Source organism: Chlorocebus sabaeus, chromosome 7, assembly GCF_047675955.1.
Source record: "Chlorocebus sabaeus isolate Y175 chromosome 7, mChlSab1.0.hap1, whole genome shotgun sequence".
Taxonomy (NCBI): Eukaryota; Metazoa; Chordata; class Mammalia; order Primates; family Cercopithecidae; genus Chlorocebus; species Chlorocebus sabaeus.
The window spans coordinates 28,611,390-28,683,478 of record NC_132910.1 but is presented as its reverse complement, the minus strand read 5'-3'; positions in this window follow the sequence as shown (position 1 = coordinate 28,683,478).

The window sequence follows — 72,089 nt, the reverse complement described above, 5'->3', positions numbered from 1 at the left end:
GGGAAATACCCCCAAGTAAGGTAGGGGATAAAAAGGATAAAGCTAGCAGCAATAATATTGCTCCTGATAGTCCCCTAGGGACTATGCTAAAATACTGGAAAAATAATGAAAGGACAAAACACAAGAAAAAGCAACAAATGATAAAAGTTTCATTTGGATCCAGGAACCAATCCTCAAACCCTCAGTTTTCTGGCCAAAGTTTGAGTCAGATGAGGATTGGATTTGTCAGCTTTTAATAGAACCTATTAATGACAAGAGCCCTGTCTCCTAGGAGGAACTAGATTATGCCCTATATTGAGGGCAAGGACCTTTCCTCCTCTATCCTCCAAAGGCTGGAGGGAGAAAGTCTAACTCTTCTGAAAAAGATAAGGTCCCTAATTCCTAGACAGTGCACCAGTACCTGGGACTCCCTAGGCCACCTTTCCCATCCAACAGCCCTAACCTAATCTCTCTCCTCCTCAAGCAGAGGCAGCTGTCCCCAGACCCTTCTCCTACCCATGTTGTTCCCCCCCTCCTTATAACCCTGCCTCTTGGGAATCATCCCAAGAGCCTGCTCACTACCAGCCTAAATACCATTCCCTAAAAGGACTTCAACATGAGATAGAGCAATGCAAAAAGGATATTCAAAACTTCCCCTTCCCCTCTACCTTTGGGGGATCAGCTCCAGCTCTCTTCCCCTTGAGAGGTATCCCTAGGAGGAGGCGGCATTGGCTTCATAAATGCTCCTTTAACCCAGCTCACAGGTCCAAAACCGAAAGAGCTCAAGCCACTATTAGATGACCCCTATGGAGTAGCAGATCCAATTGTCCAATTTCTAGTACCACAGTCATATACTTAGGCTGGAGTTAATGTCCATCCTAGACATCCTCTTCTCAGGGGAAGAAAGAAGCATGATCCATAGAGTTGCTAAGGTAACCTGGGAGTGTGAACACACTCCTGGCCAAAATGTTCCTGCAAGCAGATAAATTCCCTTCCCAAGACCCCTGGTGGGAAAATAATGCAGCCCACCAAGAAAATATGCAAGAACTTAGAGAAATAATGAAAGGGATTCAGGAATCAGTATCCCAAACCCAAAATCTTACTCGAGCATTCTACATACAACAGGGGAAAGATGAAGGGCCTATGGGATTTTTAGACAGATTAAAGGAACAAATGAGAAAATATGCTGGCCTAGATTTAGAAAATCCTCTTGGGCAGGGAATGTAAAACTTCATTTTGTCACTAACAGTTGGCCAGATATCTCAAAAAAATTACAAGAGACAGAAAATTGGAACTACCATCCCATGAATGAACTTCTTAGAGAAGTTCAAAAAGTGTATGTGAGGGACAAACAAGCAAAAACAAAAAGCAAAAATTACATTATCTACCTTCCAACAGGGGGCCCCAAAGGATGAAACACACCAATATTACTCTCCATTACCTGGAGAGCCACATACACTCCCAAACAAAGCCATCTGAGAGCCAAAACCTATAAGGATCCTAGGTCCCCATTTCCTAAGCCATATAAAGGACATAAGCAGGCAAAGCCAAGAAACCCAAAAATAGGGGGAGAGAAAGGACAGAATCAATGCTTCAATTGTAGGAAAGTAGACCACTTCAAAATGTATTGTCCTGAACTGAAACTGGAAAGAAGTCGTCCCACCATCACCTTCGAGGATAAATGGGGGGCCAGGGACTCTGTCTTTTACCTTGAATCCCACTAAGAACCCTTGATAAATTTAGAGGTGGGACCAAAACTTGAACTTATGACTTTAGTGGACTCAGGAGTGGCCTGCTCCCTGTTTGTTACCTTCCCTCCAACATAACCTCTTCCTCAAAGGAACTTGTCTCAGGGTAAAAGTAGAGGGAATTAAAGTAAAAATTCTGGAAGAAACAAATTAGATATAAGAAACACTCAACTAGTGTCAAATTTTTGTTAATTCCAGAGGCTTACTAGGAAGAGACTTAATGTCAAAATTAGATATAGGTTTACATGTTGGCCCAGAAGGATTCTACACTTCATTAAACCTGCTCACCACTGCAGAGGAAAAATATATTCATCCTGATGTTTGGACAAGGGAAGGAAATTGGGGGAGACTCCAAATCCCTACTATATAAATTTAAGAACCCCTGGGGAAATAGTAAGAAGAAAGCAATATCCTATTCCTTTAGAAGGGAGAATAGGCCTAAAGCCTATAATAGAAAGCTTCATCAAGGATGGGCTACCTTGAACCCTGTATGTCCCCTTATAGTACCCCAATACTGCCTGTGAAGAAATCAGATGGGTCATATCAACTAGTGTAAGACCTCCAGGACATCAACCAGATAGTCCAGGCTACCCACCCTGTTGTTCCTAATCCTTACACTATTCTCAGTAAAATTCCATATGAACATCAGAGGTTCACAGTTTTGAAGGATGGATGCCTAGCTTAGACATTTTTGCTTTCAAATGGGAGGATCCCCATTCTGGATGAAAGCAACAGTATCATTTGACAGTTCTACCCCAAGAGTTCAGATTCCCCTAACCTCTTTGGTCAAATTCTAGAACAAGTGTTAGAACAAGTTTCTACGCCAAAACGTATATGCCTGCTCCAGTACATGGATGACTTCTAGTATCTGGTAAGGCTGTAGAGGTGATAACTGCCTTCTCCAACTCTAACCATTTGCAAGGAGAGGGGCTATGGGTTTCAAAGGGAACACTTTAATTAGTAGAGCCTGAGGTTAAATACCTGGGGCACTTAGTAAGTAAGGGCAAATGAAGGATAGGGCCTGAACCAGTTGAAGATATCATGTCCTTACCTTTGTCTAAAACTAAAGAACAACTCAGGAAAATCCTACAATTAGTTGGATATTGCCACTTACAGATTGACTCATATGCCCTAAAACAAAACCTGTATACTTAAAACTTACCCAGGAAAAGCTTGACCCTTTCCTGTGGCTTCTGAAGAAATCCACCAGGTTGAGGAACTAAAATGTCTGCTCATAACTGCCCCTGTTCTAGCTCTGCCTTCCCTAGAGAAGCCATTTCACTTTTTTGTTAGTGTAAATAAGGAGGTAGTTTTAGGGGTACTTACCCAAGAAGATGGGGGTCACCAGCAACTCATGGCTTTCCTGTTTAGAGTTTTAGATCCAGTAACCTGTGGATGGCCTGAATGTATTCAATCCATCACAGCTACCACCTTATTAACTGAAGAAAGCAGAAAGCTTACCTTTAGGGGAAACTTAGTTGTAAGCATGCCCCATCGGTTTAGAACTATCTTGAATTGGAAGACAGGAAGATGGCTCACTGACTCAAGAATTTTAAAGTATGAAGCTATCTTGTTAGAAAGAGATGATTTAACCCTAACCACTGATAATTCACTTAACCCAGCAAGTTTCCTGATTGGGAATCCAAATCCAAAAAGACCTGAGCATGAGTGTATAGATTTAATTATCATACAAAAGTTAGGCCTGATTTAAGAGAGACCCCTTTCAAAATGTGGCAGCACTTACAGATGGCTCTTCCTAATTGAAGAAAGGCCCAAATAGTCCTCTTCCCACATGGTGGGTCTTCTGACCAATCAGGTATAAGCTGTATGGTGAGTCTCTTTCAAAACCCCACAGCCTGAAGCGATGAGGCAGGCAAGACTCCCTCAGTGCTATTCTCTGGAGTTAAAGGCCCTGGAGGTCAGCCCCCAAGGGCCATCCAGCCTCCAGCTCCTGATGTTGATTTTACCTCATGTCTCTCATGGCAAAGGGAAGGATTAATGTCACTCAGAAACCTAAAAGGGTGCAGTGAAACCAAGCCTTCCCAAGAGCTTACTAGTCAAGCTGCCCTTGTCTATTCTCAAGCAGATGTGTAGTGGTGGACTATATTGGGTACTCTGCCTAGTAACTGGAGTGGCACTTGCCTTCTAATCCAACTGGCCATCCCTTTCACTCTGGCATTCCATCAACGTAACAGGAAAGGATGTTGGGGAAAAAAGAGATGTTCCTCACAGGTTTTTCACCCTCATATTTATATAGATGCTATTAGAATCCCATGAGGGGTACCAGATTAATTTAAAGCCTGAAACCAAATAGCTGCACGATTTGAATCAGCACTGTTCTGGTGGTCAACTATAAACAAAAATGTAGATTGGATAAATTACATTTACTATAATCAACAGCAGTTTGTCAATTATACAAGAGATGCCATTAAAGGGGTCACTGAACAATTAGGCCCCACTAGCCAGATGGCCTGGGAGAATAAGATAGCCCTTGACATCTTAGTAGAAAATGGCAGAGTCTGTTATTATTGTAGTCCATTGCTGTACTTTCATCCCTAATAACACAGTCCCTGATGGAACAATTACAAAGGCCTTATCTCCCTATCAGATGAGTTAGCCCAAAATTCTGGAATAACTCCTTCACAAGCCTCATGAAAAAGTGGTTTGGTGAATGGAAAGGACTTATGACTTCAATATTAACCTCTCTTGCAACTGTTACAGGTGCACTCATTCTTGTATGATGCTGCATCATGCCCCGTATCTGTGGGTTAATGCAGATTATAGAAACAGCTCTCACAAAAACCTCCCTACCTCTCCCTCCTCCATACTCAGGCTTTTGTTCCTAGGTGAACAAATTGAACAAAAGAGCTAAATTATGTTAGAAAAATTTGAAGAGGAAGAATTATCAAAAGAAAAGGGGAAATTGCCAGAGATAGTGAATTCCTCTTTGAAGGGTTTGTGTAATGTCCTTGTCCTTGGTTCAGAGGCCCTACTTCCTTGTACTTGTTTCTAGCCTGTGAGCAGCCCTCCCACTTTTGTACCCTGACTTGCCCAGACATGTCCAAATATGCCTTGTGCTGTAGCAGAGGTACAACTCCCACTCCCTCCCACCCTCCCTTACAAATCACACATTTACCCTATTTGGAAAAGTTTAAGTCTTAGCCAATCAGGATCAGCTTAGATTGTGCAGTCCAACCCTAGCCAATGGGGAAGGACACAGGGATAGGGACTGTGTTAGGGATAAAAACTCCTCTCCTCTGTTCAGTGTGCTCTTGTGATCATGGCTGATGCAGGCAGCACCCTTCTGCAGAAGTAAATTGCCTTGCTGAGAAAACTTTTTGCCTGCATGCTCATTTCACTTTGCAACACTGAGCATTTGTTTCTAACAAATCTGGGGGCTTGTCAGGATTCCCATGCTCCTCTACAGAAAGGGTTTCTAACATCCAGAACCCCAAAAGCCTGCTGTTCAAACCAGCCCAACAGAATGATCAGTAATAAACTTGGCTACAGGCCTCCATCTTGTTTCATGGCCTTGGGAACATGACATGTAAACACGTGGCAATACTTTTAGTCTCTGCCATTTTACAATGGTGGCTGTCTTCTTGTACTAAATTATATAAACCAGTTTGTCAATCTGGGTGGTGCCAGCTGATCCATCAAGGGCAGAGTTTACAAAATCTTAAGCACTGATCTTAAGAGCTATTTAGGGAGGGTCAAAGTCTTGTAGCCTCCAGCTGCATGACTCCTGGGCCATGGTTTCTAATCTTGTGGCTAGTTTCTTGGTCTGGTCCCCAAGCAAGAGTGAAGTACATCTTGGCAAGCAGTTGTTATCTTTGTTTTAAACTATAGACTGTAAACCAGGCACCTCCCAAAGTTGGTTCAGCCTACCCCCAGGGATGGGCAAGGACAGCTTGGGGGCTGGAAACAAAATGAGGTTGTTTGGGTCAGGTCTCTTTCATGGTCTCAGTCACAATTGTGCAATAACCGTTTCAAAAACTGCCTATCACCCCTTTTAAAATACCTTGTACACTTGCCTTTAAGTAATAATCTAATTAAGTCTCATTGGTTTCACCAATAAGGTTACTTTTTGTAAAGTTCAAAAGCCAAAAATCTTAACTGCTTGGTGTGGCTAAAGTCAAGTAACAAGAGATTTAAAAGGATTTTCTTAAAGAGTGCTCAGCTTAATTAAGAATGTATATTCAAGTTATAGGTGTATTTAAAAGGCTTTTGTTTTTTTCTTCTTGGATCTTGTTTTTCTGGAGAAAGGCTCTTCTCAGTTGACAGAATTATTTTTCTCCATTTTTTTGTCTTACCACTCTTAATGCATGCATGAGAAGTCCTAACTTCTGGTAACATAGGACTTCTTGGGAAAACAGGAGGTACCACAGACCCCATTTTGGAAAACAAAACAAAATCCTGTTTTTTTTCCATGAAACCCCAACAATTAAAAGCAAATCGTTCCCTCTCAAAATCAAAGGCTCTATTCTGTTTTGCATTGTGTTATCTGATGGTTTTGAGTTTTGGGGGAGTATCAGAAATTAATACGCATTATGAGAGAGCTTTGGTATGTGATAATTTGGTAGGAAATATACTGTAAGGATGGCTAATAGTTATAAATCAGAAGCATGCTCTTGGCCACCGGAATATAGGGAAACATCCCCACCCCACACTGGGAGATAAGATTCCCATCAGGGATAGACTAATTACAAAATAAGCTAATTGGCTTTGGGTTGCCTTGCAATGAAATGCATGGTAAAAGCACTACACTGTCTTCTCTCATAGTATCTATATGGTCTTTTCATAAAATAGGTATTAAAATAAAAATGTAGCAATGAGGTCTTAAGATAGTAATCGTCCCTTTAGTAAAAGGATTATAAAAGGTTTGTAAAGATTTCACCTCAAGGTCAAATTAGTTAGGATTAGATGGAATAATCTAAGGTTTCATGTAAATGAATTGGGGTTCCCATTAATAAACGAATGCCAGCATAAAATTTTGCTTTAAACAAGATTTTCATGTCATAGTAAAGGCTAATGAAAGGTTTTTTGCCTTTTGAGTCATCATTTTGGCAAAATAATTTATGGCAATCTGGAAATTGTCCTTCCTGGTGCCTGGCTTTTTGAATGGTTCAGAGGGCCCCTGAAACATTCAGAAAAGAGGTAAACAGGATTATTTGACATGTTTAGTCACATGAGATTGCCAAAACAATGTCCAATCTTGTTATATTTTGATGAATAATGCTAATATATGTTCCAAAAATGTTTGGGATTTCTAAAGTTCCAATATCTACGTATATGCTATCAATGATGATTAAGGGTAAAGTTACTGTAAGCCACAATGATAAACTTGTCATGTTTTTAACTATCCTGGAAATTGTCATTCACAGACAATTGTTGTCTTTGTTTCTTCTCAAAAGATGGTTTATAATCAAGCTATATTAAGGACTTTAACAGGTGTTCTCAAATGCAGATTTTTAATAGCTTTAAAGAGAGAAACATTCAAATAGAGATAGAATGTACGGGACTCATGAAGAACATGTTCATAAATATCAAGCAAAACGAGTTAACTAAATGGATGTACTCAGAGTTAAAACAAACTTTAACTTTTGCTTGGAATATTGCTGATCCTTGTTTTGTTTTGCAGAGTCAAGGAAACTTATTTTAAACTATGGCTTTTAATAATTGAGCAAGGTATACTCTTGTGAACAAAATTTGGAATGTGTTTATTTTTCTCTGCCTGGGTCCTCTAAAGTTTGGAAACTATTTGTGAATACTCTTAATTATGGCAATATAGTTGTTTGCATCAGTGCAATAAGAATCCATTTTTCTTTGTCAACAGGACATAATTAGAAAAACTGGTTATTTTACCAAGGCTTTGACCAAAAGGGTGTGTTTCCCTTTAAGGAATCAAGCTTGACATGCAATGCCAATAAAAGTCCCTTGGGGAGAACTGACTTAATACCTTGTCTACGCAGTCCCCGCACAGGATTCCTAACCTGTGGTCAGTAAAGAATGTCACTTTCTAACAGGTCTGGAAACTCCAAGTTTATCTTAGGACCTCAAGATGAGAGAATCATCCAACTCACAGGTATTGGAGGATACAAACCCATGGCTGGGCTCAGCCTTGAAAGTCTTATCTGAAATTCTTTGTGGAACAGAATTTCATCAAAGCCAATCTAAAAGACCTATGTAGAAATAACCATTCTGCTGCACTTTATGCAAAGAAACAGGACAAGTATAAGATTAAAGTTTATTCTATAAGTAACACACACAGCCCTATAATTTGGTTTACCAAAAATAAGGACTGGAAAGAGAAACTGTGCTCCAAATCTTATACATTTGTCATTAAATGCGAGTCTAATTGTTTTTAAGCTTTTTGCCAACATTTTAGACTAACCCTGCTTATTCCTGTAAATAAAGTGTTGATCTTCTGCAGCTTAGGAAAAAAAGGGATGAGTAATGTAAAAATCTGAATCAATATACTAGTTCTGGGCAATTATCCTGCAAATTCTGCCAGGTAATAAGAGTAAGATGCCCATAAACAGAAGTTGCTTTGTTTGGAAAAATAAAACTAAGGAACTTCATAAACTCCCAAAGGGAAATTCTATATCTTGGCAAATAAAATTTTAGAGGGAAATTACTACACCACATTTGTGGAAATTGCTACACTCACTCTACTATTTGCAATAGTGTTATACATGGTAGCACCTTCTAATTGAAATATTGGACAGTTTCCATTGCTGTTATATTTTGTTTAATTATCCTTATTAGCAGGAATAATGGTTGCTAACAAAAAAAGCATGAAAGTTTTACTATCACTGAGTCTGCTAAGACTTTTTATTGAGTTTAGTAATGCACTTTTAAATGAAACATGCCCCTTCTGGATTAACACCTCTACTAAAGTAGAGGAAAACCAACAATTACTTAAAAATCAAATCAAAATTAACAGGCTCAGGGAAAATGTCAGCTTCAGCCCTGAGTAGCTACAATCCCTCTTTAATGAATTAAAGTCTTCTTTATGGAATTGGTTAACCCCCTTATTAAGCCCTCTCTTGCTTATATGGCTTATACTGATATTTGAACCCTGTATATTCAATACTGTAACTTGAATTGTTTCTTCTTGTCTAAAAGCAATCAAACTCCAAATGATGCTGCAAACTGAACCACTCATTGACACACCATTCTTCTGAGGACCCTTAGATCGACCCTAAGTGGAGCCCTTGCTGCTGTTCCCCATTCAATGCCCCTTTTCAGCAGGAAGTAGCCAGAAAGTCATTGCCCAAAACCACCTAACAGCAGTTAGTGTGATACTGCCACAGGGAGGAATGTGGCAGGAGTTAAATTATTTTAGGCAGACAGAAAGGAAAAGGGGTCCTTGGGAAGTTTTCAATTTTTAAAGCATCTCTGGAAAAGTTTCTTGTAAAGCCCCAGCTCTTACAGCCAGGTGGGCACCCTTTGATATGCAAATGCAAGTCATTAGAAACTGGGTCCACCTAAACATGGGGATTTCCGTGGCCTTCTTGAGCTTTCCCCATATGTTCCTGGCAACCTGGCTGCCCCCACATATCCCTACGTGTGTAGAACATCATGGTGCCCTGGATTGGCATATTAAAATGTTAGGGTTGGAGGGCCCTGAGCCCTATGCAAATCAGACACCTCCTCCAACCTCTGCATATATACCTGACTGGTGTCCACTGCACTTGGGGTTTCATCTCTTGGCTTTGGAGCCCGCCTCTGTCTCTGTACAGGGGAGGTTCGTTCTTCCCTCATCTTTCTTGCCTATTTAACTCCCTGCTCCTTAAAACAAGGAACAACAACAATGAAAAAAGACTTCTTACTTTTGCTAGTTTTATCTACAATAACAATGTATGTCTTACAGTAATAGAATTCTAAGACTTCTGTAAACTCCCAAACCAGTCATTTGTATTATGCTACTTTTAGATGGAGTCTTGCTCTGTCGCCCAAGCTGGAACACAGTGACACGATCTCAGCTCACTCCAACCTCCATCACCTGGGTTCAAGTGATTCTTGCCTTAGCCTCCTGTGTAGCTGGGATTACAGGCATGCACCACCATGCCTGGTTGATTTTTAGTAGAGATGGGATTTCACCATGTTGGCTAGGGTGATCTCGAACTCCTGACTTCAAGTGATCTGCCCGTCTCAGCCTCCCAAAGTGCTGGGATTACAGGCACAAGCCACCGTGCCCAGCTATGTTACCTTATTTGGATAATTGCTGACCCAAGGTATAACTCGTATATACTATAGGATTACAAAAGCTGGCAGTCTAAGTCTTTTGGACTTGAGGCAGATGCTCAAAAAGTTACTTCAAGGAAATATGACTGTGCTTGGTTAAATAAAGCAGCTGATTAACTGAAGGGTTCAATCTGGGCAGGTGAAGGAAGATTGACTACTATAGAATTTGCTGGGCCGGTGTGCTGTATCCTCATATTGTGACAGTGCTTAGATAGGGATACCTCCAATTACACCAAATATTTTTGTACTGACATATGGGCTACTGCCAGCAGGCTAGATATTTGTTTTGGCAAATGAGGCAAACAGACAACCTTATTCTGCATCACACATCAACTAATCAACTAGAAAGATTCTATCTTGGGAAAGGAGGTCAACACCTATGCTCATATTATGCCTTGGGAGAACCCAAAGTTAGGTAGGTCTGTATGTACTGAATAGAAGTATCTACAATACACTGAAAAGATTTTTGTTTTTGAAGTGGAAAGGTCCATAATGGGGTTCACAGTTATTATACTTTGAGGCAAATTAAGTATAAGCATAGTCTCTGGAAAGAACCAAGAGCAAGAATTTTCTTTAGAAAGGAAGATTGGAGTGCTAGCAGAAGTGTAGGGAAGACTACATTTTCAGTGTAATTTGACATGATGTATATAGCACAACATTCAAAGTTACTAAAAGGGATGCAATAAAAGTTAGCAGTTGCAGGCAAGCTGATGAACAAAATTTTGTTGCCGACTGGAGTTCTTATGTTTCTGATATTGAAAGACCTAGCAGGAACAAATCACAGAATATAACGAGTAAAAGGAAGGCATGGGTATTGATACAGTTTGGCTGTGTTCCCATCTAAATCTCATCCTGAATTGTAACTCCCACAGTTGCCATGTGTCATGGGAGGAACCCAGTGGGAGGTGATCGAATTATGGGGCAGGTCTTTCCTGCACTGTTGTTGCAATAGTGAATGGATCTCATGAGACTTGGTTTTAAGAAGGGGAGTTTACCTACACAAGCTCTCTTCTCTTGTCTGCTGCCATGTGAGGTATGACTTTTATCTGCTGCCATGATTGTGAAACCTCCCCAGCCATGTGTAACTGTGAGTCCAATATACCTCTTTCTCTTATAAATTACTCAGTCTCAGGTATATCTCTATCAACAGCATGAAAGTGAAACTAATACAGTAAATTGGTACCAGTAGAGTGGGGTGCTGCTGAAGATACCTGAAAATGTGGAAGCAACTTTTGACCTGGGAACAGGCAGAGGTTGGAACAGTTTGGGGTCTCAGAAAACAGGAAAATGGAAAAGGTTGGAACTTCCTGGAGACTTGTTGAATGACTTAGACAAAAAAACTGATAGTTATATAAACAATAGGGTCCAGGCTGAGGTGGTCTCAGATGGAAATGAACTTGTTGGGAACTGGAGCAAAGGTGACTTTTGTTATGTTTCAGCAAAGAGACTGGTGGCATTTTGTCCCTGCCCTAGAGATTTGTGGAATTTTGAACTTGAGAGATGATTTAGGGTATCTGGCAGAAGTTTCTAAGCAGCAAGGCATTCAAGAGGTGACTTGGGTGCTGTGAAAGGCATTCAGTTTTATAAGGGAAGCAGAGCATGAAAGTTGAGAAAATTTGTAGTTCGATAATGCGATAGAAAAGAAAGTTGTTTGGTCTGGTTCTAAGATGGACAAATAGGAAGAGCTCCAGTCTACAACTCCCAGCGTGAGCAACACAGAAGATGGGTGATATCTGCATTTCCAACTGAGGTACCAGGTTCATCTCACTGGGGCTTGTCAGACAGTGGGTGTAGTCCACAGAGTGTGAGCCAAAGCCGGGTGGGGCATTGCCTCACCCAGGAAGCACAAGTGGTCGGGGAATACCCTTTCCTAGCCAAGGGAAGTCATGACAAACAGTACCGGGAAAATCGGGACACTCCCACCCTAATACTGCACTTCTCCAATGGTCTAAGCAAACAGCACACCAGGAGATTATATCCCATGTCTGGCTTGGAGGGTCCACACCTATGGAGCCTTGCTCACTGCACAGCAGTCAGATCGAACTGCAAGGCAGCAGCAAGCCTGGGGCAGGGGTATCCACCATTGCTGAGGCTTGAGAAGGTAAACAAAGAGGCTGGGAAACTCAAACTGGGTGGAGTCCACCCCAGCTCAAGGAGGCCTGCCTGCCTCTGTAGATTCCACCTCTGGGGGCAGGGCATAGCTGAACAAAAGGCAGCAGAAACTTCTGCAGATTTAAATGTCCCTGTCTGACAACTTTGAAGAGAGTAGTGGTTCTCCCAGCATGGAGTTTGAGATCTGAGAATGGACAGACTGCCTCAGCAACATTTGTGGTCCTGCAATACTTCCTGTTCTACAGCCTCCGCTGGTGATACCAGGCAAAAAGGATCTGGAGTGGACCTCCAGCAATCTCCAGCAGACCTGCAGATGAGGGTCCTGACTGTTAGAAGGAAAACTAACAAACAGCAGGGACATCCACAACAAACCCTATCTGTATGTCACCATCATTAAAGACCAAAAGTAGATAAAACCATAAAGATGGGGAGAAACCAGAGCAGAAAAGCTGAAAATTCTAAAAGTCACAGCACCCTTTCTCCTCCAAAGGAAGGCAGCTCCTCGCCAGGAATGGAACAAAGGTGGATGGAGAAATACTTTGATGAGTTGAGAGAAGAAGGCTTCAGACAATTGGTAATTAGAAACTTCCCCTAGCTGAAGGAGGATGTTCAAACCCATTGAAAAGAAGCTAAAAACCTTGAAAAAAAGATTAAACGAATGGCTAACTGGAATAAATAGCATAGAGAAGACCTTAAATGACCTGACAGAGCTGAAAACCATGGCACGAGAACTATGTGATGTGTGCAGAAGCTTCAGTAGCTGATTTGATCAAGTAGAAGAAAGGGTATCAGTGAATGAAGATCAAATGAGTGAAATGAAGGGAGAAGAGAAGTTTAGAGAAAACAGAGTAAAAAGAAATGAACAAAGCCTCCAAGAAATATGGGACTATGTGAAAAGACCAAATCTATGTCTGATTGGTGTACCTGGAAGTGATGGGGACAAAGGAACCAAGCTGGAAAGCACTCTTCAGGACATGATCCAGGAGAACTCCCCCAGCCTAGCAAGGCATGCCAACATTCAAATTCAGGAAATACAGAGAATGTCACAAAGATACTCCTTGAGAAGAGCAACTCCAAGACACATAATTTTCAGATTCACCAAAGTTGAAATGAAGGAAAAAATGTTAAGAACAGCCAGAGAAAAAGGTCAGGTTATCCACAAAGGGAAGCCCATAAGTCTAACAGCGGATTTCTCAGCAGAAACTCTACAAGCCAGAAGAGAGTGGGGGCCAACATTCAACATTCTTAAAGGAAAGAATTTAACCCACAATGTCATATCCAGCCAAACTAAGCTTCATAAGTGAAGGAGAAATAAAATCCTTTACAGACAAGCAAATGCTGAGAGATTTTGTCACCACCAGGCCTGCCTTGCAAGAGCTCCTGAAGGAAGCACTAAACATGGAAAGGAACAACTGGTACTAGCCACTGCAAAAACATGCCAAGCTGTAAAGACCATCGACACTATGAAGAAACTGCATCAACTAATAGGCAAAATAAACAGCTAACATCATAATGACAGGATCAAATTCACACAACAATATTAACCTTAAATGTAAATTGGCTAAATGCCCCTATTAAAAGACACAGGCTGGCAAATGGAATAAAGAGTCAAGACGTATCAGTGTGCTGTATTTAGAAGACCCATTTCACATGCAGAGACACACATAGGCTCAAAAGAAAGGGATAGAGAAAGATCTACCAAGCAAATGGAAAACAAAAAAAAGGAAGCAGTTGCAATCCTAGTCTGATAAAACAGACTTTAAACCAACAAAAGATCAAAAGAGACAAAGAAGGCCATTACATAATGGTAAATGGATCAATTCAACAAGAAGAGCTAACTATTCTAAATATAGATAAACCCAATACAGAAGCACCCAGATTAATAAAGCCCTTACAGACTTACAAAGAGACTTAGACTCCCACACAATAATAATGGGAGACTTTAACACCCCACTGTCAACATTAGACATACCAATGAGACAGAAAGTTAACAAGGATATCTAGGAATTGAACTCAGCTCTGCAACAAGCTGACCTAATAGACATCTACAGAACTCTCCACCCCAAATCAACAGAATATACATTCTTCTCAGCATCACATCACACTTATTCCAAAATTGACCACTTAGTTGGAAGTAAAGCACTCTTTACTTACATTTTTACAACAAATGTAAAAGAACAGAAATTATAACAAACTGTCTCTCAGACCACCGTGCAATCAAACCAGAACTCAGGACTAAGAAACTCACTCAAAACTGCTCAACTACTTGGAAACTGAACAACCTGCTCCTGAATGACTACTGGGTACATAATGAAAGGAAGGCAGGAATAAAGATGTTCTTTGAAACCTATGAGAACAAAGACGCAACATACCAGAATCTCTGGAACACATTTAAAATAGTATGTAGAGGGAAATTTATAGCACTAAAGGTCCACAAGAGAAAGCAGGAAAGATCTAAAATTGACATTCTAACATCACTGTAGAATTCCTTTCTTTGTACTCTTTCTCTATTTCTCAGACCGGCCAACACTTGGGGAAAATAGAAAGAACCTATATTGAAATTTTGGAGGCTGATTCGCCTGATATCTGGCACGCCAACGTGGTTTTCCTTTTCCTAAGTGCAAGTGGGAGCCCAATTTCCTTTGGTAGGTACGGAGAAACGTTCATCAGTCTGTTCCACAGAAATGCTTGCTTGCCTCCGTGACAATTGGTGAGTTGTCTGTGAATTGTCTGGGTTAACTATGGGTAACGCAGAGTCTAAACATTATGCTTATCTCTGCTATATCCAACTCCTGTTATAACAGGAGGGAGTTCGGCTCTCCATGGAAAATATGCTCACTCTATTCACAGAAGTGGAAGAACATTGTTCTTGATTTCCTCAAAAGAGAATGTTCGATGTAGAACTATGGGATCGTGTTGGTGCAACATTCTGGGAACTAGTCCCGACAGGAAATTATGTTCCTGTCACTGTCTGGGGTGATTGGACCTTGGTATGTGGCATCCTAATGACATACCAATCCCATGATGCCCTGCAATTACCACAGTTTACTGAATCTGGCAACTCTCTACCTCTTCCTCAGCTTTCCTCTCCCCCTCTGCCTTCATTATCTGCTCAGCCTCTCCCTTTGCCTACTCCTCCCCCACCTGACAATGTTGACAATTCAATATCTAACTCCAGTGACTTTGGTTTAACGTCACCCCCTGATGATCTTATTTCTTTTCACAATGAGCCAGTACTTGCAGCTCCCGCGGCCCCGACTCAGACAGCCCAAGACCATTGAAGAGGGCTAATTCTTCCTTCTTCAAACCTTTGCACCCTTTGGCTCCAGAGCAACCTAATGGCTCTGGGACCAAACTACAATTTACCTGTAATGCTGCAGGCCCTCCCCCATCCACCACAGCCCCTCACCCTCCTGTTATTTTGGTCCCTCAACTAGTCACTTTGTCATTCACTCAACCTGCTTCTCTGTACCCTTCACGCATGGATACCAATAATCACCACTATGCTTCTGCCTCTTCTGCTCCTCCAATGCCCCTTTCTCAGACTCTCATACTGGTTTGACCTCCTCAACCTCAGTTTCCCTTATCTACATACGCTTTTCCTGTCACTTCTATGCCAACTCCATCTCAGGTGCCTGCTCTTGAAGCTTCCATGCAATGCTTATTATGCCAAAACAAAGAAACAAGTGGATTAGACATGCGGGCTTATCGGTCATGCTGGAACCTCCTAATGCTCAAGGAGTACAAGTATGTCACTATGTGCCACTCAATCTTACCTTTCTAAAAGAATTCAAGGATGCTTATACTCAGTATGGTCCTACTCCTCCATATGTTAAAATGGTATTACAGACTCTTTGTACTGAGGTCATTTTGCTTCCTTTAGACTGGGACCTTTTTGGCAAAAGCTGTTCTAACCACATCTCAGCATTTACAGTTCCACACCTGGTGGCCAGAGGAGGCCCATCTGCAGGCTCAGCTAGATCAGGCTGATGGCATTCTAATTACTCAGGCTCAGCTCACAGGCTCTGATAATTTATCTGATACTTCCATCCAATTAGTCTTTGATGCTCTCACCATGGAACAAGTAACAAAGGTGTGTATGAGAGCTTGGGATATAAATTACGTGCCCCAGGCCAAGCTTCTGTTTCTTTTACTACTGTTAAACAAGGTCACACTGAATTATATCCTGATTTTTTAGCTAAATTACAAGATGCTGTTGAAAAATCTGTCTCTGATGAGCATGCTCAAGGTATTCTTTGTATGTTAGCTTTTGAGAATGTGAACCATGAGTGTAAAATGGCCATGAGCTCCATCCAATGACAAAGTTTACCTGAATACGAGGTGTTGCCTGCATATATTAAAGTTTGTGAAGGCATGGATCGGAGACACACAAAGCTATTCTGTGGGCCCGGGCCATGAAGGATGGCAATCAAACTGGCTTGACTGATTCTTTTCTTGGAGCCTGCTATAATTGCAGTCAACTTGGTCATACTTGAAAAAATTGCACTATTAAAAACTTAAAAGTAGCTAAGCCAGCTCAACAAACATGGCCAAATGCTGCTGCTACTATTTGCCCACGTTATCTCAAAGGTAAACATTGGGCAAGTACTTGTCACTCTAAGTATGATATAGATGGAAATCCCTTGCCACAGAACAAGGGAAATCGGAAGCAGGGCCAGTCCCAGGCCCCAATATTAAATGGGACACCTCAGACTTAGACCAATGTGTGTTTCTACTTCAAGCAGTACCAACACAGTCCCCGCACAAACAAATTTACTTACAGCCAACCCAGATGGGTCCCAGCCTCTTCTTCTGTCTCAGTACAATGCTTGCCCACCTCCACAGTAGGGGGTGGGGTGATCAATCTCTGTAGTACCATTCCTCTAAATTTACTACTTAATTCTTTGCCTTTAGTTGTCCCCACAGGGGTCACTGGCCCTTTATCTCAAGGTTCTGTGGGCCTGGTTCTAGGTAGGACATCCACCTCTGCTAAAGGAATCACCATTCCTTCCTGTCTCATTAATTCTGATTCCTCTGATGAGATTTCAATTCATCATGTCTGCCAAGGTTCCTGTTTCCATTCCAGCTGGTGAATCAATTGCTCAATTACTTTTACTATCCAATATTGTTTGAAACAAAGGAGGTAAGACATGGGGCCCTGGTATGGGCTCTGGCAGTGAAAAAGCCGCTTATTGGATTCATGTAATTTCTAAACAGCCCACCTGCACCATACACATTCAAGGAAAAAAGTTTGAGGGCCTAGTAGATACTGGGGCTGATGTTTCTATTATTTCCTCTAGTTCAGAGTAACAAGAACCTCAGCTTCCAGAGGTTCCCAATGGAGTCCCCCTCATATCCATAGCTCACACCTGCCATGGAGAGAGGGAAGGAGGTGCATGGCTTATAGGATCAGTTCTACTCTAGGATACTATCATGGGCTTTGAGCTCTACATTGGAACTCCAGACCTACATTCAATGCCAAAGCCAATTGTTCTAAAGAATTCTACATCCAGGAAGAATGAGGAAGACTTCCTTGGATATGTTCTGCACAGATCCTGACTGCAGTAGATGAGTACTTCATGCCAAGCATCAACAACCCTCATCCTCTGCAGGCGGCCCAGCTTCCATCTTCCCCTAAGAGATGGACAGCCCAACTTGCCCTCCCCAGGTCCCTCCTATTCTGGGGATTGAGTGGCTCCACAACTGCAAGAGCTGCCCCAGCAGTTCCAGCTGGGGTCCCTATTCTGACACCAGCTGCTGATACAGCTCATCCTCACCCTGCCCCACCCCTGTAACACCCTGGAGACTTGTTCCCAACAGGTAGTGCAAGAATTCACAACTGTCCACTCCCTGCCAGTCTGAAGTTACTGTACCTTATAGGAGCCAAAAACCTAAACCACTTGAACTCCTGCACTTAGATCATTTTGCCTTGTCAAACATTTACCAGTTTCCCTAGAAGCTGGAAGTATTGAGAACAGCATGGATAGTTTATCCTCTGATGCCCAGCAAACCTACAGGACAGGTCAGGTCCCTTACCAGTAGGAGAGGTATTACTTCTGGACCACAAGATTCTAAAAGTTAGGATTAGAGCTACAACTCACAAGTGGGAATAGTTAAGACAAATATATATCTAACCCAGCCCAAGAGTTTAAGAGTAGTATCACCTGGTTCTTAGTAAAGTGTGGCTATTGGCCTGGTGAATATGTGTATCACATGACTTCTATGTGACAGCACTGCACCCAGGCTGTGAGTAGTTAAGTTCCCTGTACTGAGGGGCCAATCCAGGTCTCAGGAAGATTGTCTCCAGGGTAGTACTAAGAGGGGCCATCTCAGACAATGGATCCTCAAGGGCATGGCATCCCTGTCCCTGCTAACTCATCCCTGTCCCTATCCTGGTAGGATCTCAAGTACTACTCCACTCCTATCCCCCTTTTTCCATTTGCAGAAGATGGAACCTATAGTTCTTAGGTGATTCAGGGCCCCACTATATTTTGATCCAAACACCTTTAACCTGTTGACAGCCTAAAGCGAGAGTCAGGTAATTGCATGTAAAAGGACAGTGGAGAAAGATGCCAGCTACCCTTTTAGTAGTCTTGTTTACTGAGGAACTAGAGCATTCATGTTGTCACTAGGCTGACTATGGTGGAAGAATAAGAACATGGATTTACTTTGATTCATTTTTGACCCATTGAACAAAACATGTCTGAAGATCAGACTGAATCTACTAGCAGCATATGATTTCTGTTCTACAATTCATTTAAGTTTTTGAATGTTCTTACTTATAGATTGAACTTACCTGAAGAATTAGCAACATGGCATAGCAAACATTTGTCTTTGACCACTGCCCCAGTTTAGGAACTGGGGGAAAGAAGCTAGAGGCACCTATGTGAATGTCACATGAGACAGTCAATCTGAGCTGAGGATGTACTCTCATTTCAAGACCCAACTAGCAAGGGAGTCTGCTGCAAGGTGGACTCCTGGCAGTTCCCACACCTCACAATGTCTACTTCTCAGCTCAAAGCTTGTGGTGAGCTTCAGCTCCTCACAGCCTGTCAAACAGGTTTCTTGTTTTGGTCATAGTAAGTGGGCTGCCCCAAGGGTTGGTTAACATAGCTTGTTTCTCCTAGGAAACATTCAAAGACCAATAAAGAATAAGAACTCCTGAGACAAGCCACAGTCTTTACAGACTGGTAACAGATGACATGCCATCCTTCTTCCATTATCTGTCAAGCAACAAGTCACTACATCCACATTCAAGTGAAGGCTCTTACCATAGGAAGGATACCAGAAGCAAATATTAATGGGGGCCATGTCACAGGCTTCCCACCCTGCACAGACTTTGCCTTCTGTGCCCCGGGTTCTGTCACTAATATCTTGCACTTTGCCTTGTGGCTCAGTTACTCCCTGTGCCACATCTTTGGAGACCTCAGTCAGGGACCTCTGCTATTGACGACATTGTATTCGTCGCTCAGAAGGTCAGGGTGCAATGGAGGTCCGGCTTGAGACACGGGTCTTACATGTGTCAGGATACAGAAAAGCAGTTGTTTTTAACACTGTTAATATGCAGCTTCCTAGAATTCCAGTCCCTTACACAGTGACAAGCTGAAGGGTTGTCCTGTTTGGAAGGCTGCTACTCGAGGAATCATAGGCTTCACATAGGAGTTGCCTTGCCTCAGGATCAACTCTAGTACCTGTAGAGCCCGTATTGCCCATCTGGCCTCCATGCTTGTACAAGCACCAATTCCAGGCAGTAAGAGACCTTTCAGGCTTTTCCTGCTTTTCTCATCTGCTGATGGCTCAGGGTCTAAGTGGAAGATATTCGCATTGTCATGAGGCGAGCAAAGGGTTAGAGTACACTGCTTTGTCCTGAATATTTTCTATTCTATTTCTGCAAGAGAACTCGTACATGATTCTCTTTGCCTAGACATCTTCAACCTGAGAAGCCTGGGACAAGGAGCCTAGAATTGGCCTGCTCCAGCCAGTGACAAAGTTCTGGCTGGATTGTGCCTCCTTGGATACATTTCCATTGAAGTGGCAGAATACCAAGGGTCAAGATAAAGGGTAGCTTTAAAAGGTCCTAAATTCTGAACCTACACATGACCAAGGCAAAGAAAGTCCTCCCTGCAGTTCAAACCTTCTGGGACAAGGAAATTGCAAAGTTGACCAAGGTAGTATGGCATGCTAACAATGCAAGTGACATTAAACATAACCACCACCTGCACCCACCTCTTACCATATATGCTATGCGATGGTTCTGAAAGTTTAGACTCTGCAAAACACAAGCCTCCTACACTAACCTAGTTAAAAAGAATCAAAGTTGACTACAGGGGTCTCCTAACAAAGTCTAGTCATAGTCATGGCTTCCATCTCATTCCACCTGAAGCTCAGATTTCATTTGGAATGCAGTAGGAAAGGTAGGACCTCAGCAAGAAATCTGTGTTGGGCCTGGGCCGATCCATATGTGTGAACAAAAGCCAGAGCCAAGAAAGGGTAGACAATTCCACTGGATTTGGAGACCATGGGGATATATTTCCAGATCCCTCTTCAATAAGGACTTGTTGCCCCAGGTGCTGGGAGCACAGCCAGCAGCCTCCAGTCATCACCTCCTACAAGGTTTGCCTCAGCTTCAAGGGCCTGCCCTTCCCCTAGCATCCCTCATCCAATTATTGAGCACAGCAGATCAGTGAAGGCCAGTGATCCCAGGCCACCATGAAACAACTGTGATGGGCCACACACTTGACAATACTGGCCAAGGAATTTCTGGGTCCACACTACAGTTAAGTGTTCCTGCCACTCAATCCTGCTTACTTTCCCATCCTTAGACAGGATTTGATTTCTATATACCTACCTTCATGCCAAATTCCACTTCAACCTGTTTCTAAACAGCTATATCTGCAACATAGGCAGAAGGTCCTTGAATGCAAATCCTCTCTGTGCCTAGAATGCCAGAACATAGAAGTCTTCCTCAACTCCCAAGTGGCATGTTCTGCCCTATGCTGGCAACCCTGAACTGTCATGGTTATGAATTCCTCTCATTTCTGTAACTACACCCCAACTCTCCCACTTGTTATGGCAATAGATTCCAGTGATCCTACCTCTAGCATGGCATCTTGCCTAGTGTGTGGCTCCTTACCAAGAGCACTTCCCACATGGCTTATTTATCCAGTCCAACACATCTATCTAAGAAGCACCAGAGTTGGTTTTACCTCCTAAAATTAGAAAGCACCATCCACTATGGGTTCAAAAGCCTAGAGTCCAAGAACTGGCTTTATACATGCAGTGTGATGCCAGGGAGGATCCACACTCAGCCGCTCAACTGGTAGTGGGAAATGAAGAGTCGGATATTCATCTCCAGGCCAGTGGAGTTCTTGGAGGAAAGTGATTTACAAAATGAGCAGTCCTACTGCATCTTCTGTGAGACCTGAAAAGATGTAGCTGGGTCTTAAGCTTGTAGAATGTAGAGCTGTGCCACAGAAGTAACAATGATACACTATTCCCGAACCAGGAACATCACATGTGGCTCACTGGCCACTCTCCTGTGACATTCAGGTGACGGCCATAGTGGGTGGGCCAGGCCCCACCACTCAGACTTTCCTGCCCTCTAGGAATCTTATGGAATAGAAGTGACTCTGGATACAAGTTGGCACACTCAGACAGGGGGCTAGAAGGCAGGACTTCTGTACAGCCAAGCCCAACTGTGTTAACACACACTTCTTGTAGAGCTCCTTTTAGCCTGGGAGCTAACTCTGCCTTCTTAGGAAACTGGCAAAATAGGCCTTCATGCTCGCTCAGAGCCTTACAAAAACCAATAGTATCACAGGTTTAAAGTCATTGTGGGTTTCAACTCTATCCTAAAAGTAATGAGAGCAAGTTTCACTTTGTCCAAAAGAAAGGGCTTGAAGTCAGAGAACACTTCGTGAGCAAGAGATCCATTTCTGCCACTAACCTCAGCCCAAAACTGACACGTATTCCTTCATTTTAACTTTTGGCTCATGGTTTTGTCATCAGGCCTAGGTATTACTGACTAGTACTATGAATACCCCAGGGCCAGCCCGCTTTCAAGTTTGGCTAGTAAATGAGAATCCTATTGTACTTTAAAGACGTTCTTTTTATCAGTGAAAGATCTTCATCTCTATCAAAAGAGCCAAAGACAAGTAAATTCCTAAATCACAAACTTTTGTTCAGGAGTTTATAAGCCTCTGTCAGTAAACCTAATACTGTTTTGGGATAAGGAAACAAACTTCTGTTCCAAATGCTGAGGACACTATTTCCAAAGCATCCTGACTATGCTTTATGGTTATAGCACCAAGGAAAACATGCCTCTAGGCTACACCTTTGGAGACTTGAAAATGTAACCTGTTATACCATGAATCTCCTTAAGGTGATTGACACACGGTCCAAGATGAGAATATATCCTAATCTCTGCAGAGGCCAATGTCCTGGCCATGTGATCAGTAGACTAGATGGAAGGGGACTAGGAATTTTGAGACAAGGACATTTATGAAAAGGCACATGCCTGTAGAAAACAGGTAGATTTTATGTTCCATGTTAAGCCCCGCTACAAAAGCATCAATCACAGAAGACTGGGTAAACAAGACCCAATGACTGTGCCAGTTTTCAGCAGCCCACTTGGATCAGGCAATGGGAGAATGAGTACTGTGACCACAGCAGGTATCCAACAGCATGGAATGCCAGTTTCAAGGGATGATCTAGCTATTGCTGCCTCTGAATGTCCAGCCTGCTGGAGATAAAACATTGGATCTAAATATGGCACTCTGACACCAACATACTACTTGGTAGCAGGTTAACTGCATTGAACCCCCTTCCCTTCTTGAAAAGCCTACAATACAGACTCATAGGAATAGATAGCTATCTTGCCATGGGTTTGTCTTTCTTGCTTGAAGACCCTTCACTACCACCACTATTTAAAATGTTCCCTCTACTGGCAAAGAATTATACCCAGCAGGACATCTCACCAATAGACTGAGGTCACATATAAAGGTACAGTAGACCTCAATCATGGGATAAACTGGTGTCACTACATCCTTCAGAAGCAGGTAGCTTCAATGTTCAGACAGCTTCACACAGCATGGAAGCACTCAGTTAATCTACTGAAAATTTGGTGCTCTCCTTCATGTTGTAGCAATTACATTATAGAAACATCTATGTGATACTCTATACTCTATCCCAAGTAGGAAAACTACATAGGTGCTAAAAATGAGGAAGGAGCCCAAGTGGTGCCATTTTCCATCACTCCAAATGAGATACCACATTGCCTTGTGCATCATGCATGTTGCAGGGAAAGAAACCAGCCAGCAGGAAGAGGTTTGGGTTGTTCTACACACAGGGAGAAGTTAATATAAGTTGAGTTCAGGTTTGCCTTGTGTCATCATACTACTTTGCCCCATTGTAGCTCACATTCAAAACTGAAAAGCACATGATCACTAGGGATTCAGATCCATTAATATTAATGTTTGTTTCATATCAGTAGGTAAGCATTAACCATCTGAGATGGCAGCTTAGGGCAAAGGGAATTTAAAGTGGCTAGTGTAGGAGGAAGAGGATTAGTATCGGTTGTTGGGATAGCAGGAGTTGTATCTCATCCAACTATCATCTTCCAAGTTTCCTCCTGTAAACAAGGAGTCACTGCTCTGTGAACCTCTGTAGAGAAGACCTGAAGCACAGGAGTAAACTGTGCTGGTCATTAGAACACATTTCCCTTGGCTCTTTCCAACTGATGCTTGTGTCGGGATACTAAGGCAGGCCCATTTAAGGCACTTAGAACTCTAGATGACAAGTACCAGAGCCCAGATCACCCATCAAATCTTGCCAAAACACTATGGCACCTCAGTCTAAGCCACTTCTTACCCAACACCTCTTTCCTTCACAAGGTCAAACCTGCTTTGTGGTCTAATCTTCTCCCAAATTCCTCTAACTCCCTCCTCTATTTCCCTCACAAGACTTTCCTCCCATTCCCATTACTCTTGTACACCTAATTCCATCTTGGCATCTGCATGTAAGAGGGCACAAGCCAGCAGTAGAAAAGTTTAGTTTTGACTAAAACTGAAGTTACTAGAATTCAGATGTGAAAGCAAGCATGTATATCCCTGAAGACACTTCCAGGGCTACTTCATTCGGAGGAAGTTGACTATCATTATGTCAGATAATTTGGCCCATTTCTCTATTATCTTAACACTATGGATATTAATTTTATTCCATTTGATATTGTTGTCTAGCACATATGGATCTTCTCTTTTGAAGTTAGTCCTCATCTTTCCAATCTTAATTTTAGAGTTTGCCAGATTACCTCCTGCCATTTGCTCTGGGTCAATTATTTTGCATTCTTCTGCTCTGGTCTTTTCATTTTCTACTCTAAGCAAAACCTTTCTACTTTTGGCTTTCCTGAGCATAGCTATCTATCTACTTATGGCTCTAATCAATGCCTCAAGAGGTGGCTTATCACCAACCATCCAAAACTTAAGTGACCAGAGGAACCCAGACTGACCAGAAGCACCAGAATTCACATTTGTTTTGAATGGAGGCTCACTGGTTCTGAACTGACTAGGACTCAGGTAACTCTGCCACGAACTCTTGCTTTGCCTTCCCCTGCATGTTCCTGCAAATAGACTCAACTTATAATAGTATTTGGTGAGGAATTCAGTGAGGAAAATGATTCTCACATTTCTATTAGGGAGTAGCTTAGTAAAATGAAACCAAGTGTTTTTTCAATGGTAGATATCAATTTCAGGAAGTCTATTAAAAGTAGTTTATCATCCTGAAACTAATGAACAGGTCAAAGCTTGCCCAAAACTTAGTTCTAAAATATAAATCCTTCCCTTGCTAACCATTTTGTCTCTGATTAATGAGGTGGATTAATAAAATGTGTTGTGACATTTCACGGAACTAATGCTAACATTCGAGTACCAACGGCCAGAGAACAAGTTTGGGGCTCTAGAAACATGCTTACCCCAAACAAAGACATGTGTGAAACATAGTAGAGGTGTCAAGAATATTCCTGAAATCTCACAGGAGGTGAAATTTCAGTCATTTGATTGACAGTGACCAAGAGGACAAGGCTTCAGAATAGGATCAAGATGAGAAGGATTAAGATGGTAACTTCCCCTCAGAAGGCTATGTTGGCTTCATGGGCAGGAAGTGCTACAAGAGCCATTTCACCCACAGCTGTGAATTCATGTTCCAGTCTACTTCTGTTGAAACCTTTCTGTGGCAAGTCGCTGACATCAGGCAATGTGGGGTCCATGGCAGGCTTCTCTGCAAAGGGTGAGGCTCACCAGTAGATCTACGCATGTCAGACCTGGGTGCCCGACACTTCACCAAGAGTGTTTCTTTTACCAGTCTGCACTTTCCCATCCCCACACTTGGAGGGTAACGTTATTCCCTAAATATATTTACAGGAATAACAAAGTGAGACTATGGTAATGGGGAAGAACAACCAACCTAGTTTGAACACACTGCAGATGGTCAATATGCCACCCCAGAACATGCCACTTTAGTGTAAGAATTATTTTTTGCTGAAGGCAATTAAGCAGATATAGGCAAAGCTCTCTGCCCCTCATTTGAAAACAAGCAGAACAGACTTGCCAAAGTTTCTTTCCCCTCCCTCTACTGCAATTGACTGCAGTAGACTCTGAATATGGCTGATTTAATATTTCAGGAGTGCCCTTCACACACATTTTTCCTGGGTAAGCATGTTTCTCTGGAGCCTCAGGAAAACCTGTGTTTTCCCAGCACAGGACATGGATGCCCTTTCTCACCACTATTCCACACAGCATTGAGTGACCTGGGCAGAGCAATCAGGCAAGAGAAAGAAAGACCATCCAAATAAAAAGAAGTCAAACTGCCCCTGTTTGCAGATGGCATGACCCTATACCTATAAAACCTCAGTCTCAGCCCAAAAGCTCCTTCAGCTGATAAACTTCAGTGAAGTCTCAAGACTCAAAAAAAAAAAAAAAAAAAAAAATGTTATTAGCATTCCTATACATCAACAGTCAAACCGAGAGCCCAGTCAGGAATGCAATCCCATTTACAATTGCAAGAATAAAATATCTAGGAACACAACAAGGAGAACTACAAAACACTTTTGCAAAACGGAGATAAATGGAAAAACTTTCCATGCTTGTAGAGAGGAAGAATCAGTATCATTGAAATGGTCACGCTACCCAAAGCAATTTATAGATTCAATGCTATTCCCATTAAACAACCATTGACATTTTTCACAGAACTAGAAAAAAGTCTGTTTTAAAATTCCTATGGAATCAAGAAGAGCCTGAATAGCAAAGACAATCCTAAGCAAAAAAGAAAGCTGGAGGCATCATGTTACCTGACTTCAAACTATGCTACAGGACTAGAGTAACCAACACAGTACGGTACAGGTACAAAAACAGACCAGTGGAACAGAATAGAGCCCAGAAATAAGGCTAGACACCTACAGCCATCTGATCTGACAAAGGTGACCAAAACAAGCAATGGGGAAAGGACTCCGTAATTCCAGTGGTGCTGGGATAACTGGCAAGCCATATGCAGAAGCTTGAAACTGGACCCCCTGATGCCATATACAAAAAACTCAAGATGGATTAAAGGACTTAAATGTAAAACCCAAAACTATAAAACCAGGAAGACAATCTAGACAACACCATCCTGGACATAGGTACAGCAAAGATTATGACAAAGACGCCAAAGGCAATTGCACCAAAAACAAAAGTTGACAAGTGGGATCTAATTAAACTAAACTTCCATACAGCTAGTAAGAACTATTGGAGTAGACAATCTACAGAAAGGGAGGAAATATTTGCTCTCTATGCATTTGACAAAGGTCTAGTATCCAGCATTTATACAAAACTTAAAATTGACAGGGAAAGAAATCACATCAGAGAGTGGGCAAAGGACATGGACACTTTCCAGAAGACATATATGTGGCCAAAAAGCATATGAAAAAAAAAGCTCAGTATCACTGATCATTAGAGAAATGTAAATCAAAACCTCAAAACAATGAGGTGCCATCTCATACCAGTCAAAATGGCTATTAAGTTAAAAATTAACAGGTGCTGGCAAGGTTAGAGAAAAAGGAACATTTACACACTGTTGGAGTGTAGATTAGTTCAACCACTGCGGAAAACTGTGGTGATTCCTCAGAGCTACCATTCAACCCAGTAATCCCATTACTGGGTATATACCCAAGTGATTATAAACCATAAAGATACATGCATATATTTATTGCAGCACTATTCACGATAGTGAAGACATGGAATCAACCTAAATGTCCAATGGCAAACTTAAGAAAATGTGGTACATATATGCCATGGAATACTATGCAGCCATAAGAGTGAAATCATGTCCTTTACAGAAACATGGATGGAGCTGAGGCCATTTTCCTGAGCAAATTAACACAGTAACAAAGCCAAATACTGCATATTCTCACTTATAAGTGAGAGCTATACATGGATACAGATGGAAACACACTGGGGACCTGTTGGAATGTGGAGAGTGGGAAGAGGGAGAAGATCAGGAAAACTAATGGGTACTGGGCTCAGTACCTGGGTGACTAATCTGTACAACAAACCCCTGTTAAGGGAATTTACAACAAACCTGCACATTACCCGCTGAACTTTAGAGTTAAAAAGCATTAGGTAAAAATAAAAACATGTGTTTTCTGGTCACTGGTACTCAAACTCAGTCATTGGCACCAGGAAAGACAAAGGCTAACCAAAGGTTGCTTTAGACCTTTATCACCCTGTAGATGGCACCATAGCCATCTACATAACATAGCTTTTATATTTACCCTCCTTCATTTGCCACTCATAGTGGCTCAAGTTCCTCTTTTGTCTTGTCACTTTTCTAAAGTCATATTGCTCTTTGTTCAGGATGCTATATATAAGCCAGCATTCTAAGCCACTTCTTTGAGCTCCCTCATTTTGTGGGATCTCACCATGTATGAGTATTGTTATAACCTAGAGTTTCTTTTGTTTAAAAGAGCTTATTCCTTCTTTAAATCCTGGACGGAAGTGCACAGGCAATGGCTACAGCTTTTCTTAACTGGTGTTGTTCATGACATCTTAAAGCAATACCTTGTCTGTAAAAATGACATCTATGCTGGTAAACTTTGTTATAAGCAGTTAGTCATGTGCCACACGACATCTTGGCCAACAACGGACCACATATGTAGAATGGTGTTACCTTAAGATTGTAATACTTTTGAGACAGTCTCACTCTTTCACCCAGGCTGGAGTGCAGTGGCACAATCTCAGCTCACTGCAACCTCCACCTCCCAGGTTTAAGCAATTCTCATCCCTCGGCCTCCCAAGTAGCTGGGAATGCAGGTGCACACCACTATGCCCAGCTGATTTTTTTGTTTTTTGTTTTTTGTTTTTTAAGTAGAGATGGGGTTTCGCCATGTTGGTCAGGCTCATCTCAAAAAGTGATCCACCCACCTCAGCCTCCCAAAGTGCTAGGATTACAGGTGTGAGCCACTGCACCTGGCCTGTAATACTTTTTATTGTACCTTTTCTATGTTTAGATAGAGACACAGATCACAATAGCCTACAGTATACAGTACAGCAACATGCTGTACAGGTTTGTATCCTGGGAGCAATAGACTATCACATGTAGCTTAGGTATGTAAGTAGGCTGTACCATCTAGATTTGTGTAACCATATTCTATGACATGCATACAATGAAGAAATTGCTTGACATCTCAGAACATATCCATGTCTTTAATACACAACTGTATAAGCATATGGATGTGATAATATAGGTGTTATATTGGTCAAGGCATACCCTTTTCCAACTCCCTTTGAGAGACATTCTACTTCTCCCCACTGCATTTTCATGTTTAGCCTGGGAAGCATTAGTGTTACTTAGTTCTACCTAATGCCCCTTATTAGCTAGCAGGTCAGTATTAGTTTTGAAAGCCATAAACCAATTTACTCTAATACACACATTCTTGGTGTTTCTTTGGGCTGTAACTGTTAGGATTCTTTGGATAACAGATGACCAACACCCAACTGCACTGGCTTAAAAAGGAAATTAATTGGCTCAATATAAATGTAGTGCTGGCTCCAGGTGAGGCTACTTCAACAGGCTCATTTTCACCAAGAACCAGATTTACTTACATCTTCTGTATCCTCCATATCATATTCATGATCAGAGTCTACAGAGCCCCACCACCACCCTCTGGATGGCAAGTTCCAGACTCTTCCTTCATGATGGACTTGCTCTACACTTCAGGTATTTAAAAGCTCTTCTTGAAACACTGTCAGTCAATTCCAGCAGTATCACCTTGGGTTTTAGTGGCAAGTCCATCTTGATAGTATGCCCATCCCTTCACTATCTATGGTAGTCATGGGAATGTAGGCAGGGAAATGGGATGCCCTAATATGCTCAAGTCATCCAAACCTATGGCTGAGAATGACCAAGGATATAAGCAGCATATGAAATAATCTCCAAGACAAAGTCAGCGGTCATTTGGCTGACAGTATGGAAACAAATGTTGAGACAGCATCTGAGAAGTATCTGCTGTAAGACAAACCAGGGCAAGATCAGTGTGAGTTTACAATGCTTTTTTCACCCTTCTGCATCAACCTGGATTCAGATTTACCAGTCTACCCAGAACTCTTCTGTAACTTCACTGAAACATGAGGCTTCTATAGAGAACCTCTTTTTGTGGAATGAAGGCTCTCCTGAAGCTCCTGTTTTCTCACAGGCATCTACTGCAACAGAAAAAAAACTGACAGACTAACAGATACAGAATACCTTGGCCAGCTGCATGTTATTCCCAAGATTGAACCAAAGCTGGGTCCTTGAATATTCTCAGACACTGACGAACTTGTTTAGGCTGTTACATCAAGCATGTTGATTAACACGTAAAGGCTAGCCCCATGCCTAGCCAAATTCTGAAGACTCAAAACACTAACCTGTCCCGCTCACTGGGGACACACCCAAGATATACCCTCTCACTATCCACAAGGATCCCTGCATTTTGTAAGCAAGTTCCCCGGTAGGTGTTTTAGACTTATTCCCCTGGCATTTAGTGCATTTGGATTCCCACCTGGCCCCACCTTGGGACGGTGGGCAAGTCCCATGAGTGAACTCCCCAGTTGTTGCTTCTAGGGCAACTCCAGGTAGGGGGTTGGCTGACAGAACATGAAATAAGTTCTTGCAGCTTAGGTGGTACAGTGGTGAGCATAGCTGCCTTCAAGTTCCTACATGTACAATCCTGCCTCAGTATTGGGTTCTTGTAGTACCAACAACTAACTAGTTTTCCTCCAACCCTGACTCAAGACCCCAGAACCCGGAAAGGCCCTTATACTTCCTTTAAAACTCCATGTTTAGGTACCTGCCTCTGATGGAGGCAGTCTTGTATCCAGTTCATTTCTAACCAAGTCTCTTCCTTATACTGAAATACAAATCAAGCAGACTTAGCCTGGGAGCCCACACATGGGTACTGAGAAGAATCATCCAGATTATAAGAATGAGGCTCAAATCAGTTTGTAGAGATCAAAATGATGAGGATGTCTATTGCATTATTGCATAATTACCAGGAGGTGGCAGAGAATGAGTTTCAATTCTGACCCAAGATCCAGCTCCAGCCATGGGAGCCACATTGCATCCCACCATCTTTCCTCAGTTTCCCCTCAAGAACAGGAGCCTGTGGGACAGTCACTTCTGTCAACTTGTACAGATAAGTGTATCTGTGCAGCACTGTAGCCACCTGTGGAGCCATTAGAATGCCATACGTCCTATATGTGGTTGTTTCCAACTGTTGCCCAGGTGCAGCTGGGATGCTAAGGCCATCTTATTTAGGACACTCACCACTCCTCTAATGGGCAATCTGGGCTCTAGTACTTGCCGTCAGCCTTGCCAAGGCACTTAGTATCACCTCAGTCTAAGCTACTTCGTATCCAATAATTTTCTTCACAGGGCCTGACCTGCATTATAGGCAGATCTACTCCCAGATCTTTCCAGCTTCCTCCCCCGTATCCCTCACAGAAATTTCTCCTACCAAAACTCAAACATCCAATTCCATTTTGGCATCTGCATGTAGGAGGCCACAAGTCAGCAATTAAAAAGCTTTTAATTTCAACTAGAGGCACTGGAGTACATTCAGATGTGAAAGCAAGTTTGTGTATCCCTGTAGACACTCCCAAGAACGCTTTATTCAAAAAGGGTAGATGCTCAGAACCAGCCACATCTCATAAAACATGGAGGAACTCAGTGATCAGTTAATAGCCATGTCCTATGGACTCAGATACTACACCCTGGAGTCACTATGTGTCTCCTTCAGAGGAAGAAAAACCCAAATATCCTGATCAAATTTTTTGACCTATCTGGTGAAATAAGCCAGTAAAGAGACCTACAAAAGTGCCTTCTAGCCTTTAGGTGCAGGACTTGCTTTCATGTGCATTTCTAGACTGATTTTTTACCAATTGGGATCAGTTGAGTTCCTCAATATCAGTAATAGGAAGGAAGAGCTTCTAATAGGAGACTACTATAAGTAAAGAGCAGTGCTTTACTGAGCTGAAAGGGTAGATGCATTTTACTTTCCCATGCTTTATAGAGACTGGCAGGTGCCAGTCAACTTTCCACCAGGCCAAGGCTCTGTAACCCTTTCTTCCTAAACCTGACCCACATGTAACAGTTAATCCATTTAAGAGTCAATTATAGAACATAGTTTTGCCAGAGAAGTAACATCAATACTCAATTCCACAATCTGTAGCACCAGAAATGGTTCATGGAAGCTCCCCCTTGAATGTAAAGGCAATTCCTATAGCTAAGTGGAATCAGACCCTTCATTACTCAGAATCACTGGCTACCTGTGCTCTAGGATGTTGTATTAACAGATTTCCAACTCTGGATGCAGATTAGCAACTAACCTCCAAGAGGCTATAAAGGCAGGAATGTTGCACGACCTCCATGCCCAGAGCTGTTTCTATATACCTCCTGTAGAGTTCTTCTTAGCTGTTGAATACGTTTTTGTTAGACAATTGGGAAGATCAACTTTCATACAACCTAAACTATGAAAATCTAAGGTCTAAAAATCAGATTTCAATCCCATCCTGAAGACAATGAGAACATTGCATTACACTTTGTCAAACAGTTTTAAATCACCATCTGCCTACTGGACAAAAAGATCCTTGCCACCACCTCCTCTCCCCCAAACTATCATCATCATCCATTTCTCACTCCCTGGCCTTTTGTAAAGTGACAATGGCCAGAAGCCTTAGGTATTACTGACTGAGACCCAGAATACCCCACAGCCAGTTTTCAGCTTGTCCTAGTAAGTGGTTTGCATATATCAGTTGCTGCCATAAGTGATCAAATCTCTTTAACAAAGTCATTATCAAATCAAACATTTTTCAAAAATATGCTCTTTGCTAAATAACAGATCTTCCTCGCTCCTTTATCAGAAGGGCCCAGGCACAAAAGATGGGTATATCCTCAGCCACAAGTGTAGATATTTCAGGAGTTTAAAGCCTCTGTCAGCATCACTAATGCAGTTTTGAGATTAGGAAAGAAACCAGCTTATGTCCCAAGTGTTGGCTTAAGACACAATTTCCAGTTGCAATGCAGCTTGGCTGTATTACTATGTTTGTGATATCCTTGATAAGCCTCTCTGTCTCCCTATGTAGGGGAAGTAATTGACATCTCTAGCTGTTTTAAGAATCTATTTTTCTGGAATAAGGAGTGGCCTAAGATGAAAATATATGCTCTTCTCTGGCAAAAACCAATGGCCTGGCCAGCGGGTCAGTGGCCTAGAAAGTCAGTCTATGACTTCTGTTCCAAGATGGCCAAATAGGAAGAGCTCTGGTCTGCAGCTCCTAGCATGATCGATGCAGACAATGGGTGATTTTGGCATTTCCAACTAAAGTACCTAGTTCATCTCACTGGGACTAGTTGGACAGTGGGTGCAGCCCATGGAGGGTGAGCCAAAGCAGGGTGCGGCATCACCTCACCTGAGAAGTGCAAGGGGTCAGGGGATTTCCCTTTCCTAGCCAAGGGAAGCCATGACAGACTGTACCTGGAAAAACAGGACACTTCTGCCCAAATACTAAACTTTTCCAACAGTCTTAGCAACTGGCAGACAAGGAGATTCTCTCCCGTGCCTGGCTCAGCAAGTTCCATGCCCACGGAGCCTTGCTCACTGCTAGTGCTGCAGTCAGATTGACCGGCAAGGCTGCAGTCTGGTGGGGGAGGGGCATCCACCATGGCTAAGGCTTGAGTAGGTAGACAAAGCAGCTGGGAAGCTCGAACCGGTCGGAGCCCACTGCAGCTTAGCAAGGCCTACTGCCTTTATAGATTCCACCTCTGTGGGCAGGGCATAGCTGAACAGAAGATAGCAGAAACTTCTGCAGACTTAAACATCCCTGTCTGACAACACTGAAGACAGCAGTGGTTTTCCCAGCAAGGCGTTTGAGCTCTGAGAACCGAAAGACTGCCTCAAGTGGGTCCCTGACCCCATGTAGCCTAACTGGGAGACACCGCCCCATAGGGGTGGACAGACACCTCATACAGGCGGGTGCCCCTCTGGGAGGGAGCTTCCAGAGGAAGGATCAGGCTGCAGTACTTGCTGTTGGTGCAGCCTCCACTGGTGATACCCAGGCAAACAAGGTCTGGAGTGGACCTCCAGCAAACTCCAACAGACCTGCAGCTGACGGACCTGACTGTTAGAAGGAAAACTAACAGAAAGGAATATCAACATCAACAAAAAGGAAATCCACACCAAAATCTCATCTGTAGGTCACCAACATCAAAGACCAAAAGTAGATAAAACTACAAAGATGGGGAGAAACCAGAGCAGAAAAGCTGAAAATTCCAAAAATCAGAGCGCCTCTTCTGCAAAGGATCACAGCTCCTCACCAGCAATGGAACAAAGCTGGGCAGAGAATAACTTTGATGAGTTGACAGAAGTAGGCTTCAGAAGGTCAGTAACAACAAAATTCTCTGAGCTAAAGGAGCATGTTCAAACCCATCAAAAGGAACCTAAAAACCTTGAAAAAAGATTAGATGAATGGCTAACTAGAATAAACAATGTAAAGAAGAGCTTAAATGACTTGATGGAGCTGAAAACCATGGCACAAGAACTTCATGACACATGCATAAGCTTCAATAGCTGATTCGATCAAGTGGAAGAAAGGATATCAGTGATTAAAGATCAAATTAAATAAAGTGAAGACAAGGCTAGAGAAAAAACAGTAAAAAGAAACAAAGCTCCAAGAAATATGGAACTATGTGAAAAGACCAAATCTACATCTGACTGGTGTACCTTAAAGTGATGGGGAGAATGGAACCAAGTTGGAAAACACTTCAGGATATTATCCAGGAGAACTTCCCCAACCTAGCAAGGCAGGCCAACATTCAAATTCAGGAAATACAGAGAACACCACAAAGATACTCTTTGAGAAGAGCAATCCCAAGACATATAATTGTCAGATTCACCAAAGTTGAAATGAAGGAAAAAAATGTTAAGGGCAGTCAAAGAAAGGTCGGGTTACCCACAAAGGGAAGCCCATCAGACTAACAGCAGATCTATTGGCAGAAACCTTACAAGCCAGAAGAGAGTGGGGACCAATATTCAACATTCTTAAAGAATTTTCAACCCAGAATGTCATATCCAGGCAAACTAAGCTTCATAAGTGAAGGAGAAATAAATCTGTTTACAGACAAGCAAATGCTGAGAGATTTTGTCACCACTAGGCCTGCCCTACAAGAGCTCCTGAAGGAAGCACTAAACATGGAAAGGAACAACCAGTACCAGCCACGGCAAAAACATGCCAAATTGTAAAGACCATCGATGCTAGGAAGAAACTGTATCAACTAACAGGCAAAATAACCAGCTGACATTATAATGACAGGATCAAATTCACACATAACAATATTAACCTTAGATGTAAATGGGCTAAATATCCCAATTAAAAGACACAGACTGGCAAACTGAATAAAGGTTCAAGACCTATCAGTGTGCTGTAACCAGGAGACCCATCTCATGTGCAGAGATACACATAGGCTCAAAATAAAGGGATGGAGGAAGATCTACCAAGGAAATGGAAAGCAAAAAAAATAAAAAATAAAAAAAAGAGCAGAGGTTGCAATCCTCTTGCATAAAACAGACTTTAAACTGATAAAGATCAAAAGAGACAAAGAAGGCCATCATGTAATGGTAAAGGGATCAATTCAATAAGAAGATCTAACTATTCTAAATATATACACCCAATACAGGAGGCACCCAGATTCATAAAGCAAGTCCTTAAAGACCTCCAAAGATACTTAGACTACCACACAATAATGGGAGACTTTAGACAGATCAACGAGACAGAAGATTAACAAGGATATCCAGGAATTGAACTCAGCTCTGCAACAAGAGGACCTAATAGACATCTACAGAACTCTCCACCCCAAATCAACAGAATATACATTCTTTGCAGCACCACATCGTGCTTACTCTAAAATTGAGCACATAATTGGAAGTAAAGCACTCCTCAGCAAATGTAAAAGAACAGAAATCATAACAAACTGTCTCTCAGACCACAGTGCAATCAAGTTAGACCTTAGGTTTAAGAAACTCACTCAAAACCACACAACTACATGGAAACTGAACAACCTGCTCCTGAATGACTACTGGGTAAATAAAGAAATGAAGGCAAAAATAAAGATGTTCTTTGAAACCAATGAGAACAAAGACAGTGTACCAGAATCTCTGGGACACATTTAAAGCAGTATGTAGAGGAAAATTTATAGCACTAAATGCCCATAAGAGAAAGCAGAAAAGATCTAAAATTGATACCCTAACATCACAAAAGAACCAGAGAAGCAAGAGTAAACAAATTCAAAAGCTAGCAGAAGGCAAGAAATAACTAAGATCAGAGCAGAACTGAAGGAGATAGAGACAAAAACCACTTCAAAATATCAATGAATCCAGGAGCTGGTTTTTTGAAAAGATCAAAACAGACCACTAGCAAGACAAAGAAAAGAATCAAATAGATGTAATAAAAAATGATAAAGGGGATATCACCACTGATCCCACAGAAATACAAACTACCATCAGAATACTATAAACACATGTACACAAATAAACTAGAAAATCTAGAAAGAAAATGGATAAATTCCTGGACACATACACTCTTCCATGACTAAACCAGAAAGAAATTGAATCCCTGAATAGACCAATAACAGGCTCTGAAATTGAGGCAATAATTAATAGCCTACCAACCAAAAAGTCATCCAAGACCAGATGGATTCACAGTTGAATTTCACCAGAGGTACAAAGAGGAGCTAGTACTATTCCTTCTGGAATTATTCCAATCAATAGAAAAAGAGGGAGTCCTCCCTAACTCATTTTATGAGGCCAGCAACATCCTGATACCAAAGCCTGGCAGAGACACAACCAAAAAAGAATTTTAGACAAATATCCTGATGAACATTGATATGAAAATCTTCAATAAAATGCTGGCAAACAATCCAGCAGCATATCAAAAAACTTATCCACCATGATCAAGTCGGTTTCACCCCTGGGATGCAAGGCTGGTTCAACATACACAAATCAATAAATAATCCATCACATAAACAGAACCAATGACCAAAACTGCATGATTATCTCAATAGATGCAGAAAAGGCCTTTGACAAAATCCAACAGCCCTTCATGCCAAAAACTCTCAAACTAGATATTGATAGACTGTATCTCAAAATAATAAGAGCTATTTATGACAAACCCACAGCCAATATCATACTGAATGGGAAAAAACTGGAAGCATTCCTTTTGAAAACTGTCACAAGACAAGGATGCCTTCTCTCACCACTCCTATTCAACATAGTGTTGGAAGTTCTGGCCAGGCCAATCAGACAAGAAAGAACGGGTATTCAATTAGGAAAAAACGAAATCAAATTGTCCCTGTTTGCAGATGACATGATTGTATAGTTAGAAAACCCATCGTCTCAGCCCAAAATCTCCTTAAGCTGATAAGCAACTTCAGCAAAGTCTCAGGATACAAACATCAATGCGCAAAAATCACAAGCATTCCTATACACCAATAACAGAGTCAAATCATGAGTGAACTTCCATTCACAACTGCTACTAAGAGAATAAAATACCTAGGAATCCAGCTTACAAGGGACGTGAAGGATCTCTTCAAGGAGAACTACAAACCACTGCTCAACAAAATAAAAGAACACAAACAAATGGAAAAAATTCCATGCTTTTGGATAGGAAGAATCAATATCATGATAATGGCCATAGTGCCCAAGGCAATTTATAGATTCAATGCCATCCCCATTAAGCTACCAATAACTTTCTTCACAGAATTCAAAAAAACTACTTTAAAATTCATATGGAACCAAAAAAGAGCCCACATTGCCAAGACAATCCTAAGCAAAAAGAACAAAGCTAGAGACATCACGCTACCTGACTTCAAATTTTACTACAAGGCTACAGTAACCAAAACAGCATGGTACCAGTACCAAAACAGATATATAGACCAATGTAACAGAACAGAGGCCTCAGAAATAACACATCTACAACTATCTGGTCTTTGACAAACCTAACAAAAATGAGAAATGGGGAAAGGATTTCCTATTTAATAAATGGTGCTGGGAAAACTGGCTAGCCACATGTAGAAAGCTGAAACTGGATCCCTTCCTTATACCTCATACAAAAATTAGTTCAAGATAGATTAAGGACTTGAATGTTAGGCCTAAAACCACAAAAAGCCTAGAAGAAAACCTAGGCAATACCATTCAGGACATAGGCATGGGCTAGGACTTCATGACTAAAATACCAAAAGCAATGGCAAAAAAAAGCCAAAATAGTCAAATGGGATGTAATTAAACTAAAGAGCTTCTGCACAGCAAGACAAACTACCATCAGAGTGAACTACAACCTACAGAATGGGAGAAAAGTTTTGCAATCTATCCATCTGACAAAGGGTTAATATCCAGAATCTACAAAACTCAAATTTACAAGAAAAAAGCAACCCCATCAAAAAGTGGGCAAAGGATATGAACAGATACTTCTCAAAAGAGGACATTTATGTAGTAACGGACACATGAAAAAATGCTCATCACTGGTCATCAGAGAAATACAAATCAAAACTACAATGAGATACCATCTCACACCAGTTAGAATGGCAATCATTAAAAAGTCAGGAAACAACAGATGCTGGAGAGGATATGGAGAAATAGGAACACTTTTACACTGTTGGTGGGAGTGTAAATTAGTTTAACCATTGTGGAAGACAGTGTGATGATTCCTCATCCTCAAGGACCTAGAACTAGAAATATCATTTGACCCAGCCATCCCATTAGTGCGTATATACCCAAAGGATTATAAATCATGCTAGTATAAGGACACATGCACACATATGTTTATTGTGGCACTATTCACAATAGCAAAGACTTGGAACTAACCCAAATGTCCATCAATGATAGACTAGATTAAGAAAACGTGGCACATACACACCATGGAATAGTATGCATCCATAAAAAAGGATGAGTTCATGTCCTCTGCAGGGACATGGATGAAGCTGGAAACCATCATTCTCAGCAAACTATCACAAGGACAGAAAACCAAACACCGCATATTCTCACTCATAGGTGGAAATTGAACAATGAGAACACTTGGACACAGGGTGGGGAATATCACACACCAGGGCCTGTCAGGGGGTAGGGGACTGGGGGAGGGATAGCATTAGGAGGAATACCTAATGTGACTGATGAGTTGATGAGTGCAGCAAACCCTGTTTACCTATGTAAAAAACCTGTATGTTGTGCACATGTACCCTAGAACTTAAAGTATAATAAAAAAGTCTATGAAAAGGCACATGCATGTGTGACACAGATGTTCATCTATCTAAAGACCCACTGCAAAGCAGCTACACTCAACCAAACTGGAAAAATTATTCTGCCACTTGACAGCCAACCTTCGTCAGCCAATAGGCAGATGACTACAGTGAACACAGTGGCTGACTGAGAGGCTACATGGGGGTACAACAACATGGACTGTCAGTTTCCTAAGACGATCTAGCTACTGTTGTCTCTAAATGCCCAGTCCATCTACCACAGACCAAGCTGACCCATCATGCCCCCCCAACCACTCCCTCCCACCCAGTGGAGCACTATTTAAGGAGACAAAATGCCATTTCGTAATTTGACTATATTAAGCTCCTTCTATACCAAAAAAGGCAGGATTTTGATCTTACAGACTTAGATATCTGATCTTAATAAGGACTTCTTTCCTGCTGGCAGAACTTCAACTCCTATCACTGTCTGGGGGCTTCTGCTGTGTTCCACCCAGATAGGCAGTTCCACAAAGCAAAGCATCTGACCAGTAGATTCATATCACAGGAAAAGAAGTACCGAAGGGCCCTATGATTTGGGGTCTACTGGTTGTTGTACATGATAGTGTTCAGAAGCTGCCTTATAGAACATTGAGGTGACTTTCAGGGAGTATAGTGGAACCATCCAAGTAGATATGCTGAAAGTTTGAGCTGCCACCCTTGATCTAGTATCTACAGTCATTTATGTGTGGTACCATATCCCCTGAAAAAAGACTACGTGGGCCCTAGAACCATGAGAAATAAGCAACATTTGTCCCTTTTTCCATCATCTGATCCACTGGGTTGCTTTGAGGCATCCTTGCTGTAATAACTGATCAGCAGGAGGAAGCTGGGCTAATTTTACATGATGTGAGCAGGTAAAACATAAATGGGATCTAAGTTATATGATTGGATATCTCCTTACAGTTCATTGCCCCATTGTAATTCAGACATGTTCTTTAAGCTAGGGCTGTTGAATATTTTCACTAGTGGTTTGAGTATTTTAGGATGAAGGGTTTGGTCATGTTACCAGGTATGCACCAACCCTCAGCTCAGGTAATAGCTGAGGGCCAAAGGCATGGATGTTGGAGGAAGGAAAGGGTGAGGAATAGTTGGTGATACAACACCTACTCCAGCAACTCCAGATGAATGGCACTTCATATTACTAACACTGCTCTTGAGTTTCTACTGAGGAAGAGAGGCCTGAGTCTCTGCAGTCATGGGTTTGTGGGTAGGGAAATGGGATACCTTAATAAGCTGGAGTCAGACCTATGCCTGAGCGTGACCAAAAATAGAGGCAGATGAGGAACAGATGACCTCTCCAGAAAAGTCTGGGGTATTGTTGGCTAATATGGGAATAAATGTTGAAGCATCTACAAATGTTTCCCGTAAAATTCAAGCCCAGAGTAGAGTCATTAGCCTTCTGATTTTATGCCACCTTGCTCATTGAGGAGTTCTCACTAGACAATCTCAAGTCTAACTTTCATTATTACCCACCATCCTTGAGACTCAGCAACCCAGCACACCTGGTTTAAAAAAAAAAAAAAAAAAAAAGTGTGCAAGAAATTCCAGGAAATATCTAGCCTCGTGGCATTGATTTGCCTACTCAAATTTTAACCTTCAGCTTTCTGATCTGAGACTACAACAGGGGTGATACTTAAACACCTCCTTAGGGAGCCAAGCAACTTGTGGGCATATTGAAGTATCCAAGGGTACTCTTTTCTCTCACTGTTCACAGTAAAGGAGCAACATATTCTGCAATACCTTCAGGAAAAAAAGATTCCATTGCCTTTCCAATCAGTTTCCCAACCACATATTAGGCCACCGGACCAGGTTTTACAAAAGACTTGCTGAGTTGAAACCTATAACACAGCTCAGACATTTAGGTAGTCAGTAAAATGTCCCAATGCTGAGTGCTAGTGAGATCAGAAGCCATTTCAGCAGCTGATTACCTTCACCCTGTGGAATCTAGACTAGCAATATGAAAATCCATGCCCTGCCTAAGACATAAGCAGGTTCTAAAACCATCTTTGGGGGTTCCTGAGATCTGCACCCAAATCATAGTCTTCTCCAAAGAGCTCTAATGACCACAGAGAAAGGTCTACTTAGACACCCGTAGACGGGAGTATCATTGAATGACAGGCCAGGTAATGTGCCATGGGAAGCATACTAAGGACAATCTATTTCTGCAGGATGTGAGACCTTTCTCGAACATCTTTGACTCAACCACTTCTTTTGGCCTACCCCAAAGTCTTGTATAGCATCACTATAATTTGAGGCATCATATTGACCCTACTTTCTTCTCTACTTTGGAGAATAAAGGCTCTCTTGCACTTCCCTTTTCTCACAAACATCTTCTCCAGTAAGTTTCTGCATGTCCAATCCTGCCTTAGCATTTACTTCTCATAGGATCCAGCCCAACCCAAGAACGAATTCCCCTCCGCCTCAACCCAGGTTCAAGGCCTTTGAACCCAGTAAGACCTTTATATTCCCCCTAGCTTCCATGTAAAGGTATGTGCCTCTGATAGAGCTTCACACAATTTGATTCTCAGCAAGTCGCTGCCTTATGCCAAATATAATCCAAACAGACTTAGCCCAGGAGCCAATACTTGGGTGCAAAGAAACCAGATTACAGGCTCAAATCAGGTTGAATAGACATGAAATCGAAGTGATGAAGCCTCCAACAATTGCATTTTATTTCCTGCTCCAAAACTGGTAGGTCCATGTCCATCCAAAGATCCCTGATAGTCAAGATAATGGACAGGACTAAACACAAGGGTTAGCAGTAGCTCCAGTGGAAGGGGAACTAGAAATCAGAAATAGGTCATAGTCAATGACTCTTCCTCCATGCTCCAATCTGTTCACTAGGAATATGCTCTGTACCCTGAGCGCCAAGGGTAGAGCTACACTCAGTTCCTCTTATCCACTTGGACCAAGGAAGGAGAACTTCTCCTTGACCACCAAGTAGGCAAATGTCCCAACCCCATTCTTCATGGTGGTGATGCCCATGATTCTTTAACCGGCTTCAGTGAAGGAACTGCCTCATGTCCTGCAAGACTGCCAAAAACTTCTTACACTATGTTCATGTACCTGGAGAACAGGAGTCCTTGACTTTTCCCACAATACCTGATCTCTCTCTCAGATCCTGATGAGAGAATACTTAAGTTTTATCATGTTACAAAAATATTCTGTCCAAATTTGTTTACTTTCTTACATGTAAAGTATGTATGAGATCTAGTCATTGCCTGTAATTCTTTACATTCCTTCCATAGGGTTCATTCTTTGGCACCTGATCTGATGTGGTTTGAGGAGCCAAGAAAGTGGTGTTCTAATTAGCAGAAGAAAACACATTTTGATTTTTCCCACTTACTGTTATATTCACCTTGTTTCTTCTATCCATCTCCTGCCTGCTATGGTTCTCACCATTTGGGCAGACCCAAGGTGGCAATTAGTCAGCACCAGAAACACCATATTCCTGCCTTTTCATAATGGCCAAACATAAATATACTAGACTTCAAAGTAGAGGAATTTCAGTGACAATTTAAGAAACCAAATCAACTACAACTTCAACACACCACCGCTGGGAGACAATGAAGCGACACCGATCACTATCAAGGGAAACATGACCCAAAGATCTACCAGAACAGACCTTCAAGAATCAGACCAGAAACTGTTGTAAACATGTAGGATTCAGAATGTTGCTCTAATGAGCCCATTCTTTGGAGTACACTGGAGAGCATGCTTCTAGACAGTCAGATGTCCACATCTCATTTAGAAGCAGTGTTTGTACCAGGAGACTGACAGGGAAGAATAGTCTGTAGCCTCAGGACTCCCTCTGAAAGATCCTGAGCCCTGTCTCTTCACTTTGCAACTCAGTCGGAATTGCAGAATGCTCAAAATAGAGCTGACTACTTCAAAACACAAGAATATATTGAAATTTATACTATAGCTGTTCTGATATGTCCTGCTTGCTCTTCCGAGGCACAGTAAAGGAACATTGTAACAGCATATGAGGTTGGTCACTGTTTGGAAGTGATTTTGTTATTTTATACTGCTGCGTAGGAACTATTGCCATGGTGGATGCCAAGAGACAGCACCCATTTCCGCTTTCAGGCACAAAGGATTTGTTCTCAGCTACTGGATGCCCCAGGAGTCTGTCAGCCCCTCCTGGACTTAGCTCAGTTGAAGAGAATCTCACCCCAGGCCACATCCCTTCGCAGGTGGCTACCATCCAGTGCTTGTCAGTCCGAGTGTAAAACCGCAGATCTCTTATCCCAACTCAGGTCAGCTCTAAGAGGTCACCTTGGCTTCACAACTCCCCCACAGGGTCGTCCATGGCTTCTATGGAGGCCGCTTGACAGCTCAGCTCCTCCTTCTGCCCGGTCCTGCTTCCTTTTCTTTCACAGGTAGAGAGCCTGAGACCATGCCCTGGTGAGCTTCCCAAGGTTCACTTCCACCAAAGGATCTGCTTGAAATGGAGGTCAAGCACAGAAGGGTCTTTAGTATAACCCTTTTCTCCAGAACTTCTATTCATTCTTTCTAGAGAGGATTTGCTGACTGTTCCCGCCCCACCCCATCCCCTCTGCAAAAAAGTCATGAGCACATGCCCAGGAGGTGTGAACGACAAAAACAGCATAGTATCCCTGCACAGGCAGACCAGGGAGCCAAAGCCTGTATATTACCAACGCTGAGATTTTATGACTTGAGAAGGAAAGTGAAACACAGGAAGAAGCTTCAGAAGATTTGTAATGTGTGATTCTTTAAGATGGTGACTCATCAAGACAGTGAACTCAGTATAGGTGTACATGTGGATCTAGGTGAGTCAGGTAGACTCAGCTCAGCTCCTCTTGTGTATTTGCTGAGGCTACCCAGAGGTCCCCTGCAGACACATCCACATGGTGTGTTCTATGGCTCTGTCTCTGCCCATGTCCTCCTGCCACAGAAACATGCTTGCCTACATGCAGAGCAGGCCAAGAATGCTGAGAGTTCATCCCCAGGAAGAGTCCTCAGGCAGTGAGGAGCAAGAGTGAGCAGCTTACCCTGGGAGTCCACATAGACCATTCCTCAGGATTGTCCCAGAGGATCCTCAGCAGAATTAGCCCCAGTTGCTCACAGGCTTGCCTGCTCACTAACACTTTCATTGGTTTACCTGCCTTCCCTGTCTCACTTATTCTTAGGGTACAAGTAACTTATTGCAGGCAATTCTAATTCTTGTCTGAGTCTCCTTTCCAGAGAATTCAAACTAAGCAGTAGTGAAATCTGAGCTGACTGAGCATATCAGAAAAGTAAGTGTTAACCCAGGGACTCAAGTACCTAACTGAATTTAACTGGGCTCACAAGTTGAGGTTGTTTTAACAGAGAAATAGAGTTAACATGTTTATCTGCTTTAAGATGTAGACATATTAGGTTATGCTGCTCACTTGCCTTTCATATTTAAGCTTAGCCAGGAGGACAGCTTTGTTAATGGCATTAAAGATAGGAACTTGATCCTGTTCCTCATTTTGCCCTTGTAGGCTTTATAGAAACATTTTTGGTAAATGAAAGTAAGCAGAGGTTTAGGAACTGAGTCTGTTTCAGAGTGATTTTTCAGTTAATTCAGTTGTTTTCATATAGAATACCAGTTTGGCCTGAAGCAAACTGTGGGTTGTTTTCCACATATAGCAATTCAGGTGGTAAGTCATTTCTGAGTCCTGTGGGCTCAGTGATGTCATCAAGGACCCAGGTGCTTTCTATCCTAGTCTCCAGGATATTGACTGTCAACTTGCTTGTACCTAAGGCTCAAGATGGCTGCTGACCCACAGATGTCACATGGACATTTCAGGAATAATCAGACATATGGCTCCAGTTATAAAGGAAATCTTTCCAGAAGCCCTTCAGTAGAGATGTTTATGTCACATCAGCTCTTATGCTCTCACCCTCCTATCGAGGTTAGACGGAACCTGTGTTCAGCTTTCACAGCTTCTTTGAAGACAGGCAATAGTGATTGGGTACAAACACTGGGGTGGGTCAACTAATAATGAACACCACATGGTTGAAATGTAGTATGCAAGGAGGTCTAAGCCTAATATGAAAGGTTCAAGGAATAGGACCCTACATCTTCTCCTAGGACCTATACAGCCCTACACTCATGACATTCTTCAAAGCAAAGAAACCACAATTGCCACAGTTACCTACTGACCAAAGTTAATGGATTCAGGGGTGCTGGGAAGTAGGCTCATCATATTCCCCCTCTTCTACCCTCTTAGATCAGCTTTAAAATGCTTATCTAGACAGTCCCAGATCACAAAACAAAACCACTTGAGCTGTTAAAGCCATTACCTATATCTTGCTTCCACTAACCCCACACTACTCAAGCATCAGAAGCTCCATGTCCACATAACAATATTGCCTAATGACTACATGCAGGTACCAAGCCCACCCTCAGGTACTACAAGCCTACCAGAAAACCCACAGCAGGAAATAAGTTACTTCTGCTACTAGGTGAGTGCAAAAGTAATTGTGGTTTTTGCATTGTTAGAATTTGCCATTTGATATTGGAATACACTCTTAAATGTAGTTACGTTATACATCATTTTAATGAGCATTTCTCAGTATGGTTTTGCTAATGACATGTTACTTGTGTTAGACAAAAAGCAAATGAGTGATTTTCTCACTGAAGTTCAAAATGGGTCATAAAGCAGCAGAGACAACTCGCAACAACAACGCACTTGGCCAAGGAACTGCTAATATATGGTGCAGTGGTGGTTCAAGAAGTTTTGCAAAGGAGACAAAAGCCTTGAAGGTGAGATAGTGGCCAGCCATTGGAAGTTGACAACAACCAACTGAGAGCAATCATTGAAGCTGATCCTCTTACAACTATACAAGAAGTTGACTAATAACTCAATGTCTACCATTCTACAGTCATTTGAAGCAAATGGAAAAGGTGAAAAAGCTTGATACATGGGTGCCTCATGAGATGAGTGAAAGTTTTTAAAATCATTGTTTAAGTGTCATTTTATTCTATGCAAAAACAAAGAACAATTAATTGGTCAGATTGTGACATGTGATAGTGAATTTTATGTGACAACCGGTGATGACCAGCTCAGTGGTTGGACCAAGAAGCAGCTCCAAAGCACTTCCCAAAGCCACATTTGCACCAAAAAAAGGGTCATGGTCGCCGTTTGGTGGTCTGCAGCCAGTCTGATCCACCGTAGCTTTCTGATTCCTGGCAAAACCGTTACATCTGAGAAGTATGCTCAGCATATCAATGAGATACAACAAAAACCGTAAGGCCTGCAGCTAGTATTGTTTAGCAGAAAGGGTCCAGTTCTCCGGGACAATGCCTGACTGCGCATCACACAACCAATGCTTCAAAAGTTGAATGAATTAGGCTATGAAGTTGTGCCTCATCTGCCATATTCACCTGACCTCTTACCAAAATGCTTGAAGCAGTAGTCAGTTACCAATTTTTGCAGGGAAAATGCTTGCACAACCAGCAAGATGCAGAAAATGCTTTCCAAGAGTTCAAATCCCAAAGCATGGATTTTTATGCTATAGGAATAAACTTATTTCTCATTGGCAAAAAAAAAGTATTTATTGTAATGGTTCCTACTTTGATTAATAAAGATGTGTTTGAGCCTAGTTATAAAGATTTAAAATTCAGTTCAAACCCGCAATTACTTTTGCACCAACCTAATACTCTACAGCCCCTCACCAGAGATACTTGGGTAAACTCACAAGCATCCCAAAAAACTTGGGTAAAATCCCTAGTTTTACATCTGCATAGCCCAAGAATACAGGCATCTTTCCTACTACATATTGCCCAGGCCACACAGTTTGATGACATGCTACAGCTTTACCTGCATTTTGGTGAGGTACTGAAGACACCAGCCTCAGGGGCCAGGACTTGCACAAACACCAATATGATGGGTTCTTAGTGATGGTCTCACATGAGCTTCCTTAGAACACTAGAACTCCACCTGAACCTGCCAGTAGCCAATGTCTAACCACTACATTCAAAGCCAGACTGAAATTTTAGCCAGGTAGCCAGCCTCAAAAGTTAAACACCACCAGCCTAGACACTGGGAGAAGCAGAGGAAACCTGATCAGGTGAGCTAGCATATCATTACTAGTTGAGTTTGGTACTAAATCTGAAGAATTCTCTTCTATACTGGATGATGTAACAGACTAGTTACCCCAAATCCTTGCTTTCCTCAGTTTTGGTCAGAGTCTCATGTTAGGTAGTAGATAGCCATACAGCTCCCCAAGCTAAAAGCAAGACCAGCCTCTTACTCATAGTTGTGACTACATGACTATCCTGGACAATGAATGTGAGCAGAACTTGTGGGAAAATTCCAGTTCATGCCTTTAGAAAGGCAGCTTCAGGCTGGCCACCTTTTGTTTACACTTTTGCTTGTTGGCACAGATGGTGTCACAGTGAGCCATCTTTCACAATTCAAATGTCTTGGGAGACTCTTGATCAAAGAAATGGATCCCAAATCCACAGCTGACCTGAACAAAACCACCCATGTACTGCCTACTATCTTAAACCATTAGTCATTGAAAGACTAAGTCAGGATTTTGATGTCTATTCAAGCAAAGGCACATCCCAAGGAAAATGGATATGTAACACCAACTACCTATCTCACTGATACTGGTCACCCAAACAACTTGACAATACCTCGATGATCTTCCAGTGCTAGACTTCAGTAGCTACAGACCAGGCTCCTTGCCCTGAGAGGAAAGAGGGGAAAAGACTGGTCTCCAATAGAACTTCATGCCAATCAGATGGAACCCTTTCAGGGAGACTAACGTGATCTTCAGTTCCACTTGACAATTACTTCATGCCATGAAAATTCAACCAACTAAGCACAACCCTTCCTGTCAGTTCTTTATCAGGTACCAGCAATACTGCAAGTTAAGTTCTGGGACCCAGGTAGATCACTGCACTGGTTTAGCTATCCCTGCTCCCGGAAGAGCATTGCAGCTCTACCAAACAGAGGAGCAGCAGTTGAACACCAATACTCATTAGAGGCAAATATGAAGGAGAAAAACCACTTTGGATTCACAAGGACATGAATGTTGAAGACACAAAGTTAAGGAAACACCATGTTCAGGCTACTGGGGAGGAATCTGACCATGTAGCCTCAAGTTCTATGGTTTGATATCTAAACACAAGTGGTAGAAAGTGCTGTCTAACAGTACCTGAAGTTGTAGTCAAACCAGAACTAGAAGCAGATAATCAGCTTATGCAGTACAAAGAGGAGCTTGCAGGTCAAAGTGAAGGAGAACCAGAAGGAACACCATGACCTCTTTCAAAGAGGCACACAGACCGACTAGTTCTCAGATGTATCTCCTTCACTCAGTAGGTGTCTCCATACCTACTGAGCATAGTGTCTTTGGAGCCTGTGCTAAGATGGTAGGAATAGCCAATACCTGATGAGCAGCATCAGCATGATGGACTCACTTAACTCATTTCAGGACCTCCTACCCCTTTAACAAGTAGAGATTGGGTGCGATCATTCTACCACAGAAGGGCCTGGGACCCTAAGTGTTCTTGTGTCATGGAACAATTAGGTTATACACATCCCCACACTTGCAGCTCTCAATAGCATCCCATTGGATACAAGATACTGTCAAAAATCCTTAGCAGTACCAAAGATGTTATCTAGTACTCAACTTCCTGTCACTTCAGCAAATGAAGTTTCAAATTTGGCACTTCACATTAGAATCAAAATGGCCTGGAGATAGTTGATCTGTCCTCATGGTGCTCAGCCTAGTAGAGGATCAGTGTGTTCACATATTGTGACCAAGACTGAATGGAGAAAGCACATAGGGAGGTCAGGCATGAGTGAAGTACTTCACTCATGGAGCACTTTGGGGCAACCACATTTAAGCCAAGATCTAGAATCCAGCAAGAAGCTTCAACAATTGATTAAGGTAGGATAAAAATATATGTCAACCACATCTGCAAATGCCCACACTGGTCGATAGTCACAGAAAGTGGGCCACTGATTAAAGGAATACCAAAGGCAAGAGGCATGGAGGACAGTCATCTAGGGAAGCTCCAGGGTGGGACAGCATTTGCATTTGTGAGGTTGGGGAGGTGAAGAGTTAACCAGCCTACAATTTTCTTCAATCTGTTATCTAGTACACAATCCCCCTCATGGACTCACAATTAGTTGGTTCAGTCCAATCCATACCACCCCCAACTATCCCCATGTTTAGCTCTAAGCTGTGTCTTAGAGGAAACTAGAGGATACACTCTGAAGGAAAAGCCAACATTCCAAGTCAAGCAGTGCCCTTCACTCAGGGAGGAAACTCATCTTTTTGTCACATGGGCCCACAAAACCAGGACGTGGGACTCCAAATCCTAAGCCTCCCTGAGCAGAGACCATAAGGGAATATTCAAGGGGAAAGCACTTCAGTACTTCTATGCTTCTGCTCCCACTCCATTGGGTCCACACCATCCTGGCCTGTTGCTACAAGGTCTAGCTGCCTTTTCCACAGAAAGGGAACAAGTGTCCCAGAGATTTGTTAGGTCTTCTGCAAAGTCTTCAGGAATAAGATGCGAGTCAGCAGTAACCAGAATCTCAGCTTCTGTCACATGATAGACACTCAAGTGTATAACTCTCATTTAATATATCTGACATGGAAAGGGAGGAACATGAGGTGTAGGGGCAGGTCTTCTCTAGGACAATCCACCAAGAGCTTTCAACTCTGAATCGGGTCCTATTCACATACGCCAATGTGAAGTGGCAAATAATTTATTTTGGGTCATCTGGCATCAACCAGTCAGTCGCATGCCCATTCTACATCAAAGATAAGCAACTGGAGAATTCTACATTCAGGAAGAATAAGACCTCCCTGGATGTGTTCAGCACAGACCCTGCCTGAGGTTGATTGTCACTTCACGGCAAGCATCTCCACTCACCCTTGTAGGCTGCCCAGTTTTAGTCTTCCCCTCAGAGAGCTGGACAGTTGAGAACCTCCCCTTACCTGGGGCCTTCCTACTCTGAGTACTGAATGCCATCTGGGATGGCTGCTCCAGTTCTGGCTGGGGTTCCTATTCTGAAGCTAGTTACGGCCTCAGCTTATATAGCCCCTTCCTCCACCTGTGGAACATACTCGAACACTGAACAGCCTAGATTGCTTCACCTGGTGGCACAAGAATCTCCAATTGTCCACTCAGCCAGCCAACTTAAAAACTAGTCTACTGGGAGGGCATTTTTTTCCTTTAGATGCACATACCAAGTTCAACAGCTAGCAGTTGAGGAAATTGGGGGATGACTCGTCATCTAATCCTCAGCAAGCCTATGAGGCAGTTCCTTCAGAGGGTAGGAAATTGCCACCAAGGCAAGAAGACCCTAGAGTAGGACCAGAGCTACAACTGGAGTAGGTGGGAGTTGAATACACATCTAACCAAATTCGGGAATTTTAAGATTAAAAACAACAATCAGGTGAGATTAGCGAGACTATGGTAGCATTTCAGATATAGATGGCTCACATTTTACTGGACAGAGCAACCTTACTCAAGGCTTTTAGTAGAGAACTCCCTACACTGAGGAGCAGGTGAATTACCACATCTCAGAATGATCCCTCAGGTGGTACTAAGCAGGGCGACCTCAGGCAGTAGAGACTAACAAGACCTTGGCATGCCTGGTCTTTGCTCACTCCATTCTTCCCATCTGACCCTGGAAGGATCCTGTAGTATTCCCAGCTCCCCGCCCCTGAAATCATTTCATTTTCAAAAGTCAATGCCAATATTCCTTAGCTGATCTAAGCCGCCATTCTGCTGTGGTCCAGACACACTTACCCTGTTGATAGACTAAAATAAGGGTTTAGTAAGCAAAGGAATACTAGTACAAGACGATGTGGCTATGACTTTGACACTCCTGTTTACTGACTATGCAGCCTTGTTCTCCATCACCTGACCTTCTATGGTAGGTAGAACTAGAACACAAAATTACTTTGTTAAAATGCTGCAGATGTCAAACAACATGCCTGAAGATAGACCTATCTACCCACATGTGACTCCTACTCTACAGGAGTCACATGAGAGATGGCATTTCCTGCTTTTAAGTACAGCTATTTCTTGTCCAATACGCCTGTCATTCCTACGTAGCAATCATTGACCAAAGCCAAGTAGAAGCTGCCTGTTGCTATAGACATGTGGTTATCTTTTGCTGCTATACAAATTAACCTCGAACTTAGCAGCTTAAAACAGCAATCACTTATCTTTCCAGATTCTAAGGGTCAAGAATGCTGTCATAGCTTAGCCAGATACCTCTGGTTCAAGTTCTCAGGAAGACACTATCAAGCTGTTAGCCAGGAGGTATTCTCATCTGAGGGCTCAACCAGCACAAAGGAGAACCTGCTTTCAAGTTTACTCACATCTGCGGGCCAACCTCAATGTCCATGGTAGTCCCCTACTTTTGTGTGGGGTTTTGTTTTCCACAGTATCAGCTACCCATGTACTTGCAGACCAAAATTAGAATTACTGGAGTAATCCTGTCATGTTTTCAGTTGCATGTCATTGAGTAGTGTGATGAGGTCTCACACCATCCTATTGTGGACATAGGACATCCCTTTGTCTAGGATTTCTATACCTTGTATGTTACCCAGCGCCATTAGTAGCCATTTCCATTATCAAATCAATAGTATTGTAGTGTTTGTGTTCAAGTAACCCTTACTTTAATGATCACCAGTAGTAATGCTGGTATGTTATGGTTTTATTTCATTATTGTTAGCCTTCCTTTGCCTAATTTGTAAGTTAAACTTTGTCATAGGTGCATTATGTATAGATAAAAACAGTATATATAAGGTGCTTTAACTCTCATCTGGCCTCCTGACAATGTCTTCACGGTTTTAGACAACTATGGGGGTCTCACAACATATCCCCCACACATAAGGAGGACTACTATGCTTCCAAGATAAGTGATAAGCTTCAGCTGCTCAGACTGTCAAGTTGAACGTTTCTCCCCCTTGCCAAGTTGACCGCTCCATGGAGTGGTTTACCACATAGCTTGATTCTCCTAGGACACACATTGCAAAACAAATCAAGTGCAAGACCCAAGGCAAAAGCCAGTCTCAATCTCATTTGAGAGGACAAATCATTTTCATTGTCTATCAAGTCACTACATCTACCCTCAAGGGAAGGGGCTTAGCAGCACAGGCTGGAACGTCAAGCAGCAAGGATGCCTGGGGGCTGGCTCACAGGCTGACCCACCCACTTGTGCTATGCCATCTCCTGCTTACTGGGTCCTGTGATTCGTATTGTCTTGCACTTTTCTTTGTGGCTTTGTTATTCTACATGCCACATCTCCAGAGACCTCATTGTTAGGGACTCTGCTACTATTATCAAAGAGCATGAAAGTCTTAAGATCAGAGTGCAACAGAGGTTCTACTTGAGACAGGGGTTTGCCATGAGCCAGGATATGGGCCAGCTTAAAACAGCAATCACTTATCTTTCCAGATTCTAAGGGTCAGGAATGCTGTCATAGCTTAGCCAGATACCTCTGGTTCAAGTTCTCAGGAAGACACCATCAAGCTGTTAGCCAGGAGGTATTCTCATCTGAGGACTCAACCAGCACTGAAACAACTTTCTAGATCCCCAGCCCATTACAGTGACATACACTGTAGAGCAAATTTCACCGTGAGGCTAAGATCACAGGTTTCACAGGAGATCCCTCCCCTCAGGATCACCGATACCTACCACAGCCCACACTGCCCATCTGTTAGGCCTCCATAGTTATAAGGAGTGCCTATTCCAGGCAGCAGGAACTCATTTAGGCTTTACCTCCTACTCTCATCTGCTGAATGCTCAAGGTCAGAGTTGAGGATATTCTGAGAAAACAAGCTGAGAGTTAAAGTACAGCCCCATCCCTCAGCGGATCACTTTAGTTTCTCTCCATCTTGTACCTATGAGAAGACTTGGACAAGACTGCTCCTGCCTGGACATACCTCAAAAGTACCTGGGACTAGGGTCTAGAAGAGCTCTACTACAGCCACTGGACAGGTTTTGGCTCCGTTCTAATTCCCTGAGAGGTTATCCTTCTGGCAAAACAACATAAGATTGAATGGATTCCCTATTTAATAAGTGGTGCTGGGAAAACTGGCTAACCACATGCAGAAAGCAAACTAGACCCCTTCCTTATACCTTATACAAAAATTAACTCAAGATGGATTAAAGATTTAAATGTAAAGCCCAAAACCATAAAAATCCTAGAAGAAACCTAGGCAATACCATTCAGGACATAGGCACGGGCAAAGACTTCATGACTAACACCAAAAGCAATGGCAACAAAAGCCAAAATTGACAAATGGGATCTAATTGAACTAAAGAGCTTCTGCACAGCCAAAGAATGTATCAGGGTGAACAGACAGCCTACAGAATGGGGGAAAATTTTTGCAAGCTACCTATCTGACAAAGGTATAATATCCAAGATCTACAAGGAACTTAAATTTACAAGAAAAAAAAAACCATGAAAAAGTAAGCAAAGGATATGAACATACAGTTCTCAAAAGACACTTATGCAGCCAGCCATGAACAAAAGATCACTGGTCATTACAGAAATGCAAATCAAACCACAATGAGATACCATCTCATGCCAGTTAGAATGGCAATCATTAAAAAGTCAGGAAACAGATGTTGGTGAGGCTATGGAGAAATAGGAATGCTTTTACACTGTTGGTGGGAGTGTAAATTAATTCGACCATGTGGAAGACAGTGTGGCAATTCCTCAAGGATCTAGAACCAGAAATACTATTTGACCCAGCAATCCCATTACTAGGTATATATCCAAAGGATTATCAGTCATTCTATAAAGACACATGCTCACGTATGTTTAATGTAGCACCATTTAAAATAGCAAAGACTTTGAACCAACCCAAATGCCCATCAATGACAGACTGGATAAAGAAAATGTGGCACATATATACCATGAAATACTATGCAGCCATAAAAAAGAATGAGTTAATGCCCTTTTGCAGGGACATGGATGAAGCTGGAAACCATCATTCTCAGCAAACACAGGAACAGAAAACCAAACACCACATGTTCTCACCCATAAGTGGGAGTTGAACAATGAGAACATGTGGACACAGGGAGGGTAACATCACACACTGGGGCCTGTTGCAGGGTAGGGGGGCAAAGGGAGGGAGAGTATTAGGATGAATGCATGTAGGGCTGGAACCTGGATGACTGGTTGATGGGTGCAGCAAACCACCATGGTACATGCATACCTATGTAACAAACCTGCACGTTCTGCACAGGTATCCCAGATCTTGAAAAAAGATCGAAGGTGGCCTTAAAGCCAAAGGTCCTAGAGCCTGACCCTACCTGCAACCAAAGGACTGGGAGGGAAGTCTACCCTATGGTCCAAGCCATCCAGAACATGGGGGAATAGCATGTTGAACTCCTATTCAACTCAATCTATGGAAGTGACAGATATATAGACTACTTCTGCTTTGTTCTTCATGAATTGTGGTGTAAGATACCTACAGACCTAATTCTTAGTTTCTAGTTAAATTAGAAGAATGGAAGTCAATGGTATAGAGGCCGTATTGAATACGCCTCACAACCTGCTTAGAATAAACAGAACTCTAGTCCTACCACACCATCTCACTTGCCAAGCACATCCAGTCACTAAAGGTTAGATTCCATCTGGAGGACTCTATAGGAAAGGCAGCAGTTCAACAGGAAAGCTGTGCCAAGTGCTTCTACATGGAAAAGCATGTCAGAGACTAGAAAGCACATCCACTTCAAATCACTCGATGTGAAATGACTCGATTTGGGAAATCACTAGATATGAAGTCGCTAGATTTGGGAAATGCAAAACCGTGTGCTAGCTGAGGCTGTTCCTCTTAAGCGGATACCTTGAAAGCCCATTGACCTTCAGACCCATAAGATCTAAGTAGAAACTGGAGTCATACCCACCCTGAGCTACAAAGTGTCACAAAACAAGTAGCTGTAGCTGGGCTTACTGCTTCCAATACAATTAGGTAAAGGAAGAAGAGTTACAGCTCTGTGATTAGCTTTTACCATTCTCTGATATGATTCTTGTGCTCTTAAGTTCTACTTGGTGAGGTCCCAGGGTCCCTGCTATGCTGAGTGACAGATGCCCATGTCACTGCCATCCTGCCAGCCACAGTTCCTTCCACTTCTGCTTTCTGGATTTCCATGATACTTCTGTCTCCACATTTGGCACCACGAACATGCTGAACTTCAGAGTCTGGTGTGCACTGCCCTTCTCAGATGTGAAGACCTGCTGCATATAGCAACATGCTCAGCCACATACTCATCAAGCTGCAGATTTGGCAACAAACAGAGTATGCTGGTACACAGTCAATCACACCCCCTTCTTGCCATCAGTGGGACAAGCTGTTCCAGCATGTATGATGAAAATAGTTGGTGCTTCAGGCAGTGCCCTTTCACTGAGTCAGGGCATTTACCACCCAGCAGCTAAGACTGCTGGCTCCTAATGGTTCCCAAGCCATTTCCTCTGGAGAACTGCCCTCAGCCTAGTAGAGACCTCTTCCCTAGCAGCCCACAGCCATTACAGACTCTGGGAATAAAAGGCTTACATCGATACCTCAACATGGCACTTGTACACTCAGAGCAACATGCTCTGCACCCTCAACATGCTTTTGTACTCTCAGAGCTCCACGTGGGGCTGGATGGAAGCTGAACTCCAGCATACTGTATGCCTGCTTAGCTCCCTCCTCTGCCCCTCCCCTAGAAAATCTTATGCAGGCACCTTGACCTACAACAGGATGGCTGACTTCTAGTTCATGGAAGGACAGTACAGGAATCATCTCACAACAGCCTGTGGTAGGACAATTTTTACCTTCTTTAAAGGGTCAACAGTTATGTCACAACAGACTTCTGATGGTTTAAGCTAACAGACAAAAATTACAATAAGCCATTTGATAGGCACTTGAATGTGCCAATCTAACAAGTTCCAATCTAACAAGGCAGATGAGGATTCCTCCACGATAGTGTTTTATCTTTTCAGCTGAAAAGGGGCTCCTAGGACATAGGACAAGTTACCCTGTCAGTGCCTCGGTTCTCACAGGATGCATGTCAGGTCATTTTCCTGGAAGTAAGAGCCCAATTTCCACCTCTGAGTTCCTGTCTCTACATTTGACTGTTGACTCAAGAGTCATACAGGACAGAGCCTGATAAGGGTCTGCCCTGGCCTGCAGTACAGCATCTGCATAAAATCCAGATCCTGCACACTAGAACTCTCCATACATAGGACTCCAAATAATGGAGGACAGGGCTCAGCCAAGGGTTAAGTTGATTCTTGAAAGTTATGGGCATCTGGAATGTTACCTTCACTTGGAAGGGTTATCTTTTGTACCCCAACCTGTACCAGCTATCACTTTGTACTACCTGAGGTACACTAGTGCCATTCTGTAGTTGTGATTTCTATAGCTTAGATTTCTCCTCATGCTCATAACAATTTCCAGGGTCTCTAGCAATGTGACTTGGAAGAGGAACCCATACACCTAATATACTTAGGGCTTACCTCTCAGACACCCGTCTCAGTATCTAAAAGTGGGAGTGCACTTGAGGCACAAGTTTCAAATGCAGAGACCTTAAGCCAAAGGAAGTCATCTGGATACAGGCAACCTACAATACCTAGGGGAAGCCGAGGGAGTTGGACAGACTGGAAAGTTTAAGTTCCTGAGAATAGTACACCAGGATAGCAAAACACTGGTGTCCCCTGAATAGCTGCTCTGCCCATTGCTGACATGACATGGTTTCCTCTAGTTTCTAGGTACAAGCCAGCATGTTACAGCCTTTTATGGCCCTAGATAATTATCTTCTATACTGCCATGGTTTATTCCCTAGTGTTGGCTCCTCACCTATGGAATTCTCTTTCTTTCATTGGTCCCATCAAAACATGACTGTCTAGAAAGCCAAAGATAACCCTCCCTCCTGAATCCAGAAGCAACAATGCCCACTATGGTCTTAACCATGATCCACAGAGTGTCCAAGAATTAGCGTTACTGAATCAGGGAGGATGTCAACACGGAGCCAAACTAGTTGGGAGCAAGGAGATGCCAGATATCCCTCACACCACCAGGGGGATATTTGGAATTCTATCACTTTCTCTTTACTGGTGGCATCTTCTACAAGACCTGGAAGAAGTGTAGATGAGTATCATGCTTCTCTAAATTCAATGGTGTCTATAAAGAAATACTGTATCAATTCAGATTAACTGGATTCCAGACTTCATGTAAACACCTTAGCTATATCACCCTAGGGAAGTAGTTTGCCTATCAATTCCCCATGCAGTAACATGCAGACTCTAACCCTCAAGAAGATAGAACTACCACTTGAATGCTTTAAGAACTAACTTATATCAAGTACCATAACTCTTCAACATTCAACTTCTTTGGAAGAGCCACAGAACCAACAAGGTCAAGACAAAGTCCTTCCTATCCAAAGTCACTATTGGCACATTGATTGTATAGACTGGCAAAACTTTTCTACCCAAGCCACTATTCAAATTGAAGATGCCCCCACATGACCCTCTGGGTGCACCCCAGCATGTTCATCTGTAGGTGAATGCAGGATGCAGAGTTGCCCTGTACTCTATGTCCCCACAAGGCCCAGCTCACATGCTTATATTGCTTACTTTGCCATGATGTATCACGTGTCTTTCCTGCATCAAGAGAAGTTAAAACAAGCCCAAGAGGCATGGCAAGGCTCCTGTTTGAAAGAAAAGTTGTATACAATAAGGCACACTAGAAAGTGAAAGCATAGAAAATACAGCCATACATTTTCTTCCTTCTGATTCCTTTTTTCTACACATAAGAGAAAATGTGAGCAAGTGTTTGGTTCTGCAAATGTTATCTTGAAAAACATGCCATTCTCCAACTACTATGACCCCCAATCCACACTCCAAGGTGCTGGCCATTAACATAGAAAAGCTGGCTCTGGCTTCTCTGCATATTTGCTCTGCTTTAGACTTTAACTTCTGTATTAGTCTGTTTTCATACCGCTATAAAGAACTGCCTGAGACTGGGTGATCTATAAAGGAAAGATGTTTCATTGACTCAGTTCAGCATGGTCGGGGGACCTCAGGAAACTTGCAATCACGGCAGAAGGCAAAGGGGAAGCAAGGCAACTTCTTCACAAGCTGGCAGGAAGGTGAAGTACCAATGAAGGAGCCCTATATAAAGGCATCAGATCTTGTGTGAACTACCACAAGAGTAGAACGGGGGAAGCCACTCCCATAATTTAATTACCTCCACCTGCTCTCTCCTTTGACATGTGGGGAATATAGAGATTACAATTCAAGGTGAGATTTGGGTGAAGACACTAAGCCTAACCATATCAGCTTCTGTTCCACTAGAGGTCCTCTGTCCTAAACAACTTCTACTTTGGATCCCCAGCTTTGAGATCCATTTTCCTTTCAGCTTAACCCATTCTCCTTCCCAAAACTGCCTCCCCTCCAGGCCTGCATGCCCCAGAAGTCTCCTTCGGACTCTTTCAATCACTGCTTGTTCTCCACAGAAGGGCTCTCAGAAGCTGGCCAGCTGAGGCTCCAACTGACCCAATTTTCTCAGAAACTTAGATTTTTGCTATGTAACTCAGTGCTTCCATCTGGCCAAGACCGTGAACCTCAGTTCCCAAAGTGACTCAGATCATAAAGGTACCAAGTGGAATCTGGATCTTGGAGCGGGGCATCCATCGTTTTCACACAAGACCATTCAGAGGTAGGCAGCCTTGTAGGATGTGCAGACAGCCTTCAAGAAGCCTGGCAGAAGCACTACCTGTGAGTCATACATTTGGATGCCCTCCTTCAGGAGAAAGCATATACATGTGGGAGGCATCTCCATGGTACTACACCCCCAGTAACACTACTGGGTTCAGGACCAAGAGATAAAAAGAAGTGGTCCCTTTTCCCATCATTCCAAGTGAACCATTGAGGTGTTTTGTGAGTCATCCTAATGCAGGATTAACCATCCTGATAAGGGGATGGACTATTATACCCTGGGAGCAAGTAATATGAATGGAACCCAGCTGATAAAATGGGACATCTTCAACTTCCTTGCCCCACTCTAACAGATAAAGGCAAGCAGCACTATCTTGAAAAGCATATGATCTCTAGAAGTTGAGACCCCTCAGGCCAAATGTTTGGGTCACAGCACCAGGTAAGCACCAACCCTCAGCTGAGTTGACAGTTGAGGCCAAAGGGGATTTGGGGTAGATATTAGAGGAGACAGAGGATGAGAATTAGTTGTCACCCAAGATCCACTCCAGTCACAGGAGTTGCATTTTGTCCCAGAGCCTCTTGAGTTTACTCTGGAAGGGAGGCCGGAGGGACATGGAGTTGCTGCTCTGAGAACGTGTGTAGCCAAGTATCTCTGCGCAGTACAGTGGCTGACTGTGGCGGCTATTAAGGTGTTGCTTCCCACATGTTATGTCCAACTAACACCTGAGTGCAGCTGGGGTGCTCAATCCAGGACACATGTGACCAAGGGGGAATTTGAGCTCTGGGGCTTACTAGTATCTTTGCTAAGACACTTAGTATCACACCTCAGTCTAAACCACTTCCCACCTGACATTTCTTACTTCAAGTCTGACATGCCTGATCCTCTGGATCCTACCCCAGATTCAATTCCTCACAGAACTTCCTCAACCCCAAAATTACTGAACCTCTAAATCTCCCTTAGCATCTGCATCTCAGAGTTCACAACAGCATGTAGTTTTTAGATATCAGCTAAAACTCGAGAGTAAACTCAGCACTATAGTAATTTGAGATGTAGTTTATACAGCTCTGGAATAAATCTCCATGTGAAAGGCAGCGTGTACATGCCCATGGACACTGCCGCAGTAACCCCTGTCAGACGGAGGATGACCATTTGTCTAGAAGGAGATGATTAGGCCTGATCTTGAGTTACTTTCACACCGTGGGCATTAACTTTATTACATATTGACCTGAGGTCCAAGGTATCTCAACCATCCCCCCTTCTAGTAGTCAGTCCCTACCTGCAACTTTAGTGTGTCACTGTTTGCAAGTTACCACCTCATGCTCCAGGAAAATTGTTGGTTTCTCCTATTCTGGCTCTCATGTTCCTCTATGTGCCATTTCTTTCTGCTACTGACCCAGGTGAACTCATGGCTACTGTGAGCATAGCCATACACCCATGGCTCACAATGCCCCCCCAGAGGCTTATTACCAAGTGTCTATAAGTGGCCATAGGACACAGAATTATCAGGAAGGCCAGAATTCAGATTTGTTTACACTGGAGGCTCATTGGATCCAGGCAACTCTATCACCTATGCTAGAGTGTGGGTTGGTCTTACTAGCCATGACACCTGTCAGTTACTCCTTCCATTTGCATGATATTTCATGTGAAGCTTCTTGTTTGGTTTCCCCTTTCATTTCTGCACACAAGTTCCAGGGTTGGTAGGGGATACCTAACTTTGTTAAAAGAAGGTCATGAGCAACAAACTTAAGGCACCACCTTGTTTTTATGAGTGGCACATAGCTGGTGAAATAAGCATGTCAGCCACATCAATTTGGTATGATTTCCATGTTACATTGGCTTTGGCACAGCCTTTCTAGCTCTCTTTAGGAGACTTCTCCTTCCTCATTTAAGCATTTAATCTGATAAGCCTCAGATGCTATTCAGTCCTCTTAACTTTCCAAACTTGTTAGCTACAGGTTGGTTTTCATCCTGCAAGTGTTAAGTTAGGTTCTAACATCCAGAACCTTGGTTATATTCCATTGGGCTTCAAGTGTTAGGATTCTTTTGAGATCACAACTAACCAAGGAACCCGCCAACTGCATTGGCCTACTAAAAAGGAAATTAGCTCACCAACTGCAAAGTCTACATGCAGTGTTGGCTCTAAGTGAAACTGGTTCAACAGGCTCAGGCGCACCAAGAATCAGATTTGTCTCTTCTACCCTCCATGGTATCAGGTTAACTCTCAGCTCCACCTACCCTCCTCTGGATAGGAAGTTCCAGGCACTCCCTTCATGACAAATGCTCTATACTTGAGTGTTTTCTTTCAAACACTCTTCTGGAAATGTCAGTTCTAGCAGTATCTTCCAGGGTTTCAGTGGCATGGCCATGTAGATAGCATACCGATCCCTAACTAGTCAGTATAGTTAGGGATGTGGGTTGGAACATGGCATACCTTCATAAGCTGGAGTGAGATCTGTGGGGAATAATTTCTCCACAAGGATGTCAGGTGTGTATTTGGCCACCAATGTGGGAATCAATGTTGAAGGAGCCCCTAACAAGTGTCTCATGTAAGATGCTAACAGTATCAATAAGCTTTCTGAGTTTTGGCCAACATATTCACCAAGGAGTTCCCTCAACTGCCTAGGTCCTACTCTGACTTATTGTTCCTTGAGTTCTCAAAACATAGCCTACATGATAGAAATAAAAATTACTATCTAGACATGTATCCTTGGCATACCAGCTCAAAAACACAGATAGCTTTCTGATCTGTTTCTGAGCAACAAGAGTGGTATGACCACATAAGCAATAGCCTCTTAGGTAGTCAGGGAAAGAGTAGGTATATTCAAGTTCCTGAGATACCTATACTAGAAGAACACCTGTGTTAACTGATCCTGCCCAGAAAAAGTGATTCCACTGCATTTCTGATACAGTTTAATCAGATATCAGGCCACTTGACCAGCTTTTCCAAAGACTTGCTAAGTTGAAACCCACAACTCATGTGACTCAGGCATTGGAGTAGTTCGTATTTCCCAGGGCTCAGTGCAGCTGGGATCAGGAATCATTTAAGGAGCTTATTACCCTCACCCCATGGGAGTGCTCTGGGGTTTACCACCAAATACTAGGCTTCTCAGGTAGAGCTCTACTGGTCACAGGAACCAAGATCGACTCAGATGCCTACAGTGAAGAGTAATTGCCCAGCAGTGTCCCCATCATGGCACAGCAGCCAAGCCTAAGGCAAGCTCATTGCCACAAAATAGGACCCCACTCTTCAGCAGCCTTGAGTCTAAGCCTCACTCTTGGCCTACCCAAAGCTCATTTCACCTCATTGCACTCTGAGACTACCTGCCTTACTCCCTTATCTACTTTGTGAGATGAATCCCCCCCTACAGCTTCTCATCTCAGTTGTCTGATAAATTCCTCCATGTCCAATCCAGTGTAGGCATTTATTTCTCATAGGACCCAGCTCAGCCCTTGAACTCACTTATTTTTCCCTTAACCCTGGGCTCAAGGACCCAGAGGCTAGCAAAGCCCTTATACTTCCCCCTCAACTTCATGGTTAGGTACTTGCCTCTGATACAGCTCTCAGTTTCCACCACACTTCTGCTTTATACCAAACAATCCAAGCAGACCTAGCCCAGGAGCCCACACTGTCTAGAAAAAGTATCCTGATTACAGGAATCCAACAATCGAGGAGACATGCAATCAAAATGAAGGCACTAACAGTTGCATTTTATACCCTGCCACTATCTGTAGTTCTGTGTCTATACCAAACAGTCCCTGATACACAAAATATGGAACAGAACTAAATATAAAGGCTGGCAGCAATAGCTCAGGCAAAAGCAAAGGGAACTACAGAAGAGGCTTTGGCTATATCTTCTCCTGTATACTTCTATCCAGACTGGTTCCAAGGAAGATCCATTCTACCACCTGAGGGCAGAGCATAGAGCTTCACTGAGCCATCAGACCCTGTTGACAATCTTGAACAGGGAAAGGGAGCTTCTCCCTGACCACTAGGGAGAATCATGAAGCCCCTAAACCCACCCATCATGGGGATGATGCCTTCCATGCTCTATCCTGTGTCAAAGGAGCTCCCTCATCTCATGAAACACTATTCTGAATGTACATCAGCACTATGTGTAAAACTTGTATAAAGCTCTTACCTTTTCCTACAAAACCTGGTCTTAGTTCCCTCCCAGAGGGGGCAAAAATGTTATAGCAGAAAGTTATATTTGGACAGAGCAAAATGTTATATTTGGACAGAGCATTGTTTGATATGTAACATGGTTTTTTAGAGAGATCCAGCTCTTGCCTGCAATTCATGTTCCTTAACAATGTTGATTCCTCTAAGGCACCCGATAGCAGACTGATACAGTTGAAAAAGGCAACCAAGTAGCATTTGAGTTGCCAGAAGGAAAACCATGATTTGTTATTACCTCCTATCACTTTGTCTTACTATCAATGCCCTGGTCTGGTCTGGCTCCATCATTTGGGCAGAAGCAGGCAAACTGCTCACATCTTCACCAGGAATACCACATACGTACTCAAAATGATTAATGTGTAAATATATTGGACTTCGGAGCAATCAAGTCCAAGAAGTATTTAGGTTGAGACCAAGTCAACCAGTGACACTAGGTTAGAAGACAAACATTATCAGAAAATATGACCCAAAGACCCAGCTGAATTGAACCTCAAGAGTAAGATCACAGGCTATCAAACATGTAGGACTCAGTAGTTCCATTAAGTCCATCATTTGGGGTCTACTAGAGGACAAACTTTAAGACAATCCAATGTTGACTTTTCCTCAGTTATTAGAGACTAATGTCCCTGTCAAGAGACTGCCAGTGAAGTACGGCAAAAGGGAGAAGCATTTCTATGCCAACCTGTCCCTTGCCCCAAAGGTGACCCAACTGAGCCTCCAGGAAGCATCCCTCAGAGAGTGCTCTAGCTTTGGGGATGCTTCCACACAATTCTCATATCCAACTGTCTATTCAAAACATTGCAGCTGTTGGCACAGACAAGTTCTGAAACTCCAGAACCCTCAAGATGGGGCTGACATGCTGGACTTAAAAGTAACAGCATCTATCTGTTTAAGAATTTAGAAGAAGGTCAACTTTGATGCTTCCTGTTCACCCCATAAGGAAACATCCTGATAGTTTGATCCATATTAGGTCTAAACGTTCATGCTGTTCATTTTTATTGCTGCGATTATTTGACATGGTAGGTGAAAGGATGCAGAAGCTATTTCCCCTTTCAAGAAGGATGTATTTGTTCTGCAGCCACTGGATGCCCCAGGAGTCTCTTAGCTGTCAACCCCTCCCCTAAGCTTTCACTCATCTCAGAGAATCTCACCTAAGGCCACATCCCTTCCCAGGTAGCTGCCTTCCAGTGCTTGTCAATCGGAATCAGACCCAAGACCTCTCATCCCAACTTAGCTCTAAAAGGTCATCTAGGCTTCATAACTCCACACAGGATCGGCCAGGGCTTCTGTGGAGGCGGCATCACAACTCAGCTCCTTCCTCTCCCTGGTCCTGCTTCCTTTCACAGGTGTAGAGCCCAAGACCACTCCCTGGTGAGCTTCCTGAGGTTTACCTCCACCTGAGAATCTGCTTCCTGGAAGATACCTCCATTTTGACAGTTACAGAAACATGAAATTCATTTGTCCAGTTAAACATGCTAGTCTATCTGCTGTTGTAACGTGAAATAGAGGCCAAGGGCAGAAGCATCTTTAGGACAATCCCATTCTCAAGAACTTTTCCCTTTCTAGAAAAGATTCACTGACTGTTCCTCAAACATCTTGCACACAAGCACAGGAGTGTAAAATGACACAAAGCAACACAGGACCACTGCAGCCAAAGGCTGTATATTGTCAGCGCTGTGTTTTATGACTTGAAGAGGTAAAAAATAAATACAGGCCATTTCTGAGGTTTCTTCCAGTCTCCTAACAATTCCCACATAAGTATCTAAGACCTTCAGTTGGGCCTTAGATCAAATGATGTGACAAGGCTACTTTGAAAAAATGGTCTTCTTGGGATGAAGCCCCAGCTCAAACCTGCAAACCAAGAGGTGTCACATTCCAAGGACAGGCACATGGCAAAGGATTCCTGGAAGGGGTAGTGGTTAAGGACAGCTCTGTGTCACTAATTTTGTGGTCAAAACAGAACTATGAGTGAATCACATTCATTCCATGCCTATAGCCTCAAGATTCCTATTAAGTATGTCTATCTTCTCAGCCCTACCTTTCATGTGTCTTTAAAGGCAAGCACCTGCAGTCTTGGGAGCACTTCCCTTGGAGTATTGGACCCATTTTGCGTGCATACATGAACAGTTACAAGTGCCCAAGAGTTTACAAGGTCCCCCTACACCAAGTCAGAGCCACCATGAATGACTCTCAGATACAGTATTGTGAAAGCTTATTCCACAACCAAGGTATCAAGCACAATCTTGCACTCCCCTGAGTGATCCAAGGAGCCTACAGATTGCAGGATTTTGAGGGTTATCACAACATTGCCTGGCCTCCTACTAATCCCTGTGCTGCCTCCCACTCCTTCACTTGTTTCTTCTACGAGTAATTCCTTAGTTCCACATGAATCTCTCAAGGTCTGTCTGGGGGAGTTCAAAACATATCACTTGGTTTCACCTTAAATTCATGACCCTTCCAGTTTCTGGATCTGTGTCTTGATGTCTCAGCATTTGAAATGAAGAGACAGGATTTTCTTCTTTGAGCTCTGGGCTCCCAGGACCTTCCACAGAAGAAGCTGTCAGTGCTCTGCCAACATCTCCTTAGGCCCCTTTCATGTTTGGCTTACCACTGCCTACCTACATGAGTGCCAACAGCCTGCATCTGTGTTTGGGGCTGCCCTAAGGGAACCCAAAGGACCTGGCAGTTTGTCCCCATAATGGCTGGCTTTACCCAGTATCAGACAGAGTAACAGTGGATAAGTACTTCTGCTCCCTCACTCACTGAGGCAACTGTGATATAACCCATATAGTCTCCATGGGCCTGCCATATCAAGCTGTACTCACCATCCAAGGGACTCCTGTTACATCCTTGCTCACCTCCCTCCTCCATCTCACTTCTCTACCACTAAGTTTTACTTGGCTCTATATCCTCATCTCTCCGATTCTCATTAAGTCTACTTTCAAACAATCTACCCCAAGACCTACTCAACTTCTGGACAGCCACTGATCCCAGGAAGTCATTCATGAGCAGCAGCTGTGCCTGAAAGAGCTCTCATGTGCCCAGGATTATTTCTTACAGGCAGATGCTGTCAGCTACACCTCATCAGTTTCCATCTGAGCACATTCTATCTTTATACTCTGTCACGGCATTTTTTCATATGCTGCGGCCCTAGAATGCTTGGACCACTTTGAGGTCTGGCAGAATACTCTGAAGACACCAAAGATATCCTGGAGTTGCTAGGTCATCCCTTCAGCTGCACACTCTCCCAGAATGAACAGGGTCACACTCCACATGCCATGAGCAAAAAGTCAACGCTCGGTGCTTTCTGGGTTCAGTGAACTGTGTGAAAGCTCATCCATGTGAACAACTGGAGAACCATTTCCTGAAGAGGATGAGTCAAAGACCTCAAGATGAGTTAGCAGCTGACCAGACAGCCCATGCAGACTGAGCCTCAGTCCTGTCCCAGATGGCTTTAAGATCAGTATTGGGCCCATCTGGAGGCACCTGTGCTCTGCCACCTTCATGATCCTTTTCCCATCTTCAGCTCACCCTATTATCCAGGGTCCTAGATCTCTGTGCCTCAAACTCTTTGGATATTTAATTCAACAGCTGGTTTCATATCAAACTTTTCACACATCCCAAAAAAGGTATGTTTGTCAGTTATACTGTAAGTTGTAAAGAACATTTTTTCCCCCAGAGAAAAATGCAATCAGTACCAAAGGCAGCGTGATGTGGCTCCTCTCACCATTGCAACTGGAGACCCACCTGGACATGGAGTGCCTTGTTCTATAGCTTCAACCCCAGTAGTGAGAACAGTCTCCCCCTCCCAGCCTCACCTTACCCCAAGAGAGGAATACTTCCTCTAGGAGACACTGAATGGATTTCCTGAACACCTGTAGCTACCAGTGAACACTCGGGCATTTCATACTAGTGGACATGTAGGCAAGGACAGGCGTTACTCTATAGGCAGTGACAAATGATCCCAAGTCCTCTTAGGAAATAGGTTTCTGCTACAGAAAGAAGAATATATATAGTCTTACATGTTGCTACTACCAGTGGTGGTTCAACAGTACAGTTACTACAACAACCATGGCCTGACAAGGGCAAGGCACACAGGTGCTAGAGACCCCTCATGAATCCCTGGCTTGCCCTACTGGGTAAGCCATCTAGATCACAGGTATTGGCAAAACAATTATCTAGAATAGTGGTTAGAACATGCATATTCATTGCTATCTAGGGACTAGTTGAAGCTGTGGGAAGAGTAGCTTGTCACACATGATATTCTAAGACTCTTCGTAATGGGTGCTTCTTCAAAATGGTGACTTGTCAAACTAAGACATAGTGAACTTAGTGTAGGGGCACATGTGGATCCAGGTGAGTCAGGTAGACTCAGCTCCTCTTGCATATTTGCTGAGGCCACCCAGAGGTCCCCTGCAGACATGTCCACATGGTGTGTTCTAAGGCTGTCTGTACCCATATTCTCCTGCCACAGGAATATGCTTGCCTACATAAGAATAGGCCAGGAGTCCTGAGAGTTCATCTTCAGGAAGAGTCCTCAGTTAGTGAGGGGCAAGAGTGAGCAGCTCATCCCAGCAGTCCACATAGACTATTCCTCAGATTGTCCCAGAGGGTCCTCAGCAGAATTGGCCCCAGTTGCCCACCAGGCTCACCTGCTCACTGACATTTCATGGTTTACCTGCCTTCCCTGCTACTTCCCATCACCTTGCTTCCAGGAATCACCTCCATTAAGTTACTTGTGCCCAATTTCTTGCCTTTCTAGAGAACCCAAGCTAAAAGGGAATGGAACCTGAATTGACTAAATTATCCTGAAAGGATCTTAACACAGGGATTCAACTAAGTTGAGCTGGACTCAGATGTTGAGACCATTTTAAGAAAGACAAAGGGACTTACATTTGTCCACCTCAAGATTTGTTCATGTTATGCTGAGCCATTCATTTCTTGCATCTAAATGAGCATTCTTAGCCAGTAGAACAGTGAAATTGCAGCATTGAGGCAGGGAACTTGACCCTGTTCCTCTTTTTCCCTTTATGTGATTTATAGAAATATTTTTGATAGAGTTGGGGGAAGATTTCAAAGAGCCTATTTTACCCAGAGGTTTTTCATGTAAGTAACTCAGTTGTCTCTACATGGAGTACCAGTTTGGCTTGAATACATTTTAAGTCGTTTTTCATGTACAACAGCTCTGGCAGTGAGTCATTACTGAGTCCTGAAGCTCACTGGTGTCGTCAGGGACCCAGGTTCTTTCCATGTTCCCATTCTCTCATCTTAACATTGACTGCCAAGATGCATGTACCTCAGGCTCAGAATAGCTTCTGACCTGCATATGTCACATAGATGTTTCAGATACCATTATAATAACAGTGCAATGCCTCTAGCTGGTCAGGGCAGTCTTTCCAAAAGCCCTTCAGTACAGACGTTTGTCACATTAGGTCCTGCCCTCTCACCTATTGAGGTTACATGGAACTTATGTTCAGCTTTGACAGCCTCTTTGAAGTCAGGCAATAAGGAGTGGTTGGCTAACCCTCAGTATTCATACCCAACAATAAATAGCATAGAGGCTTCAAACCTAATATGAAAGGCCAAAACTTCAAGGAGTAGAACATAACCCTTTTCCTAGGGCCTATCCTGCCCTACACTCAGGGCTTAGTTAACCTTTCTTCAAAGCAAAGAAACCACAATTGCCACAACTACCTACTGACCAAGGTTAATGGACTCATGGGTGCTGAGAAATAGGTCCAACACGCTTCCCTCTTCCACCCTCTCAGATCAGCTTTAAAATTCTTTCTAGAAAGTACCAAATCTCTAAGTGTACTAAAAGGCCTACAGCAGGAAATAAGAGGAAGTTCCTTCCTGCTACTTTTCCACCCCTCAACCAGGGCTGCTTAAGTAGCTTCATACTCAATCCCTATTTTCACAGTTCCATAGCCCCAGAATACAAGACACAATATAAAGATTTTTGCTACTATACCTTACCCAGGCCTTGCAACTGGACAACACGCTGCTGGCTTTACCTAGACTCTGGTGAGGTACTGAAGACACCAGCCTCAGAGGCCAGGACACGCACAAACACCAACGTGGTAGGTGCCCCATAGGCCCATGGGTTCTTAGTGGTGGCCTCACATGAGGTTCTTGGAACACTAGAACTCTGCCTGAACCTGCCAGTAGCCAATGTGTGACTGCTACACTCAAAGCTAGACAGATCTAAGCCAGGGAGCCAACCTCAAAGAAGTTAGACACCATCAATCTACCACGGGTGAGGCAGAGAAATCAGGCATGTGGAGGATGGTAACTGATTTAAGGGCCATTAATGCTGTAATTAAACCTATGGGAGCTGTCCAACCTGGCATGCCTGTGCCTGCTTTAATATGATAGAACTGGCCCCTCATAGTTATTGATCTTAAAAGCTGTTTCTTTCATATTGCTTTACATAAATCAGATTGTGAAAAATTTGCTTTTGCTGTACCATCTAGCAATAATCAGGAGCCTGCAGCTCATTGTCAATGGAAAGGACTTCCTCAGGGAATGCTGAATAGTCCTACCATCTGCCAGTTTTATGTTGGACAGATGCTTTCACCAGTTCGAGCTCAATTTCCCCAGGCCTATGTTTGTTATATTAATTATATATTAATTGCTGCCTCCACTGATAAAAAATTGACTTCTGTTTTTGAGCCATCATGTTACAGAGGCTGGATTACACATGCTTAGGATGAAATTCAACAGACCACTCCTGTTCAGTATTTAGGAATGGTGGTCAATAAACAATGTATTCAACCTTAAAAAGTTCAGATTAGGAGAGATGCTTTAAAAACATTAAATGATTTCCAAACCTTTTAGGTAACAATTATTTAAGACCTACTTTAGGCATTCCAACATATGCACTGTCTAACTTGTTCTCTATGCTGCACAGAGATTCCAATCTCTGCAGTCCCAGGACTTTGACCCCTGAGGCTTCACGAACTGGAATTTGTGGAGGAAAGAAACCAAACTGCCCAGTTGTCTAGGGTAGAGCCATCTCAGCCTTTTCAGCTTCTGGTTTTTGCTTCATTGTACTCTCCTACTGGGCTAATAGTTCAACATAATGACTTAGTGGAGTGGTGTTTTATTCCTCATTCTGTGTCAAAAACTTTGTCTGGGCCAAATGGCTACCCTAATTGGACAAGCTCAGTGTAGAATACTTAAAATTTCCAGATTTGATCCGAATTTAACTGTGGTTCCTTTAAATCGGCTCGAAGTTCAGGCCACTTTCCAACATTCCATACTGTGGCAAATTCACTTGGCTGATTTTATCAGCCTTACTGACAATTATCCAAAAAACTTTGTTTAATTTTATAAAAATGACTTCTTGGGTGGTCCCTCGATTGACCAAACATCAGCCCATTCCCGAGGCCGTTACAGTGTTCACTGATGGCTCCAGTAACAGAAATGTTGGTTATGGTGGGTCCTACAGACAAGCTTATTTCTACCCCTTATACCTCTGCTCAAAAGGCAGAGTTAATTGCTGTGATTACTGCCTTACAGGATTTCCCCAAACCTTTAAATATTGTCTGATTCTGCTTGTGTTGTACATGCCACTAGAAATATAGAAACTGCTACTATCAAACGTACTGATAATTCTGAATTGGCTTCCTTATTTTCAAGGTTACAAGAGGTGGTTCACCAATGTAGACACCCTTTCTATATTACACATATTAGATCTCATACCACTGTACCAGGACCCATGTCTGCTGGTAACCATAAGGTCGACTGTTTGTTCTCTTTTGCAATCCAAGAGGCTCAGGAGTTCCATAATCTCACTCATGTCAATGCTGCTGGATTAAAAGATAAATTTGCTCTCACCTGGAAAGAGGCTAAGCTTATTGTCCACTGCTGCCCTCAGTGCCAAGTTTTTGTACTTCCAAGTCAAGAACCTGGTGTTAATCCCAGAGGCCTAACTCCTAATGATTTATGACAAATGGATGTGACTCATGTTAGATCCTTTGGCAGACTTTCATATGTAAATGTTTCTATAGACAACTTTTCAGGTTTTATTTGGGCTACTTGCCAAAAGGGGAAGGCACAGCCCATATGTTAAAAGACATCTGTATTCTTGCTTTGCAGTTATGGGACTTCCATATCAAATACAGACAATGCCCCTGGATATGTTAGTCAGGCTTTTGATTTATTTATGTAACAACGTGGAATTTCCCATATTATCGGAATCCCTTATAATCTTCAGGGACAGGCTGTGGTGGAATGGGCTAATCCTACTTTAAAGACTCAATTGTCCAGTCTGAGCAACAAAAGCATAATTTAACCACTCCCCACTCCCAATTACATTTAGCATTGTTTACTTTAAACTTTCTAAATGTTCCTAAAGACAATACTCTGACTGCAGCTGAACACCATTATACAGGCAAGAAATTCTCCCTAAATGAACGCAAGTCAGTGTTATGGGAAAAACTCCCAGACCAATACCTGGGAATCTGGAACAATTATAATGTGGGGGAGAGGGTATGCTTCTGTTTCACCAGGAGATCAGCCCCCTGTCTGGGTACCTACTAGGAGACTTAAACTTCGTGCGAATACTGACAATGAAAACCACAGGGAAGAGACGTTCACGTCAGAGACCGCCCTCATACCTAGTGTCATCTGTGCCGACTCCTCAAACTGGCACACCAAATCAAAATGGGTCTTGTTCAATCCTCCCTCATGGCAACAGAGACTCCTCTAATCCCACTTCTAATTATCTTTCTCCTTAGGGACCTAAAAATCTCACCATTTCTATTAGCCTGAAAATAACATCCCTCTGTTCTTTTCCTCCTTCAGCACTGGATCTCGCTTACAGTAGCTGTTGTTTAATAATTCTCCTTATACTTGGTCTCACCAGTTTCCCCTCACACCGATTTACCTTCTACACAAAATTATTCTTATTGGGCTTGTGGGCCTTTTCCTCCCATTCGACCTCTCACCTGGATGGATGCTCCTGTGGAAACCTATACTAATGATAGTATGTAGATGCCTGGAGCTACAATGACTGTTGCCCTGCTCAACCAGGAAAAGACACTGCATTTAATGTTACTATGGGTTATAAATACCCTCCTCTGTGCCTTGGACATGCACCTGGCTGTATCCATCTAGAAACTCCAGTCTGGGCTATTTATCTTCCCGAGAGATCAGCCACAGGGGAACAAGGACATTTGGCCTCCAGCCTCTTCCCTTTCTCCTTTAAGACAAAGGAAAGGGAATAATAGGAGATGCCCCATACCTTCAACATAAACCTGTAGTAAAACCATGTCCTAAAATTTTTGAGG